This window comes from Triticum urartu, chromosome 6, assembly GCF_003073215.2.
Source record: "Triticum urartu cultivar G1812 chromosome 6, Tu2.1, whole genome shotgun sequence".
Lineage (NCBI taxonomy): Eukaryota > Viridiplantae > Streptophyta > Magnoliopsida > Poales > Poaceae > Triticum > Triticum urartu.
The window spans coordinates 245,720,907-245,792,995 of record NC_053027.1 but is presented as its reverse complement, the minus strand read 5'-3'; the positions used below and the strand labels follow the sequence as shown (position 1 = coordinate 245,792,995).

Sequence of the window (72,089 nt, the reverse complement as noted above, 5' to 3'; positions counted from 1 at the left end):
TCAAATTGGGCATAATTTTCATGCTTATGTGGATGATATTATGGTGAAATCCAGAGAGAAAGAGACATTGATAGATGATTTGAAGGAAACCTTTGATAATCTACGGGTTTATAAAATGATGCTTAACCCGGCCAAGTGCGATTTTGGTGTACCGGCAGGCAAGCTCTTTGGTTTTTTGGTGTCTAACAGAGGCATTGAAGCTAATCCGGAGAAGATCAAAGCCATCACTTCTCTGGCTAAGCCGGCGTGTGTCAATGATGTGCAACGACTGGCGGGTCGTATTGCGCCTTTAAGCCAGCTGATATGCCGATTAGGAGAGAAGGCCATCCCTCTGTATCAGATGATGAAAAATACAGATAATTTTGTCTGGAGTGATGCCGCTAATGCAGTGTTTGAGGACTTAAAGAAACAGCTCATTGAGCCGCCCATGCTTGCTGCCCCTGTTGATAAGGAGCCTTTGTTATTATATATGGCTGCTAATAGCTGGGTTGTCAGTCTAGCCGTTGTGGTAGAAAGGAAGGAGGCAGGCAAGGAATATCTGGTTCAAAGGCCGGTTTACTATATGAGTGAGGTGCTTATTGAGTCCAAGCAGAGATATCTGCACTGCCAGAAGCTTGTGTATGGGGTGTTCTTGGCCAGCCGGAAGCTTAAACACTATTTTCTGGGTCATCCCATCACTGTGGTTAGCTCTGCTCCTTTGCGAGATATCATCCAAAATAGGGAAGCAACTGGCCAGGTTGCTAAATGGGCTATTGAGCTTGGACCTCACGGGTTAAAATATGTGCCCCACACGGCCATCAAGTCTCAGGCGCTGGTGGATTTCATCAATGATTGGACAGAGCTGCAAATGCTTGAGGAAAAGCCAGATAACACGTATTGGACTATTCATTTTGATGGGTCCAGGCAGTTGGAGGGCTCGGGGGCTGGAGTTGTGCTTGCTTCCCCTCGAGGTGATAAATTTTGTTATGTTCTTTGTTTGATGTTTCCTTGCACTAACAATACAGCTGAGTATGAGGCCTTGCTCCACGGTCTTCGGATGGCTAAGGAGATGAATTTAAGCTGGGATAGGTGCTTCGGCGACTTAGAATTGGTGGCTCGGCAAGTCTCTAGTACTTGGGATTCTAAGGATCCACTCATGGCGGCTTATCGGCGAGAGGTGGACGTTATTGCTGGTCACTTCAAGGGTTATCAAGTTGAGCATGTTGATCGGAGGAAAAATGAAGCGGCGGATGCTTTAAGCTGGTTGGGTTCTCAACGTAAGCCGGTGCCGCCTAATGTTTTTCTTGATGTTTTGCATAACCCGTCAGTCAAGTTACCTACAGAGGAGGATTTGGCTATCCCTGACCCAGAGGCTCAGTTGGTGGCACATCTTCATGTAATTCCAGATTGGACAGTTCCTTATTTGGCTTATATGACCGGGGGCGAGTTACCTGAGGATGAAACCTTAGCCAGGCAGATAACCCGGCGGTCTAGGTCAATGACTATTGTTAATGGAGAGTTACATCATCGCAGCGTCACAACAGCATTTCAACATTGTGTTTCTCCAGAGGAGGGCTGTGAGATCCTGCGTGAGATTCATGAAGTGGACTGTGGTCATCATGCCGGTTCAAAATCTCTCGTGGCTAAAGCTTTTCATCATGGATTTTATTGGCTAACAGCTCATGCTGATGCGGAGGACCTGGTCAGAAGGTGTGATGGATGTCAGAAATTTTCCCAACGAGCTCATGTACCGGCTCAAGAATTGAGGATGATTCCAATTACTTGGCCATTTGCAGTTCGGGGGCTTGATATGGTTGGAACTTTCAAAAGATCCAAGGATAAAAAGACCCAGCTTTTGGTGGCGGTTGATAAGTTCACTAAGTGTGTAGAGGCAGAGCCAGTCAGTAAGTGTGATGGAGCAACGGCGGTTCAATTCATGAAGGTGATCTTCCGTTTTGGCTTTCCACACAGCATCATAACAGACAATGGCACTAATCTCTCTAAAGGTGCTATGGAAGAATTTTGTCAACGTGAGCACATCCGTCTTGATGTGTCGTTAGTGGCTCACCCCCAATCTAATGGTCAAGCTTAGAGAGCCAATCAAGAGATCTTGAAAGGCATCAAGTCCCGGCTTATGGTTCCCCTGCAGAAAACACCGGGTTGTTCGGTGGAGGAGTTACCTTCCGTGTTATGGAGCATCAATACCATCCCTAACAGATCTACGGGATACACACCTTTCTTCATGGTTTAGGGAGCAGAGGCGGTTCTCCCTAGTGACATCCGTCATGACTCACCTCGTGTGGTGGCTTATGTTGAAGTTGACAATGAAAAAGCACGTCAGGAAGCACTTGACCTGTTGGATGAGGAGCATGACATCGCGGCGGCTCATTCAGCGATTTACCAGCAAGATCTGCGTCATTACCCCAGCTGCTGGGTTAAAACCAGAACTCTCCAAGAAGGCGATCTGGACCTCCGGCTTATCGAGGATCAGACTAATATGCACAAGTTATCCCCACCTTGGGAAGGACCCTTTGTGGTCAGCAAGAATGTGAACAATGGGTCATATTACCTTATCGATGTTCGAGACCACAAGGACTCACGCACGTTGGAGGAAGAGAGCCGCCAACCGTGGAATATTGCTCATCTTCGGCCTTACTACACTTAAGCCACTGGTTCTTCCAATGTACATATTTTGACAATGTATATATTATGATCAATATAATAAAGCCGGCATCCCTATTAAAGCAGGGCCTCTGTCGTTGTTTCTCTTTAAATAATGAGTTTTTGGTCATATGGGGGCTTTTGCTTTATACAGCAAAGTTATTATTAAATCCGGCTTATAGGCCACACAAAAAAACTTGGGGGCTTGCTACCCAGGTTAAAGGGACCAAAGAGAGTCTATTGCAAAAGTACAACTCAAACATAGGTGCCCCTTGAGCACAGCTCAAAATATTGCTTGGGGCTCTTTTGTTCTAAAGAACAAGAGTTGCTATAACCCTTGTAATAGGCTTAAAAGCCAGGCTTGGAAGCCAGGTGTATTCACCTAAAACCCTAGGTTATCCTGCATTTTTGAGTAAGCCACTCCACCCAGGTAATCCTAGAAAGACCCGTCGAATGTTTGGCAAGTCAATCTTATACAAACCCTGAACTTGTCAAAGTTAAAATGACGATTGGTTAATGTGAGGTCCATCTTATAAGGTTTGTAAAATGGTTTATCTCAGTGACCTGGCAGCCCATGAAAACCCTCATTTTGGGCCTAGCAGCCCATGAAAAGCCTCGCTTCTCATTTATTTTCAACATATTCTTTCTTTTTGAGGTTTATTTGATAAGACTTATAAAGCTTTATTGTAAATCACCGGTGTTTATTAACCCAGCTTGGTATTTGACTATAAGTTGCCAGTATGAGATAATATCCAGTGTTTATTAATCCGGCCTGGGTTACAACTATAAGTCGCCAGAATGAAATAAAGATAATATCCGGTGTTTATTAACTTGGTCTGGCTTTGTTCATAAGCCGACAATCTCTGATAATTACTAGTGCTCAGAATTTTGGGGTTATCGCCCTTACTGCACTGGCTTGGTAAACCAACAAGTGTGATCAAATAACACAGGTATGACATATTTTTAATCATATATGGTTAATATTCAGTCCAGGCTTGGTTATAAATTATGATAGTTTCTATTGGGGCATTATAACCCGTCCAGCGGTAAACCGCCAGGACACTTTTCATCTGTTCTATGTAGGAACAGATTCAAAATTGATAATATCATAAAGCATATATGGCGTATCTTCGCATAACAGATAAATAGTATCATGGACAGCAAAATATGCATCATGGCATAGCATAATAAGAGTTTAAAGCTAGCCTATTACAAGGCGCTTGGTGCCCACAAGGATAATTGTTTTTAAGTCTTGTAATCAGCAGATGATAAACCGGCCCCGGTTCATGAATCTTGGCCTGGCTGACTCAAAGGTTGCGATCCATCCCTTGCCAGTTCATCTTCCTCCTCCACCGTATGGAAGTTGGGTTTGGACTAGTCAAAGCCACGCAAGGCGACGAATTCAGCTTCATCGTCAATTAGATCAGACGGATCAATATCGGGGGCGAAAGTGTGCTTACGAATGGGTGGAATTAAGTCCATCACTTTATACATAGGAGTCTGCATCTTCTGATTATCTGTGTCATAACCCGGCTGGTACTTGGTGAGGTTGCTCTCTTCAGCAATGATTGTGGCATGCGGATGAATCTCTTTGACACAGGCGGCAAAGTCATGTTGGTCAACAGAGGTTCCATCTTCCTTGAGACTAGGATACCCACTAGCTATGTCTGCCGGGTCTAGTTCCAGTACCCAAGCTTTGGCACGACTTAAGGCTGTTACAGCTCTAACTCTAGCACAAGACCGTTTGATTTCTTGAAATCTCGTGGGTAAGATGGACAACTTCTTCAAGACATCACTTAACAGATTTGGTCCTTGATTCATTGGAGAAATAGTAGCAAGGGTCCGTTGAGCTCCAGTGTATAATTGCTCAACCAAAGTATAAACCGCCTTTGAGTTTCACCAATGTGTCTCGGCTAAGGTTGCTGCTCCTGGGACCTGAAAAAAGTGCAAAGATTGGTTAAGTGGCAACTTACAGTATGATGACAAATACTTACTCTGGATAAATACCAAGGTGATTTACCAAAGATTGCAGAAACCATCTAAGACACACGGTTCCTCAAACCGGAGAGTTCAGTGGTAACTTCTTGCAGAGCCACCTCTACTTTCTCAGCATGCTGAATCAGAGCAGTCTTTTCCTTAGCCCAAGCCTCTTTGTCCGCAGTAAAACTGATCTTCAATTTTTTGGCTTCAGACACACTAAACTGAAATTTTGATTCAGCCTTTTTGGTCTCGGTATCCTGAGCCGCCAGCCGGGTCTTCGCCTCGGACAATTGAGTTTCCAGTTTTGTGGTAGCAGCCTGCATACAGCATAAGTTCGTTAAGTTTCATGGCGGATTACAAGAATACAAGTCCCAAGTGCTTCGCAAGCAACAACACTTGGCACTTGGGGGGCTAATGTCTGTCAACGCAATTTTTCAAAGGAATCGGCTCTTTGTAAAAGTCCCAAGTGCTTTGCAAGCAACAACACTTGGCACTTGGGAGCTAATGCATATTGCTTGTTTTCTTGCTAAGGATGAGCCGGGTGTGCTATTGGCAGTCCCAGCCGACTCATGGGGGATATGCAGTTAAGTTCTGTTCTTTTACATAATGATTAATAGGACCGGTTCATTCATACTGATTAAGCCGGCCCTTGGGGACTACAAATGCAAAGTTATGCTATCATCAGAATACGGTTTAAAGTTTTTTAAACCGGACTTGGAGGGAGTCTAGGACAGAAGCTTGTAAATATTTCAAGTCTACAGATTATTCAAGTTTCTCATAATCAGAAGACTTGGGGGCTGGTAGGATATATATATATATAAGCCAGATAACGTACCTCATACTTCTGGTGCATTTGTTTAACCATTTCAATCTCCAAGTCACGGCTGGAATGCACTTGACTGACATAGCCAGATAATACTTCACTAGTACTCAGTTGAGCATAGTGGGAGACATTAAACCTTACTTTCCCTCTTTCCATGACTTCTTGTTTGGCCAAATGTCTCGCTAGTATCGTTGGATTCCCCGGCTCAGTAAATCCGGTGCCAGTGATTACAAAATCATCAGCATGAATCTCCGGCGGGTTAACTGAGCTTGACGGTTCAATACTCGATAGGTCAATAGTGGTTTCATCAACAGACGGCTCGGGTATTTCAGGTTGAGGGTTGAGAGGAGGATCTTCCGGCTGTTCAGGATGTTCTGGTGCAATGGTTGGCTGTTCTGGTTCAGTAGCTTTCGGACCCTCGGCCGGCTTTGTGGCCGTTGCTTTCTTGTTGGGTTTTGCTTGACCGCTAAAAAGAATTTGGATAAGTCAGTATAATGATAAAGATATAAAGGTACAAAAGAAAGATATTTATTATTACCCAGGAGCGGTCCTGAAAGCCGGCAGTTGAGTCTGCGAAGAGTCGCCAGAGGAGGAACGGGAAATCTCTTGCAAGGAGGGAATCAAAATTGAGTGATTAATGAAAATAACTCGCTGGTAAATACAAGAGTTAAGGTTAAAAAGAACCTCATGTTGGCGTTTCTGAGGAGTGTTTGGCAAACCAGAGGATAAATCTTCATCTCCACCGGTCCGGGTCTGGCGGCGGCTCTCATGTTGATGTCGTTTTAAGAGAAAATGAGGATCTAAGTAAGCCAAGCGGTGTGAAAACCTTACTTTCCGGGTTACCCGCCGAAGTTTCTGCCTTGGTAAAGGTTCTGAGTCGGAGGAAATAGTAGTTACCTCTTCTTCGACTGCTTGGCTGGCTCCCGTGTCATCCTGGCAATAGTCAGTGTCAATAAGGTTGTTAAAAAACAAGCCAAGAGAATCAAGGGCTACCTCCGACTCAGAGGCGTCATCCAGCTTCAGCAATTCAGAGGCGCTTGGTTTCTTCCTAGACGTCCTACTGCTCTTTTTGGCGGCTCTCGCAGTAGCTTCAGCCTTTTTGGCGGCCTCACAGTCATATTTGGCCTTCCAGAAGTCAGATTTAGCCTGTGGAAGGATAAAATATTTTGAGTTCATGCAATGTTTAAGTGTTGAAGGAAAAGAAATCAAAATATTTACCTCTGGCACCGGGTTAAGCTTGTAGAAAGGATTCAAACCCACTTTGCCGTAGTCTTCATATTTGCTATTTACAAGCGTGGTTGCCATCTCAATGATGCCTTCTTCTGTCAGTCGAAGAGAGCTATGGCGTAAGGGATCATCTGTTCCTCCGGTATATGTACACATCAAGCCGGATCAGCGGCTTAAGGGTATGATCTGCCAAGCGACCCAGCAGCGGGTTAAGTCGACTCCAGTTAAGCCGTTTCCTAGCAAGGCTTGAACTTTTCTGATTGTAGGGACAAGTTTCTTGCATTTGGCAGCGGTAAGTTTATCAGGGAGTTGGTAATTTGAGTCGAAACGCTCAGGTCGATAACCCGGCAACAGATTTTCGTCAGACGGCGAGATATCTTTGCCATAGAACCATGTTTGGTTCTAGTCCTTGGGATGGCTTGGCAAAGCTACTTGAGGGAAGATGGCATCTCATCTGCGCTGAATTGAAATCCCGCCAAGTTCCAAGCTGGGCCCATTTGTGAACTCGGTCTGCCAGTTCAAGTGGAAATACTCTCTGAAAAGCTCAACACTAGGCTCTTCTTGAAGGTATACCTCACAAAATACTTGGAAGTTACAGATGTTTGATATGGAATTGGGTCCAATGTCTTGCGGATGGAGTTTGAAGAAGTTTAGGATATCTCTGAAGAATTTAGAGCCGGGTGGCGAGAAGCCCCGGTTCATATGATCAGTAAATACGATAACTTCACCGTCCTTAGGCTGAGGTCTCTCTTCGCCCAGGTTAGGAACACAGTAATGCATCACATTCTTATCTGGCAAATATCCAATGGTGACAAAATCCTTCAAGGTGCTCTCAGTGACGATGGAGGGAACCCAGTTGCAGGTCGAGATTGTTTTGGGCGGCATGGTGAAAGGACAACCTAAAAGACAGGAAATAATTTGCCGGCTCAAGATGGTTGATAAAATTGCAAGTTAACAAGTATAGTGCATGTTCAGAATGGCGCCTTAAGCAAGGGCTAATGATATATGAAGTAACAATAAGCCGGCAGAATAAGTCGCCATGACTAAAGACATTCAAGATCTACCAAGACTATAATTTGCTAAGTGTTAGGACAAACAGATTTCATAGGTTGAGGCTACAAATTCAGATCTACCGCTGTTTAGAAAAGAAAATAAACTCAAAACCTACAGAGGCGACAGTGGAAAGGTAGAGGTGCCCTAGAAGAGATCTGTTGCGATGAGGATATATTCTAGTATTAGAAACAGGTGCTAAAACTACTACCGCACAAAGATTCATGTGTTTTTCAGATCTAGTCAATGGATTAAAGCAAAGAGAAAGAAGGGCGGCGATGAAGATCGACGAACACAGATGAAACCTAATGGAAGATCTACGATGAAAGAAGGAATGGCTTACTAATGTTGTTGGGGCAGCGGAGTGGCCCCGTGGTTCTCTGGTCTGATCAGGGTGATGCAGCGGTCGGAGTTGAGGTCGAGGACGAAGGTTGACGGTGGCGGAGCTCGTGCGAGTCGATGCGTCGCGAGGAGGAAGAAGGCGAGAAGGAAAGGAGAAGAATGGAAGGTGACTCCGCGGCCCTATTTATAGGCCTGGAAGTACAAACGACCGGCGCAGGAATCTAGGAACAGTAAAATGGATATGTGTTGGCATGGGCACCTCGATTTTCGGAGAGTCAGTAAAGGAAAAGATTTATTAAGATTTGGATTCTATATAACATTAATTGCAGGTGACGTCATGTTGGGTTATCGCAACTTTTGGATGCGATGTCATGGCGGATTACAAAACTTCATAATAAGAGGAGGAAGGATTTTCCTAAGTGTTGAAGATTCACATGAACAAGTTCAAACCAACCTGGGGCATAATGTTGGGGATATAACTATTAGGTATGACCCGCCCAGGAGGGGCCGGGTCATCCCTATGGCGATTCATCTCAATGAAGCCCAAGATGATATGGTGGTTCACAGAAAAGCTTGATAGAGGGCCCAAACCCGGAGGCGGCTTAAAGCCCACGGATATAAACCGACATGTATGTAGACTTGTTTTGTAAGGTAGGAAAGAAAGGTCACCGAGCCGGATACGTTGTATAAGACGGCCAGGACTCTGTAGGCCGCAGGGCGTCAACCCGTGTATATAAGGGGACGACCCAACGGCGACTTAGGGCAAGAAACAAGAGATTGAGAGCCGGGTCAAGCGTATTCGCTCCCTGCTCATCGAAACCCTAGCAATACCAACTATAACTGGATTAGGCTTTTACCTTCATCGTAAGGGGTCAAACCAGTATAAACTCCACGTGTCCTTTGTCCTGATTAACCCCTTTAAGCTAACCTCATCGCGATGGCTCCACGACTAAGTCCTCACACTAGGACATATGCCGTGACAATTCCACGACACAAAGGGTGGGAAACAGAGACCTTTGGTCCCGGTTGATGCTACCAACCGGGACCAAAGGCCTTGTTCTGCCCGCGGCCAAAAGTTTAGTCCCACCTCGGTAGTTGAGAGGGGTTCGGAGTGGTTTATAAGCCCCACTGCGGCTTCCCTCTCGAGCTCCTCTCTAATGTAGGCCTACGGGACTAATCTCACACTATGCTACATGTGGGCCTACTAGGCCTTCTGCGGGCCTGAATCCTGGCCCATGGCTGGGTTTCTAGTCGTATTCAGGCCATGGTGGCCCAGTAGGTGACATTTTTTATTTTTTTCCAGTTGTTTTGTTTTTTGCATTATTTATTTTCTTTTGTTTTTTGCTTTATTTTTTAATTCTTTTTGCTTTTAGGTCAGAAAAAATATAAACTTTCTGTTAGTGCCATTAGTTTTCAAATTTTAATAGTTTAAATTTAAATTATTTGAAATTTGTGTGAATCACTAGTTTGTGATTAACTTTACTATAAAAATAGATTTTGGAGTGATTCTTTTTCCTTCTATTTAATATTATTGTGTTTTATCATTATATTCAAAAAAAGTTTTTGTTATTTTAGTTTCTAACAAACAAATCTTTAAGATAATTCTTTTTGCTATTAAAGTTTCTACCAAAAAAGTTCTTTATAAAAATTCTTTTTGCTTTTAATGCTTTGAACAGAAAAAACTTTGATAATTTTAGTTGCATAAATTTTAGTTTATTATTTTTGCTATTAGAGTTTCATAAAAGTTTTCTAGTTCATTCTTTTTTATATTAGTTCATTCTTTGAGCTAAATGACCCTGAAATTGAAAAGCACTTCAGATGAACTCTGAAGAGGTTGAAAATTGGCATGGTATCATCATATCACCCACATAGCATGTGCTAAAAAGTTGAGAGGGTTATGGGGAAAACTGGATGCACTTCGTGTACAAAATGGAGAATCTCTTTCGAAGTATGAGGGTTTCAGACGAAAACTCGTCTGTTACAAAGGAATTTCATTATTTTTAAACTTATTTGAACTCTAGACTATTTGTGTGTTCGAAATGCACCATTCAAAGCCAGATCATCAATTTTCAACCCTTTCTTACTTCATTTGTTATTTTTCACGCATTTACTGATTTTTTGAGCTATATGACCCTGAAATTGAAAAGCGCTTCAAATGAACTCTGAAAAGGTTCAAAGTTGGGATGGTATCATCATTTCACCCACATAGCATCTGCTAAAAAGTTGAGCAGGTTACGGGAAAAACTAGATGCACTTCGTGTACAAAATGGACATTCTCTTTCGAAGTATCAGAGTTTTAGACGAAAACTCATCTGTTACAAAGGAATTTCATTATTTTGAACTTATTTGAACTCCAGACTTTTTTGTGTTCAAAATTCACCATTCAAAGCCACATCATCAATTTTCAACCCTTTCTGACTTCATTTGTCATTTTTCATACATTTACTAATTTTTTGAGCTATATGGCCCTAAAATTGAAAAGCACTTCAAATGAACTCTGAAAAGGTTGAAAGTTGGCATGGTATCATCATTTCACCCACATAGCATGTTCTAAAAAGTTGAGAGGGTTACAGGAAAAACTGGATGCACTTCGTGTAGAAAATGAAAATCTCTTTCGAAGTATCAGGGTTTCGGACGAAAACTCATCTGTTACAAAAGGGATTTCATTATTTTGAAGTTATTTGAACTCCAGACCTTTTGTGTGTTCAAAATGCACCATTCAAAGCCACGTCATCAATTTTCAACCCTTTTTGACTTCATTTGTTATTTTTCATGCATTTACTAATTTTTTAGCTATATGACCCTGAAATTCAAATGAACTCTGAAAAAGGTTGAAAGTTGGCATGGTATCATCATTTCACCCATATAGCATGTGCTAAAAAGTTGAGAGGGTTACGATAAAAACTGGATGCACTTTGTGTACAAAATGGACAATCTCTTTCGAAGTATCAGTGTTTCATATGGAAACTCGTCTGTTACAAAAGGCATTTCATTTCTTCACATGTAACTGCAGTGATATTCTAGATCAAAGGCATCATCATAATAGTTGTGGAGAGAAAGTCTTCACTTTTTCTTCGCTTGTGTCATTTGCTTATTGCGCCATAACCATGGATAATCTTCATCGTTTAACAAGGTGCTTGGGTCGGCCTTGACTTTTAAGGGAGGAATTTCATGAAACTTTTCATTATCTTCGGACATGTCTGTCTTTCCCTCGACTCCCATGATGTCTATTTTTCCTGAAAGAACTATGTGGCGCTTTGGCTCATCGTATGATGTGTTTGCTTCCTTATCTTTTCTTTTTCTCGGTTTGGTAGGCATGTCCTTCACATAGAAAACCTGCACCACATCATTGGCTAGGACGAATGGTTCGTCTGTGTACCCAAGATTGTTCAGATCCACTGTTGTCATTCCGTACTGTGGGTCTACTTGTACCCAGCCTCCTGACAGATTGACCCATTTGCACTTAAACAAAGGGACCTTAAAATCATGTCCATAGTCAAGTTCCCATATGTCCACTATGTAACCATAATATGTGTCCTTTCCCCTCTCGGTTGATAGATCAAAGAGGACACCGCTGTTTTGTTTGGTGCTCTTTTGATCTTGGGCGATCGTGTAAAATGTATTGCCATTTATGTCGTATCCTTTGTAAGTCAATACAGTCGAAGATGGTCCCATGGACAACGAGTACAGCTCATCGGAAACAGTGTTGTCACCTCTGAGACGTGTTTCCAACCAACTGTCGAAAGTCCTGATGTGTTCACATGTAATCCAGTCGTCACACTGCTCCGGGTGTTTGGAGAGCATACTGTTCTTGTGTTCATTGACATACGGGGTCACCAAGGTAGAGTTCTGTAGAACTGTGTAGTGTGCTTGAGAACAAGAATGCCCGTCCCTGCATATTATTGAGTCCCCTCATAGCGTGCCTTTTCTAGTCAGTCTCCCCTCATACTGTGACTTAGGGAGACCAGTCTTCTTAAGTCCAGGAATGAAGTCAACACCAAACCCAATGACATCCTCTGTTTGATGGCCCATGGAGATGCTTCCTTCTATCCTAGCACGGTTACGGACATATTTATTTAGGACTCCCATGAACCTCTCAAAGGGGAACATATTGTGTAGAAATACGGGGCCCAGAAAGACAATCTCGTCGACTAGATGAACTAGGACGTGCATCATGATATTGAAGAAGGATGGTGGGAACACCAGCTCGAAACTGACAAGACATTGCGCCACATCACTCCTTAGCCTTGGTATGATTTCTGGATCGATCACTGTCGGTGTCAAAACCGGCGGATCTCGGGTAGGGGGTCCCGAACTGTGTGTCTAAGGCGGATGGTAATAGGAGGTTGGGGACACAATGTTTTACCCAGGTTCGGGCCCTCTTGATGGAGGTAAAACCCTACGTCCTGCTTGATTAATATTGATGATATGGGTAGTACAAGGGTAGATCTACCACGAGATCGGAGAGGCTAAACCCTAGAAGCTAGCCTATAGACACCGGAGAGGTTAGGGCTACACAAGGTCGGTTACAAAGGAGGAGATACACATATCCGTATTGCCTAGCTTGCCTTCCATGCCAAGTAGAGTCCCATCCGGACACGCGACGAAGTCTTCAATCCTGTATCGTCATAGTCTAACAGTCCGGCCAATGGAGATAGTCCGGCTGTCCGGAGACCCCCTAATCCAGGACTCCCACAGTAGCCCGTGAACCAGGCTTTCAATGACGATGAGTCCGGCGCGCAGTATTGTCTTCGGCATTGCAAGGCGGGTTCGTCCTCCGCATACACCACTGAAGAATTTGAATATAAGAATAGTGTCCGACCTTGCAAAATAAGTTCCACATACCACCATAGAGAGAATAATATTTCCACAAATCCAATTTGCTGTCTTGTTTTGGCAACCCGACATTATGTCATGGGCCGGTGATTATTCGAACCGTTTCCTTTAACTAGCCCCGCACATAACGCGAGGCAGTTTTTTGACACGTCTTGTCAAAGCAGAGATCGTGTCCCCTTATCATGGGATTCTCATTAATACGGGCGTGGGTAACCCAACCGCGCCATCGATTACGGCACTTGGGGGATAAGCGAGTTTTACCAAGCTAGTCGGGACGCATAGTTTCGTCCGCCCATATAAAGGGATAAGGATTCACCTTTTCATCCACGTCTTCTTCCTCCTTTGCTCATCCATTTTCGCACACTCGAGCTCCAGCGCCCAAGTCCGCACTTCCCACCTCAACCTTCTCCAACCATGTCCGGAGCGGGAGGTAGGTGGATGGTCTCCTCTGTCACGGAGGGACACATCAAGAAGCTGAGGAGAGCCGGATACCTGCCCGACTACATCGCGCACCGGCTCCCAGATGAGGGGCAGCTCATCCCCACCCCCAGGCCCCATGAGAGGGTAGTGTTCCTTACCCATTTCCTCCGTGGACTGGGATTCCCTCTCCACCCATTCGTCCGGGGGCTCATGTTCTACTACGTCCTGGATTTCCACGATCTGGCCCCGAACTTCATCCTCAACATCTCGGCGTTTATCGTCGTGTGTGAGGCATTCCTTCGCATCAAGCCCCACTTCGGCTTATGGCTGAAGACCTTCAATGTCAAGGCGAAGGTAGTGGGCGGCCGCCAGGCAGAATGCGGAGGTGCCTTGGTGGGCAAGATGTCCAATGTCACATGGCTCGAGGGCTCCTTTGTGGAGACCATAAAGGGGTGGCAATCGGGGTGGTTCTACATCACCGAGCCGCGTGACCCTGCATGGGCAGCGGCCCCCGAGTTCCGATCTGGCATCCCTACGTGGCTCACCTCCTGGAAAGAGAAGGGTCTGTCCTGGGGTAGTTCGGGAGAGCTGACCAGACTCCAAGCATGTATTCAAAACATGGTGAACAAGAAGCTCAAACTCGTCAACGTAGTCCAGGTCATGCTCATCCGCCGGATCCTCCCGTGTCAACAACGGGCCTTCAACTTGTGGGAGTTCGACCCGGCCCAGCACCAAACTCTGAATAGGCTCTTCGATACAACACACAAGGATGCCTGGAAGGTGCTATTCAAGGGCGTTGAGGTTCCTCCTCCTACTACCGAGGATCGCGGATTCTGCGCGAAGCGCCAAGCCAGCGCGGTAAGCTGTTTTACCTCTTACAAGATACTTGTTTTACATAGTTTGACTCTATGCGGGATCTAAACTCCCGTTCCTTTGTCAGGGCTGGCAGGAAATGGCCGGACAGATCGACTGTCCGGCTCCTTTTCCTGAAGGCCCAGCAAACGCTCTCCTGACGGAGATGCTGACTCCGGCTCCTTACAAGGTGCCAGAGAAGACCAAGAAGGCCAAGGGAACCCGAAAGAGTTCCCGATGCCAGGTGTTATCGGACTCATCGTCCGATGACTCTGCGGCACACTCCTCCCTCGAAGACGAGGAGGAATAAGAAGATGCTCCCCCTCCAGGCGGGGGAGACAAGAAAAGGAAGGTTGTCCCAACTCGGGGGCGAAGGGTCCAAGAAGGGGAGGACTCTCCTTCCGGACAGCTCCACCGCCGCCGCCGAAGGCGAAGACGAGTGGTTACCCAAGGCCAAGCCCCTAGGGAGGTCATAAGTATTCGAGTACCAGAGTAACTCATAGCATCCTTTTTCGCACTACTTCCCCTAACGCCGAATATGATTATGCAGGCCGCCACGAGCCAGTATCGATGTATCGTCGGACGGCTCCCTGGGCTCGTCGGATATGGATAGCGATCCACTTCCGACCGCCACCTTCCCTTGCCCTACGGACGACGCCGAGGTGTTGTCTCAAGAGGCACCGGGTCGAGGGGAGACAGTCCAGGAGGCGCCTCAAGGCGACCTTCCGGACTCCGGGAGCCGAGGGGACAAGGCCCCTGAGGGCCCCGAGCTTAGCCCTCAGCCGAACACCGCGCCGGAACCTCCAGTGGTTCCAGACTCGGGCACGCGACCTCCTTCTAAGAGGGGCGAGACGCCTGTACCGGTGACCTCTGTCCATCCAGAGGTGCCGGACAATCTGCTAGAAGTGCTTCGCAGCGCTTCCATCGACGAGGAGCACCGCACTATCATGAGTGCGGTAATCCAGAAGGTTCAGTCCGCCAAGAGCGGATTGACTGAAGCCTGTGCCACCCTTTTAACAGGCTTTGAGGTAAGTGTTTCAAATATAGGAAAATATTCACGCATAGACAGTAGCCCCTGATGCTCTGTTAGGTGTTCACAAAGAAAAGCCGAATAGAGGATCAAACAATATCGCAGGAGTCTAATATGAGTATGTCAATATGCGTATGCAGGCTTCGCTGCTGGCGTCCGCCGCACTGACTGCGGAGGTCGCTGAACTGAAGCAGGACCTTAAAGGGTCCCAGGACGAGCTCGGTCTTGCCAAGAGGCAGCTCGAGGAGAACAAAGGTAAGTAGTACCTAGTCTGTGGATATGTATAAAAAGAGTACGATTGCAAAATGACAGGATCATCGTGAATTTTCCAGGGGCCACGACCGAAGTGGCGACCCTAAAGCAAGCATTGTCTGAGGCCAAAGATAAAGCGGCCAAGGAGCGCACCGAGCGAGAAAAACAAGAGGCTCGGGTGGGCGAGGTGCAGCAAGAGCTCCAGGCTCTCGTGACGAAGCACAAGGCGTTGGAGCTTGACTCGAAGATGTGAGAGTCTGAGCTTGCCGCGGCCCTCGAGAGCGCAAAAAGTGCCAAGGCCAAAGCCCAAAAGGCTCTCCAGGAGATCGACTCAATGAAGAAGATAGCAGCGGGTAAGGCATTCTATATGCAGAGCAAGCATGTAAAAGTAAATTACCGATTACTTACCCGAATTCGGAGCTCTCCAGGAGCATTCGAAGATTTGCCCCGCAGTGTGTCGGATGCCGCACAGTTTTACCAGGCTGAGGAGGGAAGCTCAATGGAGAAGCTGTTCTGGTCTCAGTATACTGAGACCGAACACCCGATGCCTCTAAGCGACCATCTAAAGCAGTTGGTCGAGCTGCACAAGGCGGCCGAACAGGCCATGAAGGGCCTTATAGTCCGGCTGTGGCCTGGCAACGCCCTTCCGAACAGCTACTTCGGCCTGGTGAGGCGGCTTGTGGATGCCTGCCCACGGCTGGAGGTCGTCAAGCGGTCCGTCTGCATCGAAGGTGCACGCCGGGCTTTCGCCCGTGTGAAGGTGTAGTGGGCCAAGCTAGACGCTGTGAAGTTGATCAAGGAAGGGCCGCCACAGGGCAAAGAGCATCGCACCCCTGAAAGTTTTTATGAGGGTGTCCTGAAGGGTGCCCGTCTTGTAGCGGACGAATGTTCAAAGGATGTAATATTTGAGTAAACTTGCTCGTGTGATCCTGTATGATGAAAACTTGTTTCATATGCGCTATGCAACGCTTGTTTGAATTTAAAATATTACCTTCTGTTTGGCTGTTTATCCAATCTGAGAGATGGCTAGTCCTCGGGTTCTGCCCCCATGCCACGAGTGTCGGGCTTTCGGGATAAACCTGAGCACTCTTGTTCCCATGTTTGGGTCCTTCGAGGGAGGAGCTCAGCACAACGAACAAGGCAACCGGACAAATAATGCTTTATCACTATCACTTAGCCATAGAATTCTATAATTTTAAATTTCAGCGAAGCCCCTGGTATTCGGAAGGCTGAATTCGGGCCGCGATACACGCCTTTAAGCCGGACTGGCCGGCCCCTCGCTCTAAGCGGCATAAGTCTTAAGGGACTCGAAAACCTCGCCGAATAGCGACCAGTCTCTCGCCTTATCATGACAGTCAGTTTTAGCTTTCTCTACTGAGGTGCTGGGCCCAGCAGAACCGGGGCACAATCGTAGTAGTTCTCCTAGCGCTACCTTAGCCGATAGAGCGGAACGTAAGGTACCAAAACATAGGAGCCGGGCAAACCCAACATTTGACCAAAGACATGATTCGGAGTTGATGCATATAATGCTATAAGTTCGGGGTGCCGCACTTGTGAAAGTGTTTGGACTTTTTCACACCATATTGTGGGGTACGTAAGCCCCTGGTGTATTGGCCGTACCAAAGTGTACGGTTGCAAGGTGTCATTGATGAACACATATATATAACAAGAATTGCAATAATAATCGTAATGTTATGCGTTGTTTATTCAAAAAGGTGCGTTAAAGCAGAATGATACAGATGAAGCGATAAGCAAAGAGTAGGACTATGTCCCTTCCAAGGGCAAGCTGAGGAACAGTATTAAATCAAATATTTCACTTGTTATTGTAATCCACCTGGGAATTCCGTGGTGTGACGTAGCTTTCTGCCTCCTTGGTTGCTGCATCATGTGTTCGGCAATAGTGCTGCCGGACAGGGTTTCTAGAGATTAAGGTCCTGAAAAAGAGAAAAATAACGAAACGGCAAGCCCCTAGTGCGGTTTAAGCCGCGCCTTGGGGCGTGCCGCAGTTGTGCCCCCCCTCCCCACCTGTGCCCATGGTATTTTTAATGCATAATTATGTACGTGTGGCACGAGTTTCGCCGTTTGGCTAGGACTGGGGTGGGGGGCGCATTGCTATGCGAGCTCAGATCGCGCCAGGCGGTCTAGTTGCCGATTGCTCCGAGCGTGCTTGAAGGTGTCCGGGTCTTGAAACGCTGAACTGGTGGATTGCCTTGACAGGTTGCTTTGCGCTTCTACTACGAGGGCCGCGTTGTGCTCCTCCGTTCGGAGAGAGCGCTCTGTGCTTCCATTGACTGTAATAACCCCGCGATGTCCTGGCATCTTGAGCTTGAGGTATGCATAATGCGGTACCGCATTGAATCTCACAAATGCGGTTCGCCCGAGGAGTGTGTGATAACCACTGCGGAACGGGACTATATCGAAGATTAACTCTTCGCTTCGGAAGTTATCCGGGGATCCGAAGACCACTTCCAGTGTAATTGAGCATGTGCAATGGGCCTCTACGCCTGGAATGACGCCTTTAAAGGTCGTTTTTGTGGGTTTGATCCTTGAGGGATCTATACCCATTTTGCGCACTGTGTCCTGATAAAGCAGGTTCAGGCTGCTGCCGCCATCCATAAGGACTCAAGTGAGGTGAAATCCGTCAATGATTGGGTCCAGAACCAGTGCGGCGAATCCGCCATGACAGATACTAGTGGGATGGTCCCTGCGATCGAAAGTGATCGGATAGGAGGACCATGGGTTGAACTTTGGGGCGACTGGCTCCAACGCATATACGTCCCTGAGCGCACGCTTCCGCTCCCTCTTGGGGATGTGGGTTGCATATATCATGTTCGCCGTCCACACTTGTGGGGGAAACCTCTTCTGTCCTCCGGTGTGTGGCTGCCAGGGCTCCTCCTCGTCATCGCTATGTGGCCCCTTGTCCTTGTTTTCGGCAATTAACTTGTCGGCCTACTTGAACACCCAACAATCCCTGTTGGTGTGATTGGCTGGCTTTTCTGGGGTTCCGTGTATTTGACACGAGCGATCGAGTATACGGTCCAAGCTGGACGGACCCGGCGTACTTTGTTTGAATGGCTTTTTCCGCTGACCGGGTTTAGAGCCTTTGAATCCGGCATTGACTGTCGTATCATCGGTATTATCGCTGTTAATGCAGCGCTTATGTTTGTTGTGACGTGACCTGCTATTGCCGTCCTTGGCATCCGAAGTACCATGGTTCTTTGATATGTTATTACTTTGAGCCAGCCAGCTATCTTCTCCCGCACAAAAGCGGGTCATGAGTGTCGTGAGGGCTGCCATAGATTTCGCCTTTTCCTGACCAAGGTGCCAGGCTAGCCATTCATCGCGGATGTTGTGTTTGAAAGCCTCTAGGGCCTCTGCATCCGGACAGTCGACAATTTGATTCTTTGTTAGGAACCGAGTCCAGAATTGCCTGGCCAATTCTTCTGGCTGCTGAATTATGTGGCTCAAGTCATCGGTATCTGGTGGCCGCACATAAGTGCCCTGAAAGTTGTCGAGGAATGCGGCTTCCAGATCTTCCCAACAGCTAATGGACTCTGCTGGCAAGCTGTTAAGCCAATGTCGTGCTAGTCCCTTGAGCTTTAGTGGGAGGTATTTGATGGCGTGTAAGTCATCACCGCGGGCCATGTGGATGTGGAGGAGGAAATCCTCGATCCATACTGCGGGATCTGTTGTGCCGTCGTATGATTCAATATTTACAGGTTTGAAACCTTCTGGGATTTGATGATACATTACTTCGTCTGTGAAGCATAAGGGGTGTGCGGCGCCTCTATATTGGGCTATATCGCGACGCAGCTCCAATGGGTCTTGCCTGCTGTGTTTGGCCTGGCCGGATTTACTTTTACTGTATCCAGCGTGATGTTTATCGTCTCGCATAGTGGCGTGTCCTCGTGATCCGTAGATCGATCTTGCATGCTTTGCTTTGTCCTCCAATATGTCTCGTAGGTCCGGCGTATCTCCCCATGCCTTTTTATTTGAATGGCGTCGGGGTGCAGGCTGAGTTTTTGGCTGGATTGCCTCTCTATCGCGGCCACGAGGTGGCCGATCAGCCGCGTCATACGCTTCTTCCTCCCGTCAGGGTAGCAACCTGCATTTTGGGTAACTCTTGGAGGGCGCTCAAGTTTATATTCCTCGGCCGCGAGGACTTCAGTACATCTGTCAGCTAGCAGATCTTGATCAACTTGAAGCTGATGTTGCTTTTTCTTAAGGCTATTTGCCGTGGCTATAAACCGGTGTTTGAAGCGCTCTTGTTCGACGGGATCCTCTGGTACGGCGAATTTGTCGTCGCCGAGGCTTGCCTCGTCTTCGGAGGGGCATGTAATTATCATCCTCCGCCTCTCCATTTGCCGCTCTCTCAGGAGGGCTGGCTCTTCCATCCTCCTGCTCTAAATCTTGCTGGAGGAGATTGTTGTTGTCTTCGGCACTATCCGGAGTGTTATTATCTCCTGTGCCGGTATCACCACTTTTGCTTTGGCGGGACTTAGAGCGGCGCCGTTGACGTCGGTGCTTGGGTTGCTTCTTGGAGGGGACATCCTCCGCTATCTCGTCGCCATTGCCTTCTTTGGGTGTATCCACCATGTATATATCATATGATGAGGTGGATGTTTAGTGCCGTGTGGGCAGTGGTTCCTCTTTGTCTCCCGCATCGTCGTCCATACCGTCGATGTCTTCGGAGTCGAAGTCGAGCATGTCGGTTAAGTCATCGACAGTGGCTACTAAGTGGGTGGTGGGTGGTCCGCGAATTTCTTCGTCGTCCGCATCCCAGTCCTGCCGGACATAGTTCGGCCAGGATCCTCCTGACAAGGAGAGAGACCTTTATGATTTCAGTATGTCGCCAAAGGGCGAGTGCTGAAAAATATCCACGGAGGTAAACTCCATGATCGGCGCCCAATCGGATTCGATAGGAACGGGCGCAGGCGGCTCGGAGTTCGTGGCCGGAGAAGGATCCGACAGTTTAACAAAACGGCTCTCATGTAAGTTAAGCTCGATGTTTGGCTCGATCACCGCTGAGGGTAAGGCCTCCGTGGCGGGGTCCATCCACCCGTCCATGGACGGCGCAACTGGCTCCGAATTGAGGGTCGGAGCGGCTGCCTGTGCGATCTCCTAAACACTGTCCGATGGTAGACCTAAACCCTAAACCATAATCACGTGGCAGTCATGAGACTTTAGGTTCTGGAACTTTTTCTCTGGCATATTTATTATTCCCTTTATATTCGACGAGAAGCCATAAGGGGCCTTCATACTGAGCAGGCATTCAAAGAAGATTTCCTTCTCTTCTTTGGTAAGAGCGTAGCTGGAAGGACCTTCATACTGCTTTGGAGGCACATCGTCTTTTTCGTGCACATGTTGCAGGTCCTCCCGTACCTCCGGTGTATCATTTGTCTTCCCATACATGCCCAAGAAGCCTAGCAGGTTCACGCAAAGGTTCTTCGTCACGTGCATCACATCGATTGAAGAGCGGACCTCTAGGTCTCTCTAGTAGGGTAGGTACCAAAATATAGATTTCTTCATCCACATGGCTGCACGTCCCTCAGCGTCATTCAGAACAGATAGTCCGCCGAGACCCTTTCCAAATATTACATGTAAATCATTGACCATAGTAAGTATGTGATCACCGGTGCGCATGGCGGGCTTCTTTCGGTGATCTGTCTCGACTTTGAAATGCTTGCCTTTCTTTCGACATTGATGGTTGGTTGGAAGAAATCGATGATGGCCCAGGTACACAATCTTCCTTAATTTGTCCATGTATATACTTTCGGTGTCAGCTAAACAGTGCGTGCATGCGTGGTATCCCTTGTTTGTCTGTCCTGAAAGGTTACCGAGAGCAGGCCTATCGTTGATGGTTACAAACAGCAACGCATGCAGGTTAAATTCCTCCTGTTTGTGCTCATCCGACACACGTACACCATTTCCATTCCACAGATGTAAAAGTTCTTCAACTAATGGCCTTAGGTACACATCAATGTCGTTGCCGGGTTGCTTAGGGCCTTGGATGAGAACTGGCATCATAATGAACTTTCGCTTCATGCACATCCAAGGAGGAAGGTTATACATACATAGAGTCACATGCCAGGTGCTGTGATTGCTCCTCTGCTCCCCGAAAGGATTAATGCCATCCGCGCTTAAACCAAACCATACGTTCCTTGGGTCACCTGCAAACTCAGCCCGGTACTTTCTCTCGATTTTTCTCCACTGCGACCTGTTAGCGGGTGTGTGACACCCCGACACCGTTGCGCCAGGTGTCTTCCAGTTATTCGCCGATGTTGCCATGTCTTTTCCTTGCGTGTTGCATTTCATCATGTGCATTGCATCATCATGTTTTTGAAACTTGCATCCGTCTCGGTCTCCTCGTTCTCTCAGTTGTCTGTTCCGAGCACAACCACACTTGCACACGCCCGTGGCACGACCGAAATAGTATTTTATAAGTGGCTGGGAAATATTCTCAGAATGGGATGAGAGTTGGCGTGCGGTCTTGTTAAGTTGTAGGTAGACCGCCTGCCAAGTTTCATCGCATTCGGAGCTCGTTTGATAGCCTAACCGTTAAACTATAGCGGCATTATAGCCGGTTGAACGTCGGATGTTTTCGTTCTCCAAAAACTGTTGCCGGGTTGCCATTCTCTTCTCTCCTCTCAGCCCAACTCCTCTTCACAGCCCACTATCACTCATTGCTAGGCCCAACCTAACCCTCCTCATGCCCGGAGCCGTCTGATTGGTATCAGAGGTCCCTGAAACCCCTCCTAACCACCTGACCCCTCCTTACATCTCTGCATAGTCACCCCTCGCACGCGTCCGGAAACTGTCCCAGACCCGACCCGAGCAGTCATGACCGATGGGTCCAGAACATCCCCAAACATCTATAAAACATCTTCGTTTTGTTTATTGGACTCCCTAGCCTATTTTTATCGACCGCGCGATTACGATCGGACGAACCGTATACCCTCTAACTTAATCCAATAATGTATAGAAAAGAGCAACCCTATATTTTAGGCGAGTTGTCCCATCATTCCCTCACCCTCCGCCACCACACTCCTGCATCCACCTCGGGATCCTCCCAGATCGGATCGAACCAACCGACCAGTGCCACATCGCCTCCTCCTCCATCCTCTGTTGTTCCCTCGCTCGACCCCCTGCATCCCGCGCCTTCCCGCAGTCGAGAAGAAGGAGCTCGAGCTCCCAAGATACTCCCGCGACCCAGGGCCTCTGCAACGCCAGAGCCTGCCGCCGCCGGCGACAGCAGCAGCAGCCCCGCGGACACCTCCTGCCCGGGCCGTCCCATCCGCCGTCTCCCATGCGGTGACGTCCAGGACCTCGGCAGGTCTCACCACGCGCCGGAGATGGAGCTCCGCGGTTCGGCGCCCCTCCTGATCGAAGCGTTTCCTCTGTTCCCTCCATCTCTTTTTCCCTCTCTGCTCCTGGTTCATTCTGATAGTCGCCGCCACTGTCACACCTTGTGCTGCAGGAGTTCATCTCCGCCAAGTCCAATCTCTGGCCAGATCTGTTGAGTCCGGGCCCTCTCCGCATTCTCGGTCCTCCCCGTCACCCAAGTCCCAGTGCCGCCAGCTCCTGCTCGCTCTACTTCGAGCAAAGGAGCTTCGCTCCGCTCGTCCCGCACACCCCGTTCGTGAGTGCGCCAAGTCCCGGTTGCCGTGCCGTTGACTCCGTCGACCCACGCCTGGCCCACGAGGGCGCCGAGGCCCAGCAGCCTGCCTCGTCCAGCCCAACACCGACGGGCCAATGGCCCATGGTGAGCAGCCCAGCCGCCCCAATGGACCTTTCAGTTTTGGCCCATGCGTGTTTTTTTCCTGTTGTGCTTTTCCTTTTATTCCAGAGAGTATAGTTTGGCAGAAAACCCCCTAAGTTTCATGCATACCCTAACTCACCAACCATGCATCACATGTAAAAACATTATATATGTAAAATGCTTAGTTTTTCATCTAGTTTCATAATATGTCATTTTCAACCATGTTTAAAATGTTGTTTGTTTAAATTTTCTCAAATGCCATGGTAAAATGCTTTAATTCATAACTATTTAACCGTAGCTCCAAATTTAATAAACTTTATATGTAAATGGGGTAGAAAATGCCTAGTTTAACATGGTGCACTCTTCTTGCGTGTTTAACAACTCTAAAATATGGTTTAGGGCAGAACAATACCAAATCTAATATATGCTCATGAGGATTTTTCCAGACTTGTTGCTTGTTGTTCCGGCCTCATTTAAACTTGCCTAGATAGATAGTTTTGTTGTGCTTCACCCCTTGCCATGTTTAAGAACATTTAAAATTGTTGGGTACATAAACGAGAGAGAACAAAATAATTGACATGGTGTTTCGTCAATATGCAACGGAGTTGCATATTGAGCTCCACTTAATTTGTAGGATTGTTTGTGCATTTTGCCATGCCATGCCTCATTAAACCAGACATGCATCATACTTGGTTGTGCATCATGCCATGTTTATGTGATGGTTGTTTACTATGTTGCTTGCTTCTTTCCGGGTTGCTTCTCTCGTTAGCTTCGGTTTCGTTCCCGGGTTGTGAGGATTCGTTCGACTACGTTCGTTCGTCTTCTTCATGGACTCGTTCTTCTTCCTTGCGGGATTTCAGGCAAGATGACCATACCCTCAAAATCACTTCTATCTTTGCTTGCTAGTTGTTCGCTCTATCACTATGTCGCGCTACCTACCACTTGCTTTATCATGCCTCCCATATTGCCATGTCAAGCCTCTAACCCACCTTTCCTAGCACACCGTTGTTTGGCTATGTTACCGCTTTGCTCGGCCTCTCTTATAGTGTTGTTAGTTGCAGGTGAAGTTGAAGTTTGTTCCATGTTGGAACATGGATATGTTGGGATATCACAATATCTATTATTTTTAATTAATGCATCTATATACTTGGTAAAGGGTGGAAGGCTCGGCCTTATGCCTGGTTAGTTCCACTCTTGTCGCCCTAGTTTCCGTCATACTGGTGTTATGTTCATTGATTTTGCATTCCTTACGCGGCTGGGTGTTATGGGAACCCCTTGACAGTTCGCTTTGAATAAAACTCCTCCAGCAAGGCCCAACCTTGGTTTTACCATTTGTCTCACCACCACCTACTTTTCCCTTGGGAGTCATGCTCCCGAGGGACATCTTTATTTTTACCCCCCGGGGAAATTTTTTTTTTTACCCCCCCCCCCCCCGGGCCAGTGCTTTTCTAAGTGTTGGTCCAACCTGGGCGATGTCCGGCGCCCCCTGGTCAACAAGGGTCTATGCCAACTCGACGTCTTGCCCATCCGGTGTGCCCTGAAAACGAGATATGTGTAGCTCCTATCGGGATATGTCGGCACATTCGGGCGGTCTTGCTGGTCATGTTTTACCATTATCGAAATGTCTTGTAACCGGGATTCCGAGACTGATCGGGTCTTCCCGGGAGAAGGAATATCATTCATTGACCGTGAGAGCTTGTGATGGGCTAAGTTGGGACACCCCTGCAGGGTTTGAACTTTCGATAGTCGTTCCCGTGGTTATGTGGTAGATGGGAATTTGTTAATATCCGGTTGTAGAGAACTTGACACTTAACTTAATTAAAATGAATCAACCGCGTGTGTAGCCGTGATGGTCTCTTCTCGACGGAGTCCGGGAGGTGAACACAGTCTTGTGTTATGCTTGAACGTAAGTAGCTTTCAGGATCACTTCTTGATCACTTCTAGCTTCACGACCGTTTGTGTTGCTTCTCTTCTCGCTCTTATTTGCGTATGTTAGCCACCATATATCCTTAGAGCTTGCTGCAGCTCTACCTCACTACCCTTTCCTACCCATAAGCTTAAATAGTCTTGATCTCACGGGTGTGAGATTGCTGAGTCCTCATGGCTCACAGATACTTCCAAACAGTTGCAGGTGCCGATGATACCAGTGCAGGTGATGCAACCCAGCTCAAGTGGAGCTCGATGAAGATCTTGATCGTTGTTTTGTTTCTTTTTCCTGTTAATCAGTAGTGGAGCCCAGTTGGGATGATCGGGGATCTAGCATTTGGGGTTGTCTTTTTTATTTTGGTTCCGTAGTCGGACCTTTGTTTGTATTTTGGATGTTGTATGATTTATTTATGTATTGTGTGAAGTGGCGATTGTAAGCCAACTGTTTATCCCTTTCTTATTCAGTACATGGGATGTGTGAAGATTACCCCTCTTGCGAAAATCCTACCATGCGGCTATGCCTCTAAGTCGTGCCCCGACATGTGGGAGATATAGCCGCATTGTTGGTGTTACAAGTTGGTATCAGAGCCATCCCCGACTTAGGAGCGCCCCCTGCTTGATCGAATCGATGACGTTGTTGAGTGTAAAACAAAATGTTTTGAGTCTTAGGATTATATATATCAGAGAGTAGGATTCTTTTTACTCCTCAGTCCCTTCGCCGCTCTGGTGAGGCCTCCTGACGTAGAAGTTTTGACTTTTCTCTCCTCAAATTTCACAAAAAAAATTAGGATCACGCGGGTATCTTGGAATCGTTCCGATAAGTCTTGTGACGAGAACATTGTTCTTGGTTCCTCCTGACATTTAGGGGTTGTGGTAGTGTCCCGGGGAGTTGAGCTCCGAGGTTTTGTCATCACAATTTTATCGTTGCAGTTCTGGAATACATGTGTTTCGCCGACATCGAAAATCTGTTTTATGCAGTTGTTGGTGATATAACCTCGATGCCACCTAGTACTGGGGCGGGAGTTCAGGAGTATTCCATAACTCATATAACGGATGATTTTTGAAGGTTGAGGTAAATGATTTTCGAAGGTTTCTTGGTTATGTGTTGAAGGATGGATACTGCTGGATGTAGGATTTGTTAGTTTGGGTGAGATAGTATGCTTCCCTTGTATCCCCAACACCTGATTGCATAACCAGAAAGTTTCGGGAGTTTATAAGTGGGAATTCAAGTAGCTCCTAGAATATCTTCCCAACAGACACATGATATGATATGGGATCTATCATATGTTTGTTCCGGCTTATTTTTCAAGGCAATCCTTTGTTTTGTTTTGAGTTGTGGTATTCAAGTTGCTTCAATGTCAAGTGTTGATTCCATACCTTCCCTAAGTGGTGTTCTCACATTTCTATGTGAATCCTAATCCTTCTTGATCATCGAGGTTGTCATGTCAATTCCTTTCAACCGGTGTGTTTCTCTTCAAGTGGATCCGATCATTTCAACATCCGCAAGATCAACTCAAAGTCTTCTCAACGTTATTTGTTTCATATGTCCCAAGTTGCCTTTGTTTTCCTGCCCTCCCACCCTTCTCTTCAAGGACTCGAATTTGTTAATCAAGTAACCATTTCATTCATGTGAAGTCTCTTCATTCTTTATATTCAATGTTCTTACCCGGTGTTTCTTATGAACATGCTAACGGAGCTTCAAGTTTATTATTCTTCGTTCTTTTTATTCTCCGGTGGATTCAATTCAAGCTTTGTTGATCACATCATTTTCCTCGTTTCAAATGCTTTTCCCATGCCGGTGCACCTCATAATCATTCCACGTTTGTTGTTCAATTGTTTTGGAGTGCTGAAGATATCTCGAAGATTCATGTTTCCACTCTCCATTCGTTCAAGCTTCAAGCCATTTAATTCAACCGACACAATCTCTCTTTGTTCAACGGTGTATCTTTTGAGTGGGCCTTAACCCACAGGTCTTTTCCCAAGATCTTACCTGACTCTTCTATTTTTTCGGAGTTATTCTCAAATTCTTTTACAAGTTTGACGTAAGAATGAATTGTCATCAGTCAAATGTAATTCTCTTAGATCTTTCAAATCCTTTTCATCGTTGGTTCAACCTTTCTATTCTTCATTATTCCAGAGTGTCTCAACAATTTGGTGTTGTTTTCTTCTCGTCATTCTCAACATTTGAAGACAGAAGAAGTGTTTCCTCTAAATCATATCCGTTCTCTCAAGATTCATGGTTCTAGCTTGATGCCATCCTCTTATAATTGTTTTCAATTGTGAAAATTCTTTTCACCCATCCAGAGCAATTCAGGAGTATTTTTTAGTTTGATTCTCCGGAGGCCATCATTTCAGAAGATTTATTCGTTCTCAACATTCAGCTATCATTCCCTAATTCTATTGGCCGGTGCATCGTTCAAACATCCTCTAATCGGTTCATGATCTCTTCGTTCTCATGTATCTAAATTCCCTCGAGTATCTTCATTCGTTCTCTAATTCTTCCCGGTGTTTCTTTATCTTCTCTTCGTTCATTTTTTAATTCTTATGGTGGTTTGTTCAAGATTTCTCTTCCTTGGTTATCATATCAATTCATTCATTGTTTCAATCCTACCGGTGGTTCGTTGAAGACCTTCTCAAATTTACGCTATATCTCTCCTTAATCCTTTCCAACGAGAATTAGTATTATGCCAAATCCGTTGTGGGTCATCAATTTAATTGATGAAGGATACGCATAACGTAATTCTTATTATTGTTTCATCCAAGTGATCTAATTTGTTCTTTCTAGAGTTGTTCATCATGCCACATTCTCGGTTCCAAGTTTTCCATCTTTCTTTCCTGGAGTTCCAAGTTCTCTCAATTATATCGTCGCGAAGCTCCATCTAATCATCGCAAGGCTTCACCTTGTGTTTTCAACTTCTATTTTTTTCTATCATCCTTTATTACCGGATTTCTTCATGGAGGCTCTACATGGTGTCTCATCAAGGATTTCTTTGCATTCTTCTATTGTTCTTTAAGATTTCTCTTGAAGTTATGATCCACCAAGCTATACCCTCAAATAAACATGGTATTCAACACATGTCTTGTTTTGAGGAGTTCAAGCATTCTTCATATTGCATTCTGAAGTGCAATTCTTTCATATCTCATCTTTTGAAGTGGTGTTATGTCATTGTTAATAATTTCCCTTCGTTTTTCATGATTCACAAGTTTTCAAGAGTGACATATCTAAATCCATCATTTTCTCTTCGCTCAACACATCTTTTCAATCCTTCAATCTCTTCATTGGAGTTATATTGGGTCATATTTCACCTAAAACTTTCCCTAGGGATTGTTGCTATCTATGGTGCTTATAAATGACCCAAGTTCTTCAATTATCCTCCCGGTGAAATAAGCTTCTCATCTCCTTGTTGATTTCAATCCAACCTATTGTTTTTCGTTAGTGGCAGAATTTCACCTCATAATTTTGAGACGTTTTCCTTAAGCCCACAACAACCTTATTCTTTTGTTGTTTAATTTTCAACAACTCCATTCAATCCTTCTTTCTAAGGATGCATTCAAATTCATTGGTGGTAGAAGTTATCATTTTCTTCTACTTTCTTTCTTCCTAATGAAATATCTTCTATTCTTTCTTCCAGAGGCATTGCGAGGTTCCTCTCTTCACTCATCATCTCGAATTGTCAGGATCAGGTTCTTTTGCGTGATTATCTATTCAAACGGAGTGTCGTGCCATCTTTTCAAGTTCTCTCATCTTATCAAGTTTTGCCTCCCTTCTCAACCGGTGTGTTGTCTCAAATCTTTCTTACCCATTGTGCCTTTCTTTCAATAGTTCCGGAGGTAGTGTGTTGTTGATTTCATCAAGTATCCTCTCATCTTGTCAAGTTCTTGTTAATTCCTTCCATTTTTAGTCGGAGGGCTGTCCAAATTATATCATTTGTATTCCTTCTCTATCTTGTTTTAACCGGAGTGTTGTGTCTATCATTCCTCTTCTAACCGGAGTCTCATCCAAGTGCTTTCATTTTTCCAAGCTCATATTCTTCACCTTCCATTTCCAACCGGAGTGTTGTCGTAATTGATCTTTATCGTTCCGTGTACATCACGTTTCATCCGGAGTGCTTGCATGTACTTCTTGTTCGTTGCAACCCTCTTCTTATGTCTTTCAACCTACAAGGTTCTAGTAATGTTCCTTGTTCCTCTTTTCTAACGGAGTGTCTTCAACCTCGTTCATCTTCGTTGTATTCTTTTCTCGAAATTGTTTAACCTCACAAGGTTCTTTGGTTTCACTCGTTTGTCAAAGAAGCAACTTAGTTTTACCTCTTCTCTTCCTCTTCCGTTTCTCTCCGATGCCATCCTAGATCTCGGGACGAGATCCTCTTGTAGTGATGGAGTGTTGTGACGCCCCGAGAACGTTGTGCTAGGTGTCTTCCAGTTATTCGCCGATGTTGCCATGTCTTTTTCTTGCGTGTTGCATTTCATCATGTCATCATGTGCATTGCATCATCATGTTTTTGAAACTTGCATCCGTCCTGGTCTCCTTGCTCTCTCCGTTGTCCGTTCTAAGCCCAGACACACTTGCACGCGCCCGCAGCACGACCGAAATAGTATTTTATAGGTGGCCGGGAAATGTTCTCGGAATGGGATGAGAGTTGGCATGCGGTCTTGTTATGTTGTAGGTAGACCACCTGCCAAGTTTCATCACATTCGGAGCTCGTTTGATAGCCCAACCGTTAAACTATAGTGGCATTATAGTTGGTTGAACGTCGGATGTTTTCGGTCTCTGAAAACTGTTGCCGGCCTGCCATTCTCTTCTCTCCTCTCAGCCCAACTCCTCTTCACAACCCACTACCACTCACCGCCAGGCCCAACCTAACCCTCCTCATGTCCGGAGCCATCCGATTGGTATCGGAGGGCCCCGAAACCCCTCCTAACCACCTGACCCCTCCTTACATCTCTCCATAGTCACCCCTCGCACATGTCCGGAAATTGTCCCGGACCCGACCCGACCAGTCATGACCGATGGGTCCGGAACATTGATAACCCACAAGTATAGGGGATTGCAACAGCTTTTGAGGGTAGAGTATTCAACCCAAATTTATTGATTCGACACAAGGGGAGCCAAAGAATATTCTCAAGTATTAGCAGCTGAGTTGTCAATTCAACCACACCTGGAAACTTAGTATCTGCAGCAAAGTGTTTAGTAGCAAAGTAATATGATAGTGGTGGTAGCGGCAACAAAAGTAAAGACAGCAAAAGTAATGTTTTTGGTATTTTGTAGTGATTGTAACAGTAGCAACGAAAAAGTAAATAAGCGTAAACCAGTATATGGAAAACTCGTAGGCACCGGATCAGTGATGGATAATTATGCCGGATGCGGTTCATCATGTAACAGTCATAACATAGGGTGACACAGAACTAGCTCCAATTCATCAATGTAATGTAGGCATGTATTCCGTATATAGTCATACGTGCTTATGGAAAAGAACTTGCATGACATCTTTTGTCCTACCCTCCTGTGGCAGCGGGGTCCTATTGGAAACTAAGGGATATTAAGGCCTCCTTTTAATAGAGAACCGAAACAAAGCATTAGCACATAGTGAATACATGAACTCCTCAAACTATGGTCATCACCGGGAGTGGTCCCGATTATTGTCACTTCGTGGTTGCCGGATCATAACACATAGTAGGTGACTATAGAATTGCAAGATAGGATCAAGAACTCACATATATTGATGAAAAGATAATAGGTTCAGATCTGAAATCATGGCACTCGGGCCCTAGTGACAAGCATTAAGCATAGCAAAGTCATAGCAACATCAATCTCAAAACATAGTGGATACTAGGGATCAAACCCTAACAAAACTAACTCGATTACATGATAAATCTCATCCAACCCATCACCGTCCAGCAAAGCCTACGATGGAATTACTCACACACGGCGGTGAGCATCATGAAATTGGTGATGGAGGATGGTTGAGGATGACGACGGCGACGAATCCCCCTCTCCGGAGCCCCGAATGGACTCCAGATCAGCCCTCCCGAGAGGTTTTAGGGCTTGGCGGCGGTTTCGTCTCGTAAAACGTGATGATTTCTTCTCTCTGATTTTTTCTCTCTGAAAGCAAATATATAGAGGTTGAGTTGGCGTCGGAGGATCAACAGGGGGCCCACAAGGTAGGGGGCGCGCCCTAGGGGGGGCGCGCCTCCACCCTCGTGGAAAGGGTGTGGGGCCCCTAGTCTTCATATTTGGCGAGGATTTTTTATTGTTTTTTCTAAGACCTCCCATGGAGTTTCAAGTCATTCCGAGAATATTTGTTTTCTGCACATAAAACAACATCATGGTAATTCTGCTGAAAATAGCGTCAGTCCGGGTTAGTTCCATTCAAATCATACAAGATAAAGTCCAAAACAAGGGCAAAAGTGTTTGGAAAAGTAGATATGACGGAGACGTATCAACTCCCCCAAGCTTAAACCCTTGCTTGTCCTCAAGCAATTCAGTTGACAAACTGAAAGAAAGAAAAACTTTTACAAACTCTGTTTGCTCTTGTTGTTGTAACTATGTCAAGCCAGCATTCAAGTTTTCAGCATAAATCATAACTAACCACATTTGCAATAATTCTCAGGTCTCATCATTACTCATATCAATAGCATAATCAACTAGCAAGTCATAATAATAAATCTCGGATGACAACACTTTCTCAAAACAATCATAATATGATATAACAAGATGGTATCTCGCTAGCCCTTTCTGAGACCGCAAAACATAAATGCAGAGCACCTTTAAAGATCAAGGACTGACTAGACATTGTAATTCATGGTAAAAGAGATCCAATCATAGTCATACCCAACATAAATTAATAGTGATGAATGCAAATGACGGTTGTGCTCTCCAGCTAGTGCTTTTTAATAAGAGGGTGATGACTCAGCATAAAAAGTAAATGGATACGCCCTTCGCAGAGGGAAGCAGGGATTTGTAGAGGTGCCAGAGCTCGGTTTTGAAATAGAGATAAATTGTATTTTGAGCGGTATACTTTCATTGTCAATGTAACAACTAAGAGATGGCGATATCTTCCATGCTAAACACATTATAGGCGGTTCTCAAACAGAATGGTAAAGTTTATACTCCCCCTCCACCAACAAGCATCAATCCATGGCTTTCTCGAAACAATGAGTGCCTCCAACATACATCAGGTCCCAGGGGGAGTTTTGTTTGCAATTAATTTTGATTTAGTTTGCATAAAGCATGGGACTGGGCATCCCGGTGACCAGCCATTTTCTCATGAGTGAGGAGCGGAGTCCACTCCTCTTGAGAATAACCCGCCTAACACGGAAGATAAGGACAGCCTTTGTTGATACATGAGCTATTCGAGCATACAAAATAGAATGTTTATTTGAAGGTTTAGAGTTTGGCACATACAAATTTACTTGGAACGGTAGGTAGATGCCGCATATAGGAAGGTATGGTGGACTCATCTGGAATAACTTTGGGGTATAAGAGATTGGATGCACAAGCAGTATTCCCGCTTAGTACAGGTGAAGGCTAGCAAAAGACTGGGAAGCGACCAACTAGAGAGCGACAACAGCCATGTACATGCATTAAAATTAATAAACATTGGATGCAAGCACGAGTAGGTTATAATCCACCATGAACATAAATATCGTGAAGGCTATGTTGATTTTGTTTCAACTACATGCGTGAACATGTGCCAAGTCAAGGCACTTAAATCATTCAAAGGAGGATACCACCCCATCATACCACATCATAATCATCTCAATAGCATGTTGGCATACAAGGTAAATCATTATAGCTCATAGCTAATCAAGCATGGCACAAGCAGCTATGATCTCTAATTGTCATTGCAAACATGTTTATTCATAATAAGCTGAATCAAGAACGACGGACTCATCATATTTACAAAAACAAAAGAGGTCGAGTTCGTACCAGCTTTTCTCATCTCAGTCAGTCCATCATATATCATCATAATTGCCTTTCACTTGCATGACCGAACGGTGTGAATAATAATAAGAGTGCACGTGCATTGGACTAAGCTGGAATCTGCGAGCATTCAATAAACAGGAGAAGACAAGGCAATATGGGCTCTTGGTTAAATCAATCAATAATGCATAGAAGAGCCACTTCAACAATTTAATTATGGTCTTCTCCTACTGACCCCCAAGAAAGGAAAAGAAATAAAACTATTTACACGGGAAAGCTCCCAACAAGCGAAAGAAGAACGGGAAATATTTTTGGGTTTTCTTTTTAATTATTACTACTACAGCAGAAAAATAAACTACTACTAATTTTTTGGGTTTTTCTTAAGGTTAAGCAAACACACAAGAAGAAAGCAGGAAAAAGAAAATAAACTGGCATGGATATTACAGTGAAAAAGTATGAGCACCGACATCTAGCAATGAGTGTGTGTGAACATAAATGTAATGTCGGTGAGAAATACGTACTCCCCCAAGCTTAGGCTTTTGGCCTAAGTTGGTCTATGGCCACGGCTGGCCTGGCGGATATCCATAATAATAGTTGTTGGGGTCGTACTGCGACGAAGAATAGTTGGGATCATACTGTGATGAAGAAGAAGACTTTGACTGCCACTGGCTGACAGTCTTCTCTGGATCCCAAGAATAAACAGATGGTCGCGGAGGCTCATCTTGTGGTTCCTGTTCTGGCTCCTCGACTGGTGCAGGGTTTTGGTAGGCATGAATAGCCGTCAACGGAACAAGGTACGTGCCTACAGTCAAAACAAACAAAGAAGGAGCAGGAGGGGTAATAGTCTCAGGATGATGTTTATTAAAGAACAATTGATATCTAAGCTCCCCTGCCCTATTCTTAACAATAAATCATGTGCCACCATACTTTTATGATCTAGATAAACATGGGGTAGCACTTTTTCTTCCTTCTCAGCATGCCTAATAGGTATGTTAAAATGTGCGGCTAGGCGTGTGGCATAGATGCCTCCAAAGATGGGGCCCTTAGTACGGTTCATATTTAACCGTCTAGCAATAATACCGCCCAAACTAAAAGTGTTATCACTATATAAACCTTGGAGCAGAATAATTAAATCAGGGATACTAAGGTTTCCAGAATTTCCACGTCCAATTAAACAACGACTAGCAAATAATGCAAAGTAACGCAAAACAGGAAAATGTATGCTAGTGATTCGTGCATCGGAAACCTTCCTGGTTTCTCCTACAGTGATATTATCAATAAATCCAGCCACATCATCACGATGTGGTTCTTCTGTCATGCCCTCAAAAGGGACTAAACAAATCCGACAGAAATCATAAAGCGACATCTCCTTAGGCTCATCATATAAATGAAATTCCACCGTAGGTGGTGAGTTCCTAGGATGAAAATAAAAGTTTTGCACAAAGGTATTTGTGAGTAAGAGATACTAATCGCATTGGTCGTGGAGGAAAGTGGTGAGGCCTGCATTGTGGGCCAATTCATGAAAATCTTCATAGATACCGGCTGCTCTCAAGAAATCTTTAGAAGGCCATTCACACTCCCGAATCTCCGCAGTGTGTGGCAAATTATACTTAGGCTTAAGTGCCTTTTCCTTTGAGCTTTGGCTTGATGAGCCCCTCAATAATCTCCTCATCATTTTTCTGAAACAATCTGAAATTTTTAGTAGCTTCAAAATAAAAGTAAACCCAATTCAATAATACTGATAGCAACTACTCCTACAAGTGCCTAGAGCCTATATCAAGCATTAGAACTACTAGGAACCATATAAATTTGACATGCAAGCTCAAGAACATGGTCACCTATGCAGCACAAATTTGCAAAGAATAAAGCACTAGAACAAAAACTAATTGGACCAATGGAGGATTCACATACCAAGGAACAATCTCCCCAAGCAGTTTTGCAAGAGGTGCTTTGAGCAAGGAGATCGAAAATCACAGCAAAAGTGGCTGGAACTCGTGCTTGAGTTGGTTTTTCGGGTTTGTGTGAGACAAAGGAAGAAGATGGGTGCTGGAATAAGTGGAGAAGGGCCAACGTGGGCCCATGAGGCAGGGCGGCGCGCCCTATAGGGGGGCGCACCCACCACCCTCGTGGCCAGGTGGCAGCTCCTCCCGCGGTAATTTTTGCACAGTAAATCCTCAAATATTCCCGAAAAAATCATATTAAATTGGCATGGAATTCTGAGGACTTTTATTTTCGGGATATTTTTATATTGCATGGATAAGTCAGGAAACAGACAGAAAAATACTATTTTTACTTTATTTAATATAAATAACAGAAAATACAAAGAGGGTACAGAAGTTTGTGCTTCTAGTTTCATCCATCTCATGCTCATCAAAAAGAATCCACTAACAAGGTTGATCAAGTCTTGTTAACAAACTCATTCTGATAATCATGAAACCGGAGAAATTTCGAATAACACTAAGTTACCTCAACGGGGATATGCACATCCCCAATAATAAGAATATCATATTTCTTTTTGACAGTCGGAAGAGGAAATTCAAAACCTCCAAATATAATCGATGGAATTTTTCCAATAGAGTTGATACTATGAACATGAGGTTGTTTCCTCGGAAAGTGTACCGTATGTCATTACCATTAACATGAAAAGTGATATTGCCTTTGTTGCAATCAATAACAGCCCCTACAGTATTAAGAAAAGGTCTTCCATGAATAATAGACATACTATCATCCTCGGGAATATCAAGAATAACAAAGTCCGTTAAAATAGTAACGTTTGCAACCACAACAGGCACATCCTCACAAATACCGACAGGTATAGTAGTTGATTTATCAGCCATTTGCAAAGATATTTTAGTAGGTGTCAGCTTATTCAAGTCAAGTCTACGACATAAAGAGAGAGGCATAACACTAACACCAGCTCCAAGATCACATAAAGCAGTTTTAATATAATTTCTTTTAATGGAGCAAGGTATAGTAGGTACTCCGGGGCCTCCAAGTTTCTTTGGTATTCCACCCTTAAAAGTATAATTAGCAAGCATGGTCGAAATCTCAGCTTCCGTTTTTTTTTCTTTTATTAGTAATTATATCTTTCATATATTTAGCATAAGGATTTGTTTTGAGAACATCAGTTAATCTCATACGCAAAAAGATAGGCCTAATCATTTCAGCAAAGCGCTCAAAATCCTCATCATCCTTTTTCTTGGATGGTTTCGGAGGAAAAGGCATGGGTTTCTGAACCCAAGGTTCCCTTTCTTTACCATGTTTCCTAGCAACAAAGTCTCTTTTATCATAACGTTGATTCTTTGATTGTGGGTTATCAAGATCAACAACAGGTTCAATTTCTACATCATTATCATTAATAGGTTGAGCATCATCATTAATATTTTTACTAGGTTCATGTTCATTACCAGATTGTGTTTCAGCATCAGACATAGAAATATCATTTGGATTATCAGGTGGTTCAGCAATAGGTTCACTAGAAGTTTGCACAGTTCTATCATTTTTCTTCTTCTTCTTTTTAGAAGAACTAGGAACATCAATATTATTTCTTTGAGAATCTTGCTCGATTCTCTTAGGGTGGCCTTCAGGATACAAAGGTTCCTGAGTCATTCTACCAGTTCTAGTAGCCACTCTAACAGCATAATCATTTTTCTTACTATTCATTTCATTAAGCACTTCTTTTTGAGCTTTAAGTACTTGTTCTACTTGGGTGGTGACCATAGAAGCATGTTTGCTAATAAGTTTAAGTTCACCTTTAATATCAGCCATATAATCACCCAAGCGTCTAATCATATAAGCATTTTCTTTTAATTGTCTACCAAAATAAGCATTGAAGTCATCTTGCTTATACATAAAGTTATCAAACTCATCCAAGCACTGACTAGCAATTTTAGTGAGAGGGACTTCAGCTTTATCATATCTATAGAGAGAATTTACCTTTACTACCTGTGTCGGGATATCAGGATCAGGAGGTTCTTCAGTGAATAAATGATTGAGATCATAAGTTTCTTCAACAGGTGGTATATTAAGACCATGTATTTCTTCAATAGGAGGCAAATTCTTAACGTCTTCAGCTTTAATACCTTTTTCTTTCATAGATTTCTTTACCTCTTGCATATCTTCGGGACTGAGAAATAGAACACCTCTCTTCTTCGGAGTTGGTTTAGGAATAGGCTCAGTAATTGGATCAGGAGTTGGCTCAGGAGGTGGCTCAGGAGGTGCCCAATTATTTTCATTTGTCAACATATTATTCAATAGAATTTCAGCTTCATCCGGTGTTCTTTCCCTGAAAAGAGAACTAGCACAACTATCCAGGTAATCTCTGGAAGCATTGGTTAGTCCATTATAAAAGATATCAAGTATTTCAGGTTTTTTAAGAGGATGATCAGGCAAAGCATTAAGTAACTTGAGAAGCCTCCCCCAAGCTTGTGGGAGACTCTCTTCTTTAATTTGCACAAAGTTGTATATTTCCCTCAAAGCAGCTTGTTTCTTATGAGCAGGGAAATATTTAGCAGAGAAGTAATAAATCATATCCTGGGGACTACGCACACAACCAGGATCAAGAGAATTAAACCATATCTTAGCATCGCCCTTTAATGAGAACGGAAATATTTTGAGTAAATAGAGGTAACGTGATCTCTCATTATTAGTGAACAGGGCAGCGTATCATTTAACTTAGTAAGATGTGCCACAACAGTTTCAGATTCATAGCCATAAAATGGATCAGATTCAACCAAAGTAATTATATCAGGATCAACAGAGAATTCATAATCTTTATCAGGAACACATATAGGTGAAGTAGCAAAAGCAGGATCGGTTTCATTTTATCTCTAAGTGATTCTTTGTTCCATTTAATTAATAACCTCTTAAGCTCGTATCTATCTCTGCAAGCTAAAATAGCTAAAGAAGCATCTTGATCAAATAAATAACCCTCAGGAATAACAGGCATATTTTCATCATCACTATCATCATCGTATTCAGATTCAATAATTTCTTTTTCTATAGCCCTAGCAATTTGTTCTTCTAGAAAATCACTAAGTGGCACAGTAGTATCAAGCATAGAAGCAGTTTCATCATAAGTATCATGCATAGCAGAAGTGGCATCATCAATAACATGCGACATATCAGAACGAATAGCAGAAGCAGATGTAGGTGTCACAAACTTACTCATAACAGAAGGTGAATCAAGTGCAGAGCGAGATGGCAGTTCCTTACCTCCCCTCGTAGTTGAGGGATAGATCTTGGTTTTTGGATCTCTCAAGTTCTTCATAGTGTCCAGCAGATATAAATCCCAAGTGACTCAAAGAATAGAGCTATGCTCCCCGGCAACGGCGCCAGAAATTTGTCTTGATAACCCACAAGTATATGGGATCGCAACAGCTTTTGAGGGTAGAGTATTCAACCCAAATTTATTGATTCGACACAAGGGGAGCCAAAGAATATTCTCAAGTATTAGCAGCTGAGTTGTCAATTCAACCACACCTGGAAACTTAGTATCTGCAGCAAAGTGTTTAGTAGCAAAGTAATATGATAGTGGTGGTAGCGGCAACAAAAGTAAAGACAGCAAAAGTAATGTTTTTGGTATTTTGTAGTGATTGTAACAGTAGCAACGGAAAAGTAAATAAGCGTAAACCAGTATATGGAAAACTCGTAGGCACTGGATCAGTGATGGATAATTATGCCGGATGCGGTTCATCATGTAACAGTCATAACATAGGGTGACACAGAACTAGCTCCAATTCATCAATGTAATGTAGGCATGTGTTCCATATATAGTCATACGTGCTTATGGAAAAGAACTTGCATGACATCTTTTGTCCTACCCTCCCATGGCAGCGGGGTCCTATTGGAAACTAAGGGATATTAAGGCCTCCTTTTAATAGAGAACCGAAACAAAGCATTAGCACATAGTGAATACATGAACTCCTCAAACTATGGTCATCACCGGGAGTGGTCCCGATTATTGTCACTCCGGGGTTGACGGATCATAACACATAGTAGGTGACTATAGACTTGCAAGATAGGATCATGAACTCACATATATTCGTGAAAACATAATAGGTTCAGATCTGAAATCATGGCACTCGGGCCCTAGTGACAAGCATTAAGCATAGCAAAGTCATAGCAACATCAATCTCAGAACATAGTGGATACTAGGGATCAAACCCTAACAAAACTAACTCGATTACATGATAAATCTCATCCAACCATCACCGTCCAGCAAGCCTACGATGGAATTACTAACGCACGGCGGTGAGCATCATGAAATTGGTGATGGAGGATGGTTGATGATGACGACGGCGATGAATCCCCCTCTCCGGAGCCCCGAACGGACTCCAGATCAGCCCTCCCGAGAGGTTTTAGGGCTTGGCGGTGGCTCCGTATCGTAAAACGCGATGATTTCTTCTCTCTGATTTTTTCTCTCCGAAAGCAAATATATAGAGTTGGAGTTGGCGTCGGAGGATCAACAGGGGTCCCACGAGGTAGGGGGGCGCCCCCCACCCTCGTGGAAAGGGTGTGGGCCCCCTGGTCTTCATATTTGGCAAGGATTTTTTATTGTTTGTTCTAAGACCTCCCATGGAGTTTCACGTCATTCTGAGAATATTTGTTTTCTGCACATAAAACAACATCATGGTAATTCTGCTGAAAACAGCGTCAGTCCGGGTTAGTTCCATTCAAATCATACAAGATAGACTCCAAAACAAGGGCAAAAGTGTTTGGAAAAGTAGATACGAAGGAGACGTATCAAACATCCCCAAACATCTAAAAAACATCTTCGTCTTTTTATTGGACTCCCTAGCCTATTTTTCTCGACCGCCCGATTACAATCGGATGGACCGTATACCCCCTAACCTAATCCAATAATGTATAGAAGAGAGCAACCCTAAATTTTAGGCGAGCTGTCCCATCATTCCCTCACCCGTCGTCGCCACACTCCTGCATCCACCTCGGAATCCTCCCAGATCGGATCGAACCAATCGACCAGCGCCGAATCGCCTCCTCTTCCATCCTCTGCTGCTCCCTCGCTCGACCCCCCTGCATCCCGCGCCTTCCCGCGGCCGAGAAGAAGGAGCTCGAGCTCCCGAGCTACTCCCGCGACCCAGGGCCTCTGCCGCGCCGGAGCCTGTCGCCGCCTGCGACAGCAGCAGTAGCCCCGCAGACACCTCCTGCCCGGGTCGTCCCATCCGTCGTCTCCCATGCGGTGTCGTCCAGGACCTCGGTAGGTCGCGCCACGCGCTGGAGATGGAGCTTTGCAGTTCGGCGCCCCTCCCGATCGGACCGTTTCCTCTGTTCCTTCCATCTCTTTTTCCCTAGTTCCTTCTGACAGTCGCCGCCGCTGCCACACCTTGTGTTGTAGGAGTTCGTCTCCGCCAAATCCAATTTCTGGCCAGATCCGTCGAGTCCGGGCCCTGTACGCATTCTCGGTCCTCCCCGTCACCCCAGTCCCAGCGCCGCCGGCTCCTGCTCGCTCTGCTTCGAGCAAAGGAGCTTCGCTCCGCTCGTCCCGCACACCCCATTCGTGAGTGCACCAAGTCCCAGTCGCCATGCCGTTGACTCCGTCGACCCACGCCTGGGCCACGAGGGCGTCGAGGCCCAGCCACCTGCCTCGTCCAGCCCAGCACCGACGGGCCAATGGCCCATGGTGAGCAGCCCAACCGCCCCAATGGACCTTTCAGTTTCAGCCCATGCGTGTTTTTCTCCTATTGTGCTTTTCCTTTTATTCCAGAGAGTACAGTTTTGCAGAAAACCCCCTAAGTTTCATGCATACCCTAACTCACCAACCATGCATCACATGTAAAAACATTATATATGTAAAATGCTTAGTTTTCCATCTAGTTTCATAATATGTCATTTTCAACCATGTTTAAAATATTGTTTGTTTAAATTTGCTCCAATGCCATGCTAAAATGCTTTAATTCATAACTATTTAACCGTAGCTTCAAATTTAATAAACTATATATGTAAATGGGGTAGAAAAATGCCTAGTTTAACATGGTGCACTTTTCTTGTGTGTTTAACAACTCTAAAATATGATTTAGGGAAGAACAGTACCAAATCTAATATATGCTCATGAGGATTTTTCGGGACTTGTTGCTTGTTGTTCCAGCCTCTTGCCTAGATAGGTAGTTTTGTTGTGCTTCACCCCTTGCCATGTTTAATAACAATTAACATTCTTGGGTACATAAACGAGAGAGAACTAAATAATTTACATGGTGTTTTGTCAATATGCAACGGAGTTGCATATTGAGCTCCACTTAATTTGAAGGATTGTTTGTGCATTTTTCCATGCCATGCCTCATTAAACCGGACATGCATCATGCTTGGTTGTGCATCATGCCATGTTTATGTGATGGTTGTTTACTATGTTGCTTGATTCTTTCTGGGTTGCTTCTCTCGTTAGCTTCGGTTTCGTTCCGGAGTTGTGATGATTTGTTCGACTATGTTGGTTCGTCTTCTTCATGGACTCGTTCTTCTTCCTTGCGGGATTTCAGGCAAGATGACCATACCCTTGAAATCACTTCTATCTTTGCTTTCTAGTTGTTCGCTCTATTGCTATGTCATGCTGCCTACCACTTGCTTTATCATGCCTCCCATATTGCCATGTCAAGCCTCTTACCCACCTTTCCTAGCAAACCGTTGTTTGGCTATGTTACCGCTTGGCTCAGCCCCTCTTATAGTGTTGTTAGTTGCAGGTGAAGTTAAAGTTTGTTCCATGTTGGAACATGGATATGTTGGGATATCACAATATCTATTATTTTTAATTAATGCATCTATATACTTGGTAAAGGGTGGAAGGCTCGGTCTTATGCCTGGTGTTTTGTTCCACTTGCTGCCCTAGTTTCCATCATACCGGTGTTATGTTCCTTGATTTTGCGTTCCTTGCGCGGTTGGGTGTAATGGGAACCCCTTGAAAGTTCGCTTTGAATAAAACTCCTCCAGCAAGGCCCAACCTTGGTTTTACCATTTGCCTCACCACCACCTACTTTTCCCTTGGGGGTCGCGCTCTCGAGGGTCATCTTTATTTTTAACCCCCCCCCTCCCGAGCTAGTGCTTTTCTAAGTGTTGGTCCAACCTGGGCGATGTCTGGCGCCCCCTGGGCAAGCAGTGTTTATGCCAACCCGATGTCTTGCCCATCCGGTGTGCCCTGAGAACGAGATATGTGCATCTCCTATCGGGATTTGTCGGCACATTCGGGTGGTCTTGCTGGTCTTTTTTACCATTGTCGAAATGTCTTGTAACCGGGATTCCGAGATTGATCGGGTCTTCCCGGGAGAAGGAATATCCTTCGTTGACCGTGAGAGCTTGATGGGCTAAGTTGTGACACCCCTGCATGGTTTGAACTTTCTAAAGCCGTGCCCGCGGTTATGTGGCAGATGGGAATTTGTTAATATCCGGTTGTAGAGAACTTGAAACTGAACTTAATTAATATGAATCAACCGCGTGTGTAGCCGTGATGGTCTCTTCTCGGCGGTGTTCGGGAGGTGAACACGGTCTTGTGTTATGCTTGAACGTAAGTAGCTTTTCAGGATCACTTCTTGATCACTTATAGCTTCACGACCATTTGCGTTGCTTCTCTTCTCGCTCGTATTTGCATATGTTAGCCACCATATATGCTTAGAGCTTGCTGCAGCTCCACCACTACCCTTTCCTACCCATAAGCTTAAATAGTCTTGATCTCGCGGGTGTGAGATTGCTGAGTCCTAGTGGCTCACAGATACTTCCAAACAGTTGCAGGTGCCGATGATACCAGTGCAGGTAACACAACCCAGCTTAAGTAGAGCTCGATGAAGATCTTGATTGTTGTTTTGTTTCTTTTTCCTATTGATCAGTAGTGGAGCCCAGTTGGGACGATCGGGGATCTTGCATTTGGGGTTGTCTTTTATTTTGGTTCCGTAGTCGGACCTTTGTTTGTATTTTGGATGTTGTATGATTTATTTATGTATTGTGTGAAGTGGCGATTGTAAGCCAACTCTTTATCCCTTTCTTATTCAGTAAATGGGATGTGTGAAGATTACCCCTCTTGTGACAAGCCTACCATGCGGCTATGCCTCTAAGTCCTGCCCCGACACGTGGGAGATATAGCCGCATTGTGGGTGTTACAGGGTGCTCTCAACTTCCCTTCTTTCTTATGGTCCTCTCTGTGCCATCACATCAACTAGGCATGCTCTTCGTTTCTGAACAGATGTTTCAACCGTGGTTTTATAGGATCATACCGCATCACCTTGGCAGGAACCCTCTTCCTAGGGGGCTTGCCGTCAACATCACCAGGGTCATCTCGTCTGATCTTATACCCCAATGCACCGCATACTGGGCATGCGTTCAAATCCTCGTATGCACCACGGTAAAGGATGCAGTCATTAGGGCATGCATGTATCTTCTGCACCTCCAATCCTAGAGGGCATCCGACCTTCTTTGTTGCGTACGTGTGGGGACCCCGACTCATAAGTCGTGATCACCGAGTGCACATGTACAGTGATCCCAGAGATCAATGCTCACTGAACACACAGAAGCTGAATAACAAGAGTCTTACATCCATACATACTGTATTACACAAGTAGGACCATTATGGTCAAGTCTTGAGTATAGCATCGCAGTGGAAATCTTCGTCGATAACTTGGACCCATGCCATCTGCCTTAACCCTACAGGCATTTTGACTGGGAAGCGTCCTAGCTCGCATGCTCGTCACCGAAGTACTCTTCTTCATATCATGCTCTTTCGTGCCTAGCCAATAAAATAACCAGTGGCAAGCCAATGAGTACTTTGAATGTACTCGCAAGCATCCCAAGGGTGATAACAGAATAATTATGCAAGGCACTACTACTAATTTGGCATTTTTGCGGAAAGCTAGTTTTTCTCATGCGAGTATGATCAACATTTATCAAGGATATGAATGCATCTGCAACAAGTATCAGGAGGTTACAGACATCAACATCGGGGTAGAGTTGTGAACAACTCATACTCAAGCTCATCGTGACTTCCTCACGAATCACGTCAACAGATTTACCAAACCGTGTTGTTTGTCAGAAACATATGGACGTAGTCTAAGCAGCACCACCCAACTGTCCTTGACCATGGACACGGCTATTCGAATAGTTTTACACTCTGCGGAGGTTGCACACTTTACCCACAAGATCCGGGGAACTTCCGTGTCATCCACGACCCGCGGTACTTCAAGTACCCGGGGTAAGCACCCGATCACTATCTTTCCCTAGACAACACTAACATGGAGTCCACTCGTTGTTCCGTATCCTCACGATGTACATCATACGAGACTCACTCGAGATCGTAACATCCGAGAGGGGACACAACAGTGTATCCGGTGCCCTGTGAAAACAGTCATGGCCGCCCTACCTGGCACGACCCCGTCCCGAGAGAGAGCACAAACTCCCCCCGTTACTAGTAATGCGGGCTCCAGGCTAGTATCGACCTAAGTAATCAATAATGCCCTTTCCCATATAAGGGTAGAGTGGTTGCGCATGTAAGGTTGGGACAGTCGAAAAATCTTAAATCTAATCTGTCTCTGTAAACAACACTTTTATCGAGCCTCGGTACACTACTTCTCCACCAAGTAGTGACCTAGTTCATCATCATCTCCCAGGGGCATTAGTGGCACCCACTGGGCTATTTGCAAGTATGTCAAACCACACTTGTTTCTTTCCATGCATAACCCTAACCCACTTTGCGTAGCCATTTACTATAGCATATTTCTACAACCCACCAACACAACTCTAAGCAAGGGTAGAGTCATGAAAAATGCAAGTATCAATGGAGTATGCAACGGAGGCAAGCCTAGCAAGGTTTCCATTCAAAGTATATCATGCACTCAGTGAAGCAACGAAAAATGCCATCATGATGTAAAATGGTTCATCATGGTCAAAGGGCTGCTTGCCTGTTTTAACAAAGTCTTCGAGGTCTTCAAATATCTCTGGTCCAACTCCGAGCATTTCGTCTACTTCGTCAACTATCATTGAAAGCAACCATAATAAGCAACACAACAAGGCAGAAATAAAAGTGCTCCAAAAATATTGATTTGACTTTTCTAGGACATCTCTGGTTATAGGAAAATTAACCATAGTGGTTTCATTGGAATTGGGTAAGTGGATATTTCTAAACATTTTGATATGATTGAATCAAGGGGTTTATGGATTTGCAAGAAGTGTACAAAAACATATTTTTGGAAAATGAGCAAAGGCACCCATTTAACAAAACATGATTTTAGAAGCATCTAGGAGTTGGTTTCACTCAATTTGGAGTTCAAATGAATTTCCTATGAATTTGCAAAGTTGACAAATATGAAGAAATGGCTCATTATTTTATGTGGTGCGGAAAGTATTAATAAAAATGTTCATAAACTAAGTAATGAACTTAGAAACATCTAGGAATTTGAATCATGGCATTTGGATCAAATTTGAGCTCTCTGTGAGTTCCTAAAGTACATCATAGAAATAAGAAAATAGGATTTATTTAATATGTGTGAAGGGAAATGTGCTAGAAAAATGTGCAAAAAGCACCATGTGATAGGGCATGATTTTAGGAACTACTAGAAATTTGAATCATCCAATTTGGAGTTAATTTGAACTATGTATGGATTTTACAAATTGTTCAGAAAAGAAAAGGGAAAAGGGCTCTGTGCCTGCTGGGCCAGAACAGCCGCAGGGCAGCGGCCCAGCCAGCGACGCGGCCCAGCCAAGCCGGCGCGCGCGCGCGCCAGGTTTCAACCTGACGGGCGGGGCCCAGCTGCTAGTGGGAGAGAGAGGGGGCGAGAGAGAGGTGAGGATGACAGGCGGGGCCCACCTGTCATCACTAACCCGTGGACAGGGGGGTCGCGGTGCTCACCGGCGACGATGCAGGCCACGGCGAGCTCCGGCGAGTGCGGGGATGGCTTCAGGAGACTGCCGCACGTCGGTGGGTGGTGGACTTGGCCGGCGGGGGTGCCTGGTTCGCCGGTGACGAGGAGCTGCGGTGGAGGAGCTTCGGGAGGCGGTGACTCCGGCCGTTTCCGGCAGCTATAGAGAGGGGAAAGAATGGGGAAAGGATCAGAGGGCTGCAGGGGTTCCAGATCAAGGCAGAGGAGGAACGGGGAGGCCTATACCTCGCGAACTCCGGCGAGCCAAAGCGGTGGAGCTCGAGCTCAATCTCGAGCTCGGGTGGTCCTGGAGGAGAGTGGAGGGCACAGGGGGCCGATTTGGAGGGGTTAGGAGCGAGTGGTGGTGAGGGAGAGGCTCGGGGAGGCCCTTAAATAGGCGAACGGCGAGGTGCCGTGGACCCGTGCGCCGGCGGGCTTCTGTGCGTCGCCACAAGGCTCGGGAGGAGCTGGCGTCGTGTCTGGGGTGTTTGTGAGGCTGGTCCAGTGCTAGGGGAAGGAAGAGGGGGAGCGGGGAGGGGTCAGAGACGTCGCGCGTGTGAGCTCGCTCACTGGAGCTCTCGGGCAGCCGGTGCGCATGCGAGCAGGGGCAGGAGAGAGAGAGAGGGAGGAGGGGGCCGACCAGCTGCCGTGTCCCAGACGCCGAGGCGTCTCGTCGGGCGTGCTAGGGAGGCCCGAGGTGGCCGGAGGTGCTTGGCAGGGGGCGGCTACAGTGCGGGAGCGCACTGTAGCACACTCCAGAGCGCCCAAATGGCATGCCATGGCATTTTATATGCCTTGTGGGCGAGGCACTAATGTCTGGTAGCTCTAGGAGGGAGTAAAGAAAGGGGAGGAAGCATTGGATGCCATGGAGGGCCACTGGAATGAGGAGGGGGTGAGAAAGGAGAAGAATGCTGCTGTCCAGAAGGGTAAATGGGGGTGTTTCACCCCTCAATCATTGAGCTGAGGCCAGGGAAGAGTTACTGGAGATAGGAGAAGACTAGGAGGAGATGTGGTAAAAAGTTGAGCTCAAGGAGAATAGTGTAAGTGGTCAAAATGGTGATTTTTGAAAAGTGACAGAAGGTGTTTGATGCAAATTTGGGCAAGCAAATTAACTCCACTTGACATAAGAATTAACAGGATCAAGTGTCACACATAATTGTGGTTGACCACCAAGTTTGAGTCCATTTTGAGAAAGTTGCCAATGCAACTTTTGTAAACCCTAGAAATCAGCAGAAATGGCTTTACCAAGATTTAGTGATGCAAATCTATTCTCCTTGATACACCACTTGGTGTAGTGTCATAATTTGAGGATTTGAACATGTCCACAAAAATTCAGATCAAAAGGACACACTTGGCAATGTAGAGTTGTTCAAATTTGGTTCTGGACAGAAAGGGTTTTGGGGTACTTTGATCAAGATAACATTCTCTCCAACTTGTGCCATTTGGTCTAGATGCATTATTACACCATTTGAGCATGTGCACCAAGGTTGAGAGCATTTGGACATGTTTGACAGTGCAAAAATGTTCAAACTTGAAAAAGGACAGAAGTGGTTTTGAGAGGGTTTCATGGGGTTATACTATTCTCCATGACATGGTACTTGTCAAGATCATCAAAAATGTCATATGTGACATGTTAGAATTTTCTTGGATTTTTATGAAAATATTTCCTGTAGAAATATTTCAAATCCTCGAAATGCGCAGAAATGGTTTTGGGAGGTTTTGTCCAATATTTTGATCATGACCATGTGTTGAAACTCATATATATAGAAAATATATGTCCATTGAGTCTCCCTAATTTTTCTCAAAAAATTTTAAAGCTTTAAAATAATTTTAACCTATTAAAGACCATTTCTGTCCTTAAGAAAAAGCCTTTAAATCAAATAGGAAAATAAATTTTAAAATTATATTTTTGTGGTTTCTGCGTATCCTATATCTAATAGGAGTCAAACATATTTTTGGAAAGATTTTTACTGCCCTGAATTAAGTACTTGCAGTACAAATCTTAATTCAGGGGTTTTTGGAAAAATACTTTTTGAAAATACTTTTTGGCCAAATTATTTTTGTAAGAAAATACTATATTGCTCTATACACATGGCATGATCATTGGTTCAAGAGTTTGGAGCAAGGAGATGAAGTATATGAGGTGGAGGATTTATTTGATTTTAGAGCACTTGCAAACAACAGACAAAATCCAAACAAGGCAAGGTCCAAAACACTCAAAAGTTTTTGTCAAACCACATTTTATCATGATTTATTAGCTTAAGTGTTGTGGCATGAAAATCAGGGTGTGACAGTACGTACCGTCGGGCAATTCGTTATCCTTTGGAAGCTTCTTCTTCAATATTTTCTGTAGCTTCTCAAATCCTTTGTCAGGCACAGCATTCTCTGCCTTCCACTGCAGCAATTCCAGTATGGTACCGAGCTTTGTGTTGCCATCTTCGCAGTTGGGGTACAACCCTTTTTTCTGATCCTCTAACATGCAATAGAACTTCAGCTTCTCCTTTTGACTTTCGCACTGTCTCCTTGCATCAACAATGACCCAGCGGAGATCATCATCGGGCACATCGTATGGTTCCTCTTGATCTTCAGCAGCTTCCCCCGTTGCAGCATCACCATATTCAGGGGGCACATAGTTGTCATCGTCCTCTTCTTCTTCGTTGTCTTCCATCATAACCCCTATTTCTCCGTGCTTGGTCCAAACATTATAGTGTGGCATGAAACCCTTATAAAGCAGGTGGATGTGAAGGATTTTACAGTCAGAGTAAGACTTTGTATTCCCACATATAGGGCATGGAGAACACACAAAACCATTATGCTTGTTTTCCTCAGCCACTTCGAGAAAATTATGCACGTCCTTAATGTACTCCGAGGTGTGTCTCTCATCGTACATCCATTGCCGGTTCATCTGCGTGCATTATGTATAATTAAGTGTGTCAAAACCATTACAGAACATTATGGATAGATAAGTGACCAAATTAATAGAAGTTCGTCATCACATTAAAACCAAAGTACATACATAGTTCTCATTGAACAACATATAGCTCTCCAGAGCATCTAATTAAACCATACATTGAAACTATGTAAAACATTTCAATGCAACAACAAATGCGATCATAATCGCAACCAAGGTAATAATTGATCCAACGGCATAATGATAGCAAGCCACGATATGAATGTCACATTTTCTAATATTCAAACGCATTGCATCCATCTTGATCTTGTGATCATCGACGACATCCGCAACATGCAACTCCAATATCATCTTCTCCTCCTCAATTTATTTATTTTTTCCTTCAAGTAATTATTTTCTTCTTCAACTGAATTTAACCTCTTGACAATAGGGTCGGTTGGAATTTCTGGTTCACATACCTCCTAGATAAATAAAATCTATGTCACGTTGGTCAGCATAATTGTCATAAACAATAAATGAACCAAATAGTTATAAAAGATAATATATATACCACATCCGAATCGTAGACAGGACGAGCGCCGATGGGGGCGGATACCAAAACCATCACACTATATAATAACAAGCAATAATAAAAGTAAGAAAATTAGACAAGTATCTATCAAACCATACAAGTAAGATTTTTTTTCAGAAAGAAGATAAGAACAAGAGGCTCACCACGGTGGTGCCGGCGACGAGATCGGCGCGGGCGATCGACGACGGTGGAGACGGGGACGGGACGTGATGGACCGCTAAACCTAGACAAATCTTGTGGAAAATGGAGCTTGGAGGTCAAGCTTTGAGAGGAGAAAGCTTAACTAGTGTGCCTCGGGCATTTCATCAAACACCTCATGTGCATAGGAGGTGAGATAGAGCACCACAAAGCTCTCCCATCGCCGACCAGAAAAAATAGAGCAGTGTGGAGTGCTCTGCTCGCCGGCGATGGGGTATATATAGGCAACTCATTGGTCCCGGTTCATGGCTAGAACCGGGACTAAAGGCCCCACTTCTGTCTCGGTTCCAGCCACGAACCGAGACCAATGGATGTGGCCCAGGAGCGAGGACCATTAGGTCCAAACGAACCGGGACCAATGCCGCACGAGGCCCGGTCGTCCCCCTGGGCTCACGAACCGGGACGTATGCCTCCATTGGTCCCGGTTCGTGACTGAACCGGGACTAATGGGCTGGCCAGGCCTGAACCAAAGCCCTGTTTTCTACTAGTGTTTGTAGTGGGTTCTATCTTACGGTGCTTGATCCCAGTGACATAAGGGGAACCGACACGTATGTATCGTTGCTACTAAGGTTAAAATGCTCTAGATAGATAGATCTTGTCTACATCATGTCATCGTTCTTATTGCATTACTCCATTTCTCCGTGAACTTAATACACTAGATGCATGTTGGATAGCGATTGATGTGTGGATTAATAGTCGTAGATGCAGGCAGGAGTGGGTTTACTAATCTTGGACGTGATGCCTATATAATGATCATTGCCTGGATTCGTCATGAGTATTTGAAGTTCTATCAATTTCCCGACAGTAATTTGTTTACCCACCGTTTGCTATTTTTCTCAAGAGAAGCCACTAGTGAAACCTACGGCCCCCGGGTCTCTTTCTCATATTATTTGCCTTCGCGATCTATTTATTTTCCTTTTATTGACAGATCTATTAAGCCAAAAATACAAAAATACCTTGCTACAATTTATTTTATTTGGCGTTCAATCTATCAATATTTACAACTCTCTCATGTCCGTTTGCCAATTTCTGGCGCCGTTACGCGAAAGGGATTGACAACCCCTTTTACATGTCGGGTTGCAGGTATTTGTTATTTGTGCGCAGGTGCTGTTTACGTTATGTAGCTTGGTTCTCCTGCTGGTTCGATAACCTTGGTTTCATATCTGAGGGAAATACCTACTGCCGTTGTGCTGCATCATCCATTCCTCTTTGGGGAAATACCGACGTAGCTTCAACATATACCAGGGAAGATCTTCAACATATACCAGGTTCCTAATCACAAATCTCATCTCCTCACAATTTACATTATTTGCCATTTGCCTCTCGTTTTCCTCTCCCCCACTTCAAAAAAATTTGTCGTTTTATTCGCCCCTCTTTTTCGTTCGCTGTTTTCTTATCGGATCTGTTTTTGCATGTGCTCTTGTTTGCGTAGTCATGATGCCTCAAAGAAAATATTATGATGTTCCTTACCAAAATATTTTGCTTAAAATTGAGAAAAGTACTAAGTAATATATGACTACACAATTTGAGCATAATAAGTATTTTACTGAATAACTTAAGGAGCACTTTGTTGTGCTTGATGCTATAACAAAAAAACTTGATGATATTGGTAGAGAAGTTTGCAATCTCCAATCTAAGTATGCTTTTGTCGAAACTTTGCTAGGAAAAATATCCGATGTGCAAGCTACCCGAGTAAATCAAATGGCCGCTAAACCGATCTCGTTAGAAGACAAAAATGATGAAGATCTTAAAATGATTAGTGTTTCCTCTATTGATTCGTTGTTTAGTAAAGTTAAGATTGATGAAAAAGGGACTGGAGAAGAGTCAACTTTAGTTAGAAGGCGTCCCGATGATTCGGAGGGTGAAAATCTTGTTGAGAAAATTGATAAAAGTGGGTTTGAAGAGGTCAAAACTTTAGCTAGTGATGTGCCCACTCTTTTGGATTACAAAGATTTTTATTATTATAGTTGCTCTTTGATTGATTGTATTTCTTTGTTGCAATCCATGATAAATTCACCCCATTCTTATGAACAAAATAAAGATTTTACTAAACATATTGTTGATGCTATGATGAAAGCTTTAGAAGGAAAGTTGGAATTAGAAGTTTCAATTCCTAGAAAATTGCATGATGAATGGGAACCTACTATCAAATTCAATATTAAAAATTATGAGTGCTTTGCTTTCTGTGATTTGGGTTCTAGTGTTTCTACAATTCAGAAATCTTTATGTGATGTGCTTGGTCTTACCAATATTGAATCATGTTCTTTGAATTTGGACTTGGCAGATTCTTCTATTAGAAAGCCTATGGGAAGAATTAATGATGTTCTTATTCTTGAAAATAGGAATTATGTGCCCATAGATTTTATTGTTCTTGATATTGATTGCAATCCGTCTGGTCCAATTATTCTTGGTAGACCGTTTTTATGCACTATCGGTGCGGTGATTGATATGAAAGAAGGCAATATTAAGTTCCAATTCCCTTTGAGGAAGGGTATGGAACACTTCCCTAGAACAAGAATTAGGCCACTATATGAATCAATCATAAGGGCCTCTTATGGATCTCGAACCAAGGATGACAAAACATAGATCCTTGCTTTATGCCTAGCTAAGGGCGTAAAACTATAGCGCTTGTTGGGAGGCAACCCAATGAATAAAATTTATTTTTGCTTTTTGCTTCCTGTTATTGAGTGTTTCAAAAATTATGCTACTGTTATGATTGTGTTTTTTAGGTTTTAATTAGTGTTTTTTCCAAGTAAAGCCTTTAGGATCTTCTTGGGTGATAGTTGTTTGATCTTGTTGAAAAAACAGAAACTTTTGCGCTCGCGAAAATAATTCCCATTTTGAATCAGGGAGCGATAAAATACCCATTCCTTTTGCAGTACATCTATATAAAAATCGCTAAGGTCATCCTAAGTTTTCAGATTTTTTGTAGTTACGGAAGTATTCAAAACACCCAGATTCTTACACACTGTTCTATTTTGACAGATTCTGTTTTCTTTGCGTCATGTGCTTGTTTCGATGGCTCTATGGTTTTCTTTGATGAGTTTTTGCCATAGAAAAGTTGGAATACAGTAGATATAATGCAAGAATAAAATATGAATTGGTTTACTACAGAACTTATAGTAGTGATTTGTTCTTATACTAACGGATCTCACGAAGGCATTTGTTGAGTTTTGTGTGATTGGAGTTTTCAAGTTTTGGGTTATCTTACGATGGATGAAGGAATAAGGAGTAAGAAGAGCCTAAGATTGGGGATGCCCCGGTATCCCAATCTATTATCCAAAAGAGAGCAAGCAACTAAGCTTGGGGATGCCCCCGAGTGGCATCCCCTCTTTCTTCTAACGACCATCGGTATTTTACTCGAAGCTATATTTTTATTCGTCATATACTATGTGTTTTTCTTGGAGCTTCTTGTATGATATGAGTCTTTACTTGTTTTATTTTGTGTTTTAAGTCTTGATTCCTTGCTGGACACAACTATTTGAGAAAGCCAAAGTTATGTCATGAATTGTTAGAATTGCTCTATATGCTTCACTTAAATTTTTAAGAGCTATGGACTTGCTCTGGTGCTTCACTTATATCTTTTTGAGCATGGTGTGCTTTAGTATTTTTTAAGAAATTCTCTTTTGCTTCACTTAGATTTATTTGACAGTTAGTAAATTTTTTAAGAAATTCTCTTTTGCTTCACTTAAATTAATTTGAGAGAAAGAAATTTTATGCTCATGATCTTCACTTATATTTCTTTGAGCTTATCGAAAGCAACATATGAAAATTAGTCCGAAAGTGCTAGATATCCAAGAAGGATATAATAAAAACTTTCATGAAGATCACTGGACAAAATAAACTTGATTCTCGGTAATAGTTTTGAGGTACGATGATGTGATATGTGAGTTATGTTGATGAGTAATTATGCTTTAGTAAGAATATTGGTGTTAAGGTTTGTGATTCCCTATGCAAGCACAAAAGTCAATAATTAGGCAACAAAATTAAATCCTACTTGTGGTGCATTATTCAGTCTTAATTATGCTTAATGCTCTCTTATGAGATTATTCGTTTCTTGGTTGGTCCTTCTCAATCTTTTGCTAGTCTTCATTTTGCACGAAGTATGATCACTACTTGTGCATCCAAAAACCTTTAAACCAGTTTTGCCACATGATTCCACTATATCTACCTATATGCAGTATTCTTTTGGCGTTCTAAGCAAATTTGTATGTGCCATCTCTAATTTTCAAAATAAACTTCTCTTTTGCGTGTTCGCTTCGCTCGTGGCGCGGTGAGGGGTGGCTAATATTTTCCATGCTAGATGTGTTATTCTCACGATGAGTGTTTATTCACTTGTCATTGCACGAGAGTAAGGCAAAGGTATTAAGGATGCCTAGTCCTGATATGAAAAAAATGAATTTACTTTATGTTGTCAAATAATAAATTCCTTGTAAAGTGTTGGTATGGAAGGCACCCGTTGATACGGTTAGCCATGGAAAGTGAAAGTATGGTGGAAAAAGGATAAACTTTATTTTCTGTTTGGGAACCGCCTATGATATATCTAGCATGGAAAGTGTTGGGAACTCTAAGTCATTTTCGTTGGTGGGTAGGACACACCTCCCAAAATGTTTTTATCTCTAAGTTTTTCGCTTTGAGATCTGGCACCTCTACAAATCCCTACTTCCATCTGCGAAGGGCCTTTCTTTTACTTTATGCAATTTTTTATTATGAATTTGAGTCTCCATCTTCTCTTACAAAAGCACCAACTAGGAGGCACTATGATCATGCTTGAGCATTGGGTGTAGCTAATATGCGAGTGTGTTTCATGAATGGAATAATGATTGAGCATGATGGGCTAGGGATAGCTTATTTTAGCGTTGATATTTTGAAAGACATTGTTGCTTGTTGATATGCTTGAGTATTTAAGTTATCATGTCAAAACTAGACTCTTGCTTTGAACAATATAAAAGTCCAAATGTCCATGCTATAAAGAAAAGAATACGATATGACATGATAGGCGGCATTCCACAACAAAAATTCTATTTTTATCACTTACCTACTCGAGGACGAGTAGGAGTTAAGCTTGGGGATGCTGATACGTTCCAACGTATCTATAATTTTTTATTGTCCCATGCTGTTATATTATCAATCTTGGAAGTTTTATAGTCATTTTATATCATTTTTTGGTACTAACCTATTGACATAGTTCCAAGTGCCAGTTGCTGTTTTTTGCATGTTTTTTACATCGCGGAAAATCAATACCAAATGGAGTCCAAATGCAACGGAACTTTACGGAGAATTTTTATGGACCAGAAGACATCTAATGGGCCAAGGTTGCGCCTTGGGGGTGCTCCGAGGAGAGAACAACCCACCAGGGCGCGCCCTGGTGGGTTGTGCCCACCTCGGGTGCCCCCCGGATCGCATCTTTGCTCTATAAATACCCCAATATTCCAGAAACCATAGGGGAGTCGACAAAAATCAATTCCAGCCGTCGCAGAGTTCGGAACCACCAGATCCAATCTAGACACCATCACGGAGGGGTTCACCACTTCCATTGGTGCCTCTCCGATGATTCGTAAGTAGTTCTTTGTAGACCTTCGGGTCCGTAGTTAGTAGCTAGATGGATTCCTCTCTCTCGTTTGATTCTCAATACAATGGTCTCTTGGAGATCCATATGATGTAACTCTTTTTGTGGTGTGTTTGTTGGGATTGGATGAACTTTGAGTTTATGATCAGATCTATCTTTCTATATCCATGAAAGTTATTTGAGTTTCTTTGATCTCTTATATGCATGATTGCTTATAGCCTCGTATTTCTTCTCTGATATTTGGGTTTTTTTTGGCCAACTTGATCTATTTATCTTGCAATGGGAAAAGGTGCTTTGTAGTGGGTTCGATCTTACGGTGCTTGATCCCAGTGACAGAAGGGGAACCAACACGTATGTATCGTTGCTACTAAGAATAAAACGACGGGGTCTATCTCTATATAGATAGATCTTGTCTACATCATGTCATCATTCTTATTGCATTACTCCATTTCTCCATGAACTTAATACACTAGATGCATGCTGGATAGCGGTCGATGTGTGGAGTAATAGTAGTAGATGCAGGCAGGAGTGGGTCTACTAATCTTGGACGTGATGCCTATATTCATTGCGTGGATTCCTCATGAGTATTTGAAGTTCTATCAATTGCCCAACAGTAATTTGTTTACCCACCGTTTGCTATTTTTCTCGAGAGAAGCCACTAGTGAAACCTATGGCCCCCGGGTCTCTTTCTCACATTATTTGCCTTCGCGGTCTATTTTATTTTCCTTTTATTTTCAGATTTGTTAAACCAAAAATACCTTGCTGCAATTTATTTTTTTCCCGTTCGGTCTATCAATATTTACAACTCTCTCACGTCCGTTTGCCAGTTTCTGGCGCCATTAGCCGAAAGGGATTGACAACCCCTTTTACACGTCGGGTTGCGAGTATTTGTTATTTGTGTGCAGGTGTCGTTTATGTTGTGTTGTTTGGTTCTCCTACTGGTTCGATAACCTTGGTTTTATATCTGAGGGAAATACCTACCACCGCTGTGCTGCATCATCCCTTCCTCTTTGAGTAAATACCAACGTAGCTTCAAGCGACATCAGGCGTGCAGAATCTCGTGATGTGGCCGAAGAAGCGGCAGCCACGATAGCACACATCTTCCGGCACTCAGATCGGGGGTGATGGGTACCGAGGCAATGCGGGCACTCCCCAGGGCGCGGAGGGGATGGTGGGCTGCAAACGCGGCTGACGTGGTCGTCCCGTCGGCGGCGACGCAGGCCGCGCCGGCCCATGGCGACCTCCCATCCACCACCATCTGCAGGGCCGGCCTTAGCCTTGTGCATGATGCAGTGCACCTTAGAGCAGAGTCTGAGGCACACGATGGGCGGCGAGGGTCGTGGAGCAGGATGGGGGAGGGCGGGCGACAAGCAAAGGGTGAGGCGGTAGGACCGTGCCCTGCAGTCGGACTCCGCCGAAGACGGGCTGGATTCTATCCAGCGACGCTCACGGGGCCTGCCACCTATAGTCGGAGATGAGGGGGGAGGGAGAGGCCTTGGGGATGTGGGTGACGGCGCCGGAGTAGTGACCGACGTGACAAGGAGGTGGCCGACGGCGGCCAGAGTGGCTGCCGGCGATTAGGGGGCTGGGGCGTGGGGGAGCTAGGGCACCGGCGGGCCAAACTTCTCGTGCCTTGTAGTTTAAACAAGTACTAAAGAGAGATTTATGAACAACCCCCGCCGCAAGCTTGGACATGCGGGTGTTCTCCTACCATTGTGTGTCTATTTGCCTGCGTAGGTTGGTGACCCTCCAGGCCTTCCAACCTCTCAAAAAGAAAAGGAAAGACAAAGGTTCAACAACCACAAAAAGGTTGGGCGCGAGTCCGCAACAGACATCAGACCCAGCCTCGGGGACTACTACTGGAGTCACAATAAGAAATCAATAGAAGCCCTCACCTGACAACTAGTCTCGGCCAAACCTCCAAGTCCCTCCAGTGCAGCACTCAGCTTCCCAAGGACATCCTATGCGCTCGCCACCGTAGCAACCAACGGCGAGGAGCTACATGAGCAAATGGGCAGGTGGCAGCAGCCCCAATCACCAGTCTCATGGTGGGGCGTGACCTGCATAGTAGGGATACCATTGGCTCCACCCGAAGACGGGGCTGCCTGGAGATCGGCTAGAGGTCCCGTGATGGCCAGGCTTTGATTAGGCCCGGATGAGGACCCTATGGCGACTTCTACGTTGTGAAACCAATCACGAGCCAAAGTCGGAAGTGCGCAAAGGTCGAGCAGTTCAACATAAGATAGAAAGACGACAATAACTACAAAACCTTACAAGCGAAGTGGGGTGATATCCTCGGGAATCCCCTAGGATATGCCTTGCAACTCTATTTTATCCGCCTTCGGCTGCCCCGCGACGGAGGACAAGCCCTCAAGGGCCACGCTCTCCCTATGAAGGTGAAACTAAACATCACCAAGAGCTTCATCACGAGAAAACCTTGAAGCGATGGAAACATAGCAGGAGGGATCAACAAGCTTCTGCCTCCTTGGCACTGGTACTAGCACTGGTGTCGTGAGCTTCGGGGGGAGCATGGGTCGTCTCGGGGTTGGCGTAACATCGGCGCCTCCGGTGCCTGGCTAGAGGGGCATCCTTGGATCCTGCCAGGCCCGCAACCTCTTCACGGCGGATTGAATTGAGAGGCCCTCTGCGGACATTGGCGGTGGACTCGTTCTCCATTTCTCCAAGAAACAAGGATGAGCCATCGTCCCCCAAGGCATCGGCAACTCATTACGGGCTTGCAGAGGAAGCACATAGAGCTCCACCCAGGTCCGTGCAATGTGAACCCCCTTCAAGCCTCTCACCTTTAAGCGAGTAGTGGCAGCCATTAGTAGCTCGGCGTCATTAGGGAGATCGTCTGAGGACTCCCAAGAGTTCAAGCGTGTTGGGGAGCCGCCAAACAAGGTCGACAGGCTGTCTTAAAGCCCGGACACATAAAACCACTTCAGGTCCCCATCGACTTCGGGAGGTCCATAGGGAAGAATGGAGTGAGAGCCGGCAGTTAGATGCTCACCCCTCTAAAGATCACAGACGATGCCCCCGCGCATTTGCGCCTTGACACAAAAGTACCGACGGAACAAGTTAAAATGGGCGGCGGTCCCCAGGAAGCCTTCGCAGAATGTGATGAAGTTCGCGATATGGAGAATGCTCGTGGATTAAGGTGGTGAAGTTGACAAGCAAAGAAAAAAGAAGCCCCAGCACGAATAGGGGGAAGTCGAGCCCTCGAACGAAAAAATTAAGGTGGACCATGCGCTCACCGGGATGCGGCGCCGGTGAACTCTCCATCAATAGAGGAATTTGGTAGGCAAAATGCAGAGGGAATGACCCTTCTTCCTTCAGCTTCTGGACCTCTCCATCTGAGGCAAGGGAGCGAGACCACAAGCTGACGACCATGTCGGCCTCATGCTGCAATTCACTAGCGGCGGTGGTCTCCCTCTTCCTTTTCTTCGCGGATGCTATGTTTGAAGGCTGCTAGGGCTTCGGCATCCGGACAATCAACGATTTGGTTCTTTTTAGTTAAGAACCTAGTCCAAAATTTCCTGGCGGACTCTCTGGGCTGTTGAACTATATGGCTTAAGTCATTAGCATCTGGAGGTTGAACGTATGTGCCTTGGAAGTTATCGAGGAAGGCCTCTTCCAAGTCCTCCCAGCTGCCAATAGAATTTGCAGGCAGGCTGTTGAGCCAGTGCCGAGCTGGCCCCTTGAGTTTTAAAGAGAGGTATTTGATAGCGTGGAGGTCATCGTCGCGGGCCATATGAATGTGGAGAATGAAGTCTTCGATCCAAACCGCGGGGTCCGTGGTTCCATTGTATGATTCTATATTCATGGGTTTGAACCCTTCTGGGAATTCATGACCGAGGACCTCATTGGTGAAGCAATGAGGGTGTGCGGCGCCTCTATATCGGGCTGTATCGCGACGTAGCTCTGATGGAGTCCATCTGCGGTTTTTAGCCCGTGCATGACTAAGTTTGTCACGTTTGAACAGGTGGCCGTTGTCGATTGTCGAGGCACATCCTCGCGATCCATAGATTGATCTAGTATGTCCTGCTTTATTGTTCAGGTTTTGCCAGAGGTCATATGTATGACCGTGGGCTAATTTACCTCTACCTGTGCGCTGAGGCGGGGCTGGCTGGTGTTCAGCGTGAGTTGCCGTTTTGTCTCGACCATGTGGTGGTCGGTCAGCCGCATTGTACGATGGAGGTATGTATTCCGGCGCCTCCTCGTCAAACTAAGGTAGCAATTTGCGCTTTGGATAGCTTTTGGTTGCGCGCTTGAGGTCGTATTCTTCGGCTGCTAGGACATCAATCCAATTATCATTGAGCAGATCTTGGTCAGCTTGAAGTTGTTGCTGCTTCTTTTTCAGGCTCCTTGTAGTAGCGATTAGCTGGCGCTTGAAGCGCTCCTGCTCCAGAGGTTCCTCGGGCACGATGAAATCATCGGTGCCGAGGCTCGCCTCATCCTCGGAGAGCGGACGATAACATCCATCCTCTGAGTCCTCATGCGTGGCCTACTTGCCAGGGCTAGCCTGCCCATCTTCCCGTTCATCTTGTTCATTAGCTGTTTCAACGGGGTCTTCGTTGTCCTCGGCACCTTCTGGAATATTATCTTCTCCTGTGCCGGTGTTGCTGTCTTTACTGCGGCGTGACTTAGAGCGGCGCCGCTGACGCCGGCGCTTGGATTGTATTTCGGAAGGTTTATCCTCGACTGGATCTTCCTTGTCATTGCTGCTGTTCTCCTTTGGTGCATCCACCATGTATACATCATACGAGGAAGTGGTCGTCCATCGTCCGGTGAACAGCGGGTTCTGGGCCTCCTTCTTCTCCGACATCATCCTCCATACCGTCGATGTCCTCGGAGTCGTAATCAAGTGTGTCGGTGAAATCCTCGACCGTGGCGACGAAGTGGGTGGTGGGCGGGAAGCAAAATTCTCCACCATTAGCCCCTAGTTCGAACCGGATATAGTTCGGCTGTGAGTCCTCTGCCAAGGACAGGTTCTTTAAGGAGTTTAGCACATCGCCCAAGGCGAGTGCTGTAAGATGTCTGGAGCGCCGAATTCGAAGATCGATAAACGATCAAGCTCGGCGTCCGCGGGCTCACGTGGTTCGAAACTTACGGCCGGAGATGAGTCCGGAGTACCGCTGACAAAGACATCGTGAGAGGTTAAGTCTATGTGCGGCTCCAACGCCGTGGAATCTGTGGCCTCCATGGTGGGGTTGATCCTCCCGTCCTTGGATGGCACAGCTTGCTCTGGATCTAGGGCCAGAGCGGTTATAGGAGCAATCTCCTGAATGCGACCTGATGACAGATTTAGGTCATGATCAACGGGGTGACCGGGAGCGGCTACGGCGGTCTTGAATCCGGCGAAGATCAAGTCTCCACGGATGTCTGCAACGTAGTTCAGGCTTCCGAATCTGACCTGATGGCTAGGGGCGTAGTTTTCGATCTGCTCCAGATGGCCAAACGAATTGGCCTGCAGTGCGAAGCCGCCGAACATGAAGATCTATCCGGGGAGGAAAGTTTCTCCTTGGACAGCATCATTATGGACGATTGAAGGGGCCATCAAACCTTTTGGCGACAGCACAGTGGAACTCTCAATGAAAGCACCAATGTCAGTGTCAAAACCGGCGGATCTCGGGTAGGGGGTCTTGAACTGTGCGTCTAAGGTCGATGGTAACAGGAGACAAGGGACACGATGTTTACCCATGTCCGGGCCCTCTCTATGGAGGTAATACTCTACGTCCTGCTTGATTGATATTGATGAATATGAGTATTACAAGAGTTGATCTACCTCGATATCGTAATGGCTAAACCCTAGAGGTCTAGCTTGTATGGCTATGATATTGAGTCTCCTATCCGGACTAAGTCCTCCGGTTTATATAGACACAGGGAGGATCTAGGGTTACACAAGGTCGGTTACAAAGAAAGGAATCTACATATCCGTTCACCAAGCTTGCCTTTCACGCCAGGGAGAGTCCCATCCAGACATGGGTACAGTCTTCGGTCTTCGCATCTTCACAGTCCATCAGTCCGGCCCATGGCTAACAAGCCGGACGCCCGAGGATCCCTTAGTCCAGGACTCCCTCAGTCGCCTACACACCTCTGCCATGACCATGGGAGGTCGAGCTCGTCCTTCCCATGGCTTTCCGCTCACGAGAAGAAACTGCAAGCCCGAAGACCATGAATGTCACAATGGTGGAGGCCAGGAGAAAGATGCTTGAGCTGGGGCGCAATGACAAAGATAGGAGTGAAATGGAAACATCTTCCTCTCTTCTCCACTCGTATGTCCAACCACAGGGCGCGCCAGGAATTGAGGCATCCCAATGGGCCATGTGCCCCCACTTTCTGCTACAGTTGCCACTCTGTGAATCATGGGCACGAGAATCTGGGCAAGTTTGCCGTAATGAGCGAAGACCCAACTGGCTCCTAGATTGGTGCTGACAAGGCAGTTTGCGGGCGTGGCTCATCGCAAAAGACAGGGGTAGGCCAAATTCTCCCCACACCATGAGAAAGGCTAAGAGAACATGGGGGCCCGTGATGCTACAACTACGGCTCGCCCCCATGGGCGGGTTCAAGATTATGATATCCCACAAATAACAAGCTTCCAAGGGCCCAATTAAGTAATCACTAACAACTCCTCGACCGAGCTCCCAGAAGAAGGAGCTGCATAAATAAGAAGACAAGAGCCCGTTAGCGGTCTTAAAGACTTCTCCCGCGACCTCCGCCACGTTCGGGGACTAAGTGGCTCCCTCAAGGGGGCCGGCCTCGTATCTATCAGGGGCCCACTAGGCCCAGGGTAAGGGAGCCCTAAGGGAGCGTCAAAGACCTTCTAGCCCTCCAAGACAAGGGCTACAACGCTGAATATTGCATCTACCTTCGTGTAAACCCTTGACCTCCTTGCCTATATAAATGGAGCTCGGGGAACCATCTAGGGCATCTAATCTCATATAGAAACTTTCGGTAGCAACCTCATAAACCATTGTAATCCCTTGCACGAGGTACCCCTCCACTATGAATAACAAAAGCAAGCATGATGTATGGTATTACTCTATGGAGGCCCAAACTTGGGTCAATCTTTGTGCGACCTCCGATCTGAGACTTCTAGTTACGCTTGGACCCCTACCCAAGGGAACTGTTGGTATTTTGCACTGTTAGTATCCAAGCGAATGGACGTTCCTTGCGTGAGGCATGTTTGAGAAAACTCTGCATGAGGCATGCTTGAGAAAATGCACCGTCATGGAGTGTTCCCTCAAAAAGCCACTCGTTCCCTCAAAAAACCATGCCCAGAGAACGCACATGATTGCGTGCTATAACAGATATATTTATCATGCTATTATAGAAAGCCATGTGAAAGAGAAAAATTGTCATGCTAGCGAAAAGGTTTGTTAATAATTTTCCTTGCTGCAGTAGAGTAATTTTCCATGCGTTCCAGGGATTTGTCATAATGCAGTAGAGAGAATTGCCAGGCTAAAGAAAAAGGAAGACTTGCCCACATGTTAAATAAATTGCCATGCGGTAACAGGATGAATTGTTGTGTACATAGAAGAGTTGTTATACATTCTTATAAGTAAATTGCCATGCTACATCGTAGGGTTCCATGCTACACACGGAGTCCTTCTCTCTGGATGGTGTATGTGAACGAATGTTTGCATTGTTCCTTCGAAAGAGTACATGGGAAACAACAAAAATTGCCACATGTCACTGCTTTGAGGTTCGCACACGAGATCAAATATACCAGAGAGCATTCCCTAGAAAAAGAACACTTCTAGAAAACGTCAGCTCATTAGCTATTCCGGTTTTTCTCGTGGAATTCTGTTTGAACCCCTTGGAAAATTTCGCCGGAGGTAGAGAAAAAACAAATGCGACTGGTTCATCAGGTAGCAAAAAATACCATATGCAGTGGAAAGAATCAAGGAAACATAGCTTTTTGTTTTGTCAAGCACCACCAGCAGAACGGATCTGGAAATGAACGTGTGTAAGATGCCAAAAATATATTTCAAGGCTAAGCTGTTGATCGAAATGACTAACCCTGTCCTAACATCACCAGGGGTATCTTCGATGACAGGAGCCACATTGTTCGATGATAAACCATTTCTGCACAAGTTTTAAATCATTTCATAATATCCATTAACCTAGAGAAAATGTTTGAAACAACGACATTTCCACAGTTACAAAGTTGTTTTGATTTATTTGTGTTTTAAGACACATATAACAGGTGGAACAAATCCTCACAAAATGATGATATTTCTTTTAGTTTCTTGCATGAAACCCTAAGGGGCCAAAACAGATTTATCAGAAGAGAGGACAAGGAGAGATCAATACCTGTGCTGGAATATTTCTGCAACAAATGCCAAGTTCAGATTTGCTGAACCCTCAACAATATCTTTAGATGTTACATATCTTGTACAATCAAGCTTTTCGGCAGTTTCAAGTACTTTCTTTGCCCTTTCTTTAGGATCTGTAGTTTCTATCAGGGTTGTTGAGCTATGCTCGGGAGCAAGGGCACTGAGAAGGTAAGCATACGCTTCACCATCCTACAAATACATCATACGAAAGCATAATGAAATTTTTTATATTAGCATTTCTGAAATAGCCGTCAATATCATAGAATGATTTAACACGGCTACATAAACATGCCATAAAAGTCACAGTGTTTATTCTCGCAAAAAAATCACAATATTTACCGTCGGTATGAAAAATTTGCATAGAGGTTGTGCATTTTTCAGGTCTGTTTTGTCTTATAATAGGTGTAATATCCATGAATAGTTGAATACAAATGATATACATACCTTAACATCAGTAGAGAAATTTGTTACAGTTTTCTTGTACCCTGCTTTCTTGATATGGAAGTTCATCCATTTGAGCAACATCTTATCTGGTGCTAAGTTGACAAGATCCTCTACTTCCTGTATAACATCATGTAACATAATTATCCAAACTTTGCTAATGCACATGCATGTACATACAAGTTCTCTCGATGATTTGAACCTTGCTGTTATCATCAGCCACCAACTCCAACAACTCAGGTGTTTTCTTCAGATTCAAATCAGCTAAGAGTTGTATCTGAGAGAAGTCCAACGAAACAATTTGTAAAGATAGCATTCATCAATGTTCTAGGTAACACTATATTGCTTAAAAATTATTTAGTAACTAACTCAGTGATGGTGGTTGTAGAAAACACACCTTTATGATTTGGGATAGCAAACCAAGAACTAGATGAGGCTGAAAAAGGAAAAATACTTCAGCGGTACAAAGTAGAATGATTTTCGAATAATAAATATATTGCTAGAATCTTTACTTGTACATAACATGTGGGTTGGCGATGGTACGACATATCCCATCATATCTTTCTTTTCTGTAATCCTAAAATTCTAACAATGTAATGAGGAACCTCTCTTTCCCACTTTTTTGGAAAATTTATGACAACAAAAACTAATTGAGACACAAGGAAGCTTCTAAGAATTTAATAAAATAAGCACACACACTCTTTTCTACCTTCCTAAAAAACCTGTAACAGTTAAGGAAACTAATTGAGACACTAACAAAACAAAGCTTGTTTCTATATAAACAATATAACCACCTCCCTGAAAATCCTCTAAATAAAAATGGAGCTGAGAACTTGTGCTTGTAGAGACATTGTATATAAACCATTCTGTGGACTAGACCAGGCCGATGACAACGCCTTAAGATGACCGGCTACGTTTTTATCCGTTGCAAAGAACAGCTATGTTTCTGGTAGAGATAACATTTTTCTGTCCAAGAAATTGTCGATACCAAAAAGGTTAAGAGCCTCAAAATAGAAAGCTCCCCAAAGATTAATTTGATAAAATTTACAACTACCTACATTGTGCACTTCAAAGATATGCACAACCTAGTCCAGAAATGTTATTATGTATTGTATTTACCCTTCCCTGAAAACCAACTCAACTTCTTTTATGTTTGGTGACAGGCTAATAACAAAAAATCGCCCACCCGAGCTCAGCGAGCGACGCGGACGAAAATCTAGCTTCTGGGGTAGCCCCCATCCTTCCTACCTATCCTCCACCGCCGCCGCCGGTTGGTGCGGCAGCGGCAGGGCCTCTCCGCACGACGAACGACTGGCGCAGGATGCCGCCTTCCGGTAGCGGCGTTGGCTGCCATGGGGCACTTCGGGGTGGTCGTCAAGTGTCTCTGCGTCGATGTCCTAGGGGTCGCTCGAGGTGCAGCGGTTGCGGGAGGTCTTCCTCCCAGTGGATGCGTGTAGGCTGACCTCCGGCCAGATCTGGACGGATCTATTGTTGGGTGGTTGGCGTGCGGCGCGGTTCGCGGCGGCGGCCTGGTGTGGCTGCTTTGGCACTAGACTGTCTGGTGGTAGGTTAGGTCGTGGTGGAGCTCTTGAAAATGGCGGCGGTCTGCCCTGATCCTTTCTGCTGGCTCTTGGTGGTTGCACTGGTCGACGGCATGGCCGTGGCGGCTCGCGTTCGATGGCGGGGTGCAGGCGGTGATGGTGTCCTCCTTTCTCCTGTCCGGGCCAGCAGCGTGTGGACCCCTTGTGCGACGGAGGTGGTTTTGACCAAGAGTTTGTGCTCAGGCAAGCTCCGGGCTTCCACTCCGATAGGTGAGGATTGGCTCAGTCCTGGTGGCGGTCAGTGGCGGTGTTGTCTGGGGTCCTCCAGCCGGTGATGCAGGCATGGGGCAGTGTGGAGTGTGCTGCTGTGGTTTGGTGGCGGTGTGATGCGGGTTGCTGCAGCAACTCCAAGGCAATGACCCCAAATCGTTCATCCCCATTCATTTGGGGTAAACGGGCAGAAACAGTGTCGCAACGCGCAGGAGCAAACCGATAAATGTCCGTTCTCGGTCCGCTTTCGGTCCATTCTTGGCCTAAGTTTAGGCTGAGTTTGTGGTGAAACACACATGCACGGACGGTCGCGACGCGTGCCCTTATCTGTCCTTGGTCCGCCCGTCGGTGACACACCCGTCCCTTTTTCTATTCCCCTTCCCCCAAACTCCAGCCGCACACCCCTCCCCTCTCCCTTCTCGTCCCTAGCCACCTCCTCCGCGGCCGTGTAACTGCCAATCATGACCACGTGCTCTCCACACCACGAGCTGTCCAACCCCTCGCCTCTGCCTTCAACGCAACCGGCGGCCGAATTTGGAGCGGATCTAGCTGGATTTGTGCGCGGCAGGCCACTGGAGGCCGCGGCGCGCCATGGACTGGCCGGTTACCGATCTACGCAGCCCCGACAACGACCCCAGGCTGCATGCAGGTACTGACTCCGCCTGTAGCCGCTCAGATCTACCCCATCGACGGTTCGCCGGCAAATACACGAACGGCGGCCATTCGAGCTTGGTGCTGGCCCAAAGGCTCGTCGGCGCACCGTTGCCACCAATAAAGTGCGACAATTGCCCAAGGAAGGTCTTGCGCCGCGTGTCTACAATGCCGGAACATCTTGGATGGGTGTTCATCAAGTGCTCAAACGATGGGGTGTGTGTTACTTTAGCTTTGGTTGTGCTCGGATTAGGCTAGTTTTACTTACACTCAAATATTTATTGTGTAGGATGGATGCAACTTTTGGTATTGGAAAGAAGAATACATCGATCTATTGATAGAGCGCAATTTAATAGATGTTCGTGCACTTGTTGCTAGAATAGAGGCTATAGATAAGACTAGATGCGAAGAAGCAACGTCTGTTTCTTTATACGCGAAGAAGAAAGAAGCATTCAAGATCAAGACTCCGCATATCAATAACCAATGCATCAAGAAGGCACTAATCCAACTTACGGAGCAGTTATAGAAGTTGGATATCTTTTAGAATGCTTTCTCGTAGTTCTTGTTTTCTTTGGGCTTGTTATTCTAGCCAAGATTTGGTGAATGTATTCCAATGTATCACAAAAAATGTTGGTGAAAATAATAAGTAAATGAGGAAAAAAATGTCTGTGGGCGAGATGCGGCCGCGTGTTGGGCGCCCGGCCGACGCAAACCCAAATCCGGGCGGACACAGCCCCATTCCAACCCCAAACAGAAGAAATTCGGACAAAACCAATGTCTGTTTGTGGTCGTGCGTTGGAGTTGGCCTAAGCGGGCGGTGCTGATCTGGTTCGAGGTGGTGGGCAACGCCCAACAGCGTGCAGGTACGACAGAGTGATTTGGTTTCGTTGGGTTGCCTTGCGTTGTGCTCTTTCTCTGGTGTGTGTTGGTGACGTTGGTCCGAGTTGGGCTTTTCCAGCGTTGTCGTGTCGTCGAACGGATCGACACCGGTGGCCGGCGAATGGCAGCGTTTGATCTTGCTCCGTGTCGGCCGTCAGCAGTCACTGGGGTGTATTCTCCCCGGTCCACCAGGACCGACTGGGAGGTAGGTGTGGGCGCTTCCTACCGTGGAGGCACCGACTCAGATCCGGTGATTGATGTTGGGCTAGGAGTGTATGGAGGTGCCATTCACTCCTATCATGGTTGTGTGGTCATGAGATGGATGGTTGGCAGTGTCTAGGAGCATCCATGTCGGGGCGGCAGCCCCTTATGGTGGTCCGCTTGTTTTGGGTCTTTGACAAGCATCATGGAGGCAGGGGTGGCTATGTCTCTTGGTCGACTGGGCGGCGAGCGGTGTAGCCGTGCGTGGCCCTGACGTGTTCTCTATTATGGGCAGTGGCGTCGACCAGGTCTGTATCTGGTGGCTTGTGCTCATCGCGGTGGTTCTGGGTGCATCATGGCGACACTAGTGAGCTACTGAGTGAAATATCCACGCTTTGGCGTCGACGACCGCGGGTGTTGTGCTTCTATGGAGGACGTTGTTGTGGTTCTTCTCTCCATGCAAGGATTCTGGGTGAAGACCCTTATCCTCGTTTCTCCTCTTGATGTTGTATTCATGCATGCTTATATTATGTTTCGTTAATGTAGTCGTGTCCTTTTAGGTTGTCTGAATATCCCGGGATATGTTGTGTAAGAGGGCTCCCTCGCTACTTTGTATCGTTCATCCTGTATTTTGGTTTGCTAGTTCAAACTTAAATAGTAAACGAAGGAAAGTCATAGATCAAGATCAATAGTAACAAAAGAGAAGAACTTGAGAAATATTAATAAACTGTATTGATGCAATAAAATATGGAAACATACTCTGGCTTCAATCAGATCTTGTGTCCCAATGTTAACTAGAGTACAACCAATGGCCTCGGCAGAGTTGAGACAAAGAGTGTGGTTCTCATTCCTCTCCCATGGATTCAAATCCTTCTTTGTATTGATCGCTCTCTCGTCTATTGTGCCGGGAACAGCAACGTTGATCAACTTGCTGATTCAGTACAAGGTAAGGAAATAAATGCTTTAGAATTTTTTTAACAAAAAACAAAATTAAGATATGTTGTGGTACTAAATGAATACAATACACATTTAGAAGACCATCTCACCAAAGCAGAACACCATCCCCAATGAGATTAAATAAATCATTTGATGTTGGATCCAATGGCAAGAAATTCTTCAGGAAAGGGTCGTCCCCGAGAAAATTATTGATATGATTGACATAAGAAATTTTTTCAGACTCATTAATGACGTGCAAGAGAGTAGTGGTCGATGCCTTCAAAAAGGACACTGATCCCTTCAAGTTCTTTTGGCCTCCTGATTTGCTGGTTCCCTTAGCTTTAAGGCTTAAGTACTCCTAACATATTGCAAGATTGTACAACTCATCAGACAAAAAGATTCATACATGAGTGAAAATGTGGAATCTTTTTTTTGCAAAAAATTGGAATCAACAAAAGGTATGCCAAGATGATCCAATGTACCCTAAGGAACTGCTCAAATTCGATTGACTGGTTCATATCAGGGTAAGACTCGCTCAAAAAGTTTGTGATATCCTCCTCGGTTAGAACCTCCTGAATGCCCCTAAGCTCCTCCATCACTGGCGGCAAATCTTTTATAGTTACATGCTCGGCATCCGATCTCTTTGCGGAAGTGAACTATACCGTGGAACATAAGAGGTAGCATTGTGATTAATTATGCAAAGAAAACAACGCGGCTTTTCAAAATGCATCAAGAGTGGCCTCAAGAAAGTGCTTACTTTTGTTTGGAGCGTTCGAAGCTGCACTTGGGTGAATTGGCTCTGAAGCCATGGATCAGAGACAAGAACACCAATGAAGCTAGACATTGTCTTCTGAATTCAGTTTCCTTTTCGTGCTAAATTAATTCATGCACCAATTAAGCTGTTGTTTGGACCTACAAAAACCAACCTTTGCGATACCAAAATCTTTTTAAAGGCTTTGGTCTTCGTTCTTCCTGTCTTCCTTCCTCCAATACCCAAAAACTATTCACTCTGCATGCATTGTTCCCAGCTCCAAAGCGAACTCCAAGAACTATGGGGAAGCAAATGTGTGGTTGGATTACTGAGAGCCATAGGATAGTAAGAAAAAGGAAGAAGCTAAAATGGTGGCTCCTTTTCCGGCCTCCCACAAATGCCTGGAATAGAAAAGCAGATAACCTATCTTAGAACATGAAGCTTCTACGGAGGACACCATCTCTCTCTCTCTCTCTCTCCCTCTCTCCCTCTCCCTCTCTCTCTCCCTCTCTCTCCCTCTCTCTCTCTCTCTCTCCCACATGCTCCTCTTTTATGGGCTTGGATGGCCCTGTACTTCCTCTCGACTTTTGTTCCTCGCGGGAGCTACTCGGCCAGCCCAATACTGTAGTTGAGCAACATAATTTTTTCTGTGATTTTTTATTAGTTCTTTCACTGATTTGCATTGGGTTTTTTCTCTTTCTTTTCTTTTTTTGTTTCTTTTCCTTTTTTTAAACACATGTCTAATTTTTGCATACACATTGCACATTTTTTGTATACACCAAGATCTTTTTTCATACATATTTAACATTTCTAGATACATTATTAACATTTTTTCAAATGTTTCGATGTTTATCTTTTTCATACACATTTTCCATTTTTTTATGTGTCTAAGAAATTTTTTATATACATTTAACATTTTTCAAATACATGATTAACAATTTTCAAGTACATGTTTTAAACATTTTTTGGGATATATGTCTTTCTACAGGGTTTTTGAATATGTGTTAAACTTTTTGAAATACATGTTGAAACATTTTTCTAAATGATATGAAACATTTTTCTAATCTATGCAAACATTTATTTACATTGTACGAAAGATTTTCTAAAAATGTCATAAACATATTGTTGGAACGAGTGAACAATTTTTAAAAGTAACGCACACTTTTTTATGGTAAAAAACTTTTTTGTGAATTATATGAACATTTTTTGATGTAACGTACATTGTGTAATATTTTTCAAAAATGTCACATATATTTTTCTATGAATTTTCATGCTATAACAGATATATTTGTCATGTTATTAAAAAAATTGCTATGTGAAAAACGAAAACTTGTTATGCTAGCAGAATGAATTGTTATGCTAGCAGGGTTTTTGAATATGTGTTAAACTTTTTTAAATACATGTTGAAACATTTTTCTAAATGATATGAAACATTTTTTTATCTATGCAAACATTTATTTACATTGTACAAAAGATTTTCTAAAAATGTCATAAACATATTGTTGGAACGCGTCAACACTTTTTTAAATGTCACGCGTACTTTTTTAATGGTAAAAAACTTTTTTGTCAATTATATGGACATTTGTTTATGTAACGCACATTGTGTAATATTTTTCAAATATGCCACGTATATTTTTCTATGAATTTTCATACTATAACAGATATATTTGTCATGCTATTAAAAAATCTATGTGAAAAAATAAAAAATTGTTATGCTAGCAGAATAAATTGTTAAGAATTTGCAATGCTGCAGATGATTAAATTGTCGTGTTTTAGGATTTGCCTTGACGCAGTAGATAGAATTGTCAGGCTAAAAGAAAGAGGAAGGTTTGTCCAATTGTTTAAATTTTTGACATGCTGCAATAGGCCGAATTGCCATGCGACATAGAAGAGTTGACATACATGCTTATAAGTGAATTGCCATACTGCATCGTAGTTCGTAGGGTGTCATGCTACGCATAGAGTCAATCGTCTAGATGGTGTATGTGAGCAAATGTTTGCATTGTTCCTTCGGAAGAGTACATGGGAAACAACAAATTTGCCGCATGTCCCTGCTTTGAAATTCTCACACGAGATCAAACATACCAGTGAGCACCACTTGACATGAGTGGTTAGCTATCTCAAAAACAATGAACAAAAAAAAATATACCAGTGAGCATTCCCTAGATTGAACACACACACATTTTCAGAGACCGTCAGCTTGTTAGCCTTTCCGTTTCTCATCCCCGAATTCTGTTGGAACAGCTTGAATGTCGTCGTTGTGTACATGAGGAGACTGAGCCGCAACACGCGGAGGAAAAATCAAATGCGGCCGGTTCGTCATGTAGCAGAAAATACCGTACGCGTTGGAAGGAGTCAAGGAACCGCCAAGGTAGCTAGCACGCGGTTTTTAGCCAAGTGCAAGCCAGCAGGCAGCACAAAGGCCCGTCGTTGTCGCCGAAGTGGTGCTGTTGTGCGGCCCATCCCCATCCCCTTGGTGGCTCGCTCACCGCAGCGTGGGTCCCACGCCACATTCCCGCGGCGCGGGCTCGCAGCACCTGGTGCGAGGAGACGCCCACACAGTCGCGGTCCAGAGCGGAGCCGAACCGCGCAGCGCTTGCTTAGACTAGCCATAGCCATAGTAAGAGTAATTTCAGCAGTAATATCAAGTTCAATTTAACAAATTTGCTTACATGGTAATGAGTTAATGAAAAGAGAGGTAGTTGTAGTAACTTAGCTAGTTACATCACATGGTCCAATGTAATATGAGTCTATAACCTAATAAATGAATCTTTGCATGTTACCACACTTAAGTTACTATCCATTATAAAAATAATAATATAGTCTAGGGATATGTATATGTTATTAGTGTATGTTATTATTTATTATGGCTAGTCTTACACGGCGCCATCGGCGTAGGCATTTACTCCCTCCGTCCGAAAA

General features: G+C 44.8%; 1 pseudogene; it reads right to left on the bottom strand.

Moving 5' to 3' along the window:
* Positions 1-61,287: 61,287 nt before the first annotated feature.
* Positions 61,288-69,260, bottom strand: LOC125512901 (annotated as a pseudogene).
* Between the last annotated feature and the right edge of the window lie 2,829 nt (positions 69,261-72,089).